Source organism: Conger conger, chromosome 3 (assembly GCF_963514075.1).
Source record: "Conger conger chromosome 3, fConCon1.1, whole genome shotgun sequence".
NCBI classification, from domain to species: Eukaryota; Metazoa; Chordata; class Actinopteri; order Anguilliformes; family Congridae; genus Conger; species Conger conger.
The window spans coordinates 26,797,572-26,869,660 of NC_083762.1; the positions used below are offsets into that span (position 1 = coordinate 26,797,572).

At 40.4% G+C, this 72,089-nt stretch overlaps 2 protein-coding genes across 3 annotated transcripts; both read left to right on the forward strand.

Annotated features, from left to right (window-relative positions):
* The first annotated feature begins 1,444 nt into the window (after positions 1-1,444).
* Positions 1,445-37,004, forward strand: shtn3 (shootin 3). 2 transcript variants are annotated; one of them, XM_061235698.1, is made up of 17 exons: positions 1,445-1,841; positions 8,036-8,096; positions 20,547-20,641; positions 21,204-21,366; positions 22,603-22,700; positions 23,088-23,169; positions 26,408-26,502; positions 27,302-27,448; positions 29,371-29,524; positions 29,991-30,150; positions 30,455-30,525; positions 30,899-31,002; positions 31,301-31,315; positions 32,394-32,468; positions 32,885-33,005; positions 34,349-34,733; positions 35,007-37,004. In XM_061235698.1, exons 1-17 carry the CDS (start codon positions 1,761-1,763, stop codon positions 35,152-35,154), a joined length of 2,055 nt encoding a protein of 684 aa, XP_061091682.1. In that variant the 5' UTR covers positions 1,445-1,760; the 3' UTR covers positions 35,155-37,004. The 2 variants fall into 2 exon arrangements, with proteins under 2 accessions (XP_061091682.1, XP_061091683.1); XM_061235699.1 differs by having other exon boundaries at positions 32,397-32,468.
* Positions 37,005-39,808: 2,804 nt separating this feature from the next.
* Positions 39,809-43,448, forward strand: thoc3 (THO complex 3). The gene is made up of 6 exons (XM_061236086.1): positions 39,809-39,989; positions 40,357-40,513; positions 40,762-40,966; positions 41,516-41,677; positions 42,146-42,246; positions 42,528-43,448. The coding sequence occupies exons 1-6, from the start codon at positions 39,810-39,812 to the stop codon at positions 42,689-42,691; spliced, it is 969 nt and encodes a 322-aa protein (XP_061092070.1). The 5' UTR covers position 39,809; the 3' UTR covers positions 42,692-43,448.
* Positions 43,449-72,089: the final 28,641 nt, after the last annotated feature.

A 72,089-nucleotide genomic window follows, 5' to 3' on the forward strand; every position in this document is an offset into this window, starting at 1 on the left:
CCTGGTATTTTTACCAGGAAATAAAGACCACCACAAGGAAGACCACTGTTGTGGATGACCAATGAATACTTTAAGGTGAAGAAAACTAAATATTAAAAATGGTTACTTTATTCTACATTGTTAAACTGTCCAATATTTTTTGATACCTGAAAATGGGGGGCACTGTGTACAAAAGCCTATCATTTCTAAACGTTGCATCCAATATGGATGAAATTAAAGCTGACAGTCTGCACTTCAATTGTCTTTGTATCTTTTCAAACAGAAGGTGGTAGAGTACAGAACCAAAATAACAAAAAAAAAAAAAATCCCTGTCCAATTTTGGTGCTCACTGTATATATGCGTTTTAGCACAATTCATATATTTTTCAATCAATGGTAAATGGTTTGGCAGGATTTTCTTTTTACTGTATGGGATACTTAAACAATTCACATTGACATGCCAATGGATGCTGGCAACATGTAAACAAAAAGTGGTTGTTGCATCAATAGTGGCATAAATGCTGTGGCCTAGGAATTATAGCAAACATGCCACCATTGTTTAATAATGGCCCTCAACTCTTCCAGCGGTACTGTTCCACAGAAATTTTTTTCATTCTGCCGGAATAAGACATGATTATTCAGTCCAATGAGTGTTTCAGCCAGTAATTCACATATCAATATCCCAAGAATGAGCTACTTGATGCTACTTGAACATCACCACTGGGTATTTCCTACTCTTGGTACTTATACTCAATGTATCATTCTTAAATATGAGGGGTGCACTATTAATTGGTAGAACCTTATAATTTAAGTAGAGGGCCATTAAAACATCATTGCTTATTTTGGAGCCTGCTATGGAAATGCAAAAACATTTTAACAAAGGTGATATATGATGGTGCGAAGGATGATGTGATGACGAGTGTAAAGGCCATTCATCCCAAATTGGCTACTTTCAATTATGTAGGGTTAAATTCAGGTAATTTGGCACACGTATTTGTCCCAAATTACTTGACTTCACAATATATTTGAAACCGATCCATTGTACACTGAGCCCACAAGTCTAGACTGGGCAATTTCAATGCTTATAATAAGGCGCACTTATTAGATAAGAATGCTAAAGTATCAACACACTGGTCCCGTTGCACTGAAGTAGCACTGCTACTCCTAATGGGCTACTAGCTTGCAACTGCTACTAATACGACTAGCCTACTACAACTACTAGGCCTGCTACCAATAATAATACCCCCCGTTTACATATCCCCGTTTCATCTTTCAGTTCAATATTATTTATCACTTAATTTCATCGAAAAATTCGCATATCTAATTATCCGCACAGACGGCCAGACAACCACGTTCGGCTGTGGATTCAAATCGTATCCCATTTGCACGCGCACTCATAGTCCGAGGGGTGGAGCTTTTGAGCATCACAAGGAAGACGACGCCGACCTCAGTCTGGAATTGAGAAAAGGATTTCCGAGCCGGGCGGACGGGTGAAAGCACCGAAACGGCAGGAGGAAGGAAAAACCTGAGCAGTCAGTCAACGAAGAGACAGGGTACTACCAGCCGACAGACGCGTGTCAACTGGATATGGTGGCTTTTCTTTACAACTGAGCAGAGCTAAAATGGTCGTTTTTAATATTTTGGTATAGTCTAGACCAGACCTAGGCTAACCATCGCCAGCTGTATTTTTTAATAGGCTATCTTAAATTTCTCGAGGTATATTTTCACAATTCAGCTAGCTATTTACCGTTCATCTTGATTTACTGGGGATTTTGGTAAAAGATGCTACCGTGTCCCTCTCCCACGATTGTGGTGGAGGAAGGCAAAGGAAATGAAGGCGAAGCCCAGAAAGTAAAAACGGAGGTAAGATATTCTGATCAACCGCAATTTTCTTTTCTCAGACCCGGTCTGTATGTAGCCTAATCAATAATTGCATTGCGTTTGATGGGCACACATTTAACCCGTGCGCTATATTTGTAACGTCGGTTAGGTTTCTGACAGACCTAAAATATTTTAAGATTAGCATATCTCTGTGGGCCGGCTTTTCAGCAGAAGCAAGCCACCCTGTCCTTATTTTTTCTTTCATTCAGCAATTTTTATTTTAGGGTAACATTGGTGTTTGGTAAGGTAAGCAATGGGATAATGTAATCGATTCCTGTAAAGAGCTGAAATGCAATTCATGTTTTATTTAATAGGCTAGCCTATATAATAAAGTACTCTAGCAGCATGTGTGCTTTGTATAGGGTTTATTTTTTATTTTTTGAAGGTCGGAACCACCCATACTCGTCTCTCTTGGTTGAAAAAATGAGTGCAAATAGAGCGCATCATGATGCATGAATTTTTTTTTACTTCCAAGCATTTGAAGAGAGACCTTCCAAGATCAGAGTTGAGTGGTACTGTGATTTATTTCTAGCAAGGCATCTTGTTACCTGTTTTATTATTTATTTATTTATTTTAAAGATATGATACATTTATGAGCAATTATAGATTATGTTCAAAGCAATGCAACATAATTGTAAAATAAGATATCAGGTCTTGTAGCCCAACCATTAGACATAAACATGTATTATTATCTAGTTGCCAATGCCTGTAACTATAGACATTAATTCCATGCCTGCAATGCAAATGTTGAGATCCTGCTCTATCACCTCCTCTATCACTTGTGAAGTTGCCACCCTATATATTAAACATGGTTGTTTATAAAGTAAATAAAAGTGACATCCATTCTGTTCAAACCAAATGGTGAATCACCAAAACAATTCCGCTATGTGTGATAATAAAATGGCCCGAGCAGCTGAAGTTATAGATTTCTGCATACGGTGAATTTGCGTTGGTTATCTGAAAGCAGGTCAGATTTCCTCTTCACCTGCAAATTTCTAAATGAAAATTCAGCAGCTGCTGCCATTTCTAACCTAAAGGAAATGTAACCTAAAAGAATTAACATTATCCATGTTGCATTTTATGTTTCTTGTTATGTATTTCAGTCAGCATAAAAAGGAATGGTAAAAAAATATCACATAACCCACTGAGCATTTAACACAACTTCTCTGTTGCGTCCAGAACACCGTGGCCATAGTTAAGAGGCAGTGGTTACTACAGATAAATTGATTCACGTGATTTTGTCCAATTTATTTGTCATTGAAGACAGAACTTGAAGTAGGCAATACTTCCTGGTAGATTAGGATTTGTACAATTAGGACCACAGAATGCAAGGAAATACACCCTTCTTTATGCATGCTGTCCAAGAGGAAAGGCTTGGCATTTGTTTGGCTCAGGGTGATATGAAAGTTGCCCGATTTGTCCTTTGCATGTTCTTTATCCAGACTGTATTGACTATCTAATGTAGAAGTATCACCTCCAAATTAAAAGAGATGATACTGATTTGAAATGTACACATACAAACACATAGTTCTCTTAAATGCAACAAAAGGTCTATACAGAAAAGTAAATTTATTCAAATGATTGTACTGTAGTCAGTGCAATACCAAGTTTGTAGTAGTTATATTTAGTGATAAAAACATTACCAACATTTTCCCAATATCCTGAAGTAGAGTATATTCATGTTTCACATTCTGAAGTTGATTGTCTCCATTATTTGCACATTTGTCTGTGCAAAACACAAATACCTGGTTGTATATTTGTGTTATGCACAGACAAAACACAAATATCCACCCAGATTTAGTAATCCACAATGTTTTTATCTTATATTATCTTAGAAATATGAACGCAACAATCATTTTGGACATTGACACCTCGACCACAAGGGGGCAAAGTGCATGGGGTTAAGAACTCCCATTGAAACAAATGAGTGCAGTACATCTTAGAAATGTACGTATTTCAAATATACTGCTCTCATTTGTTTCAGTGGGAGTTCTTAACCCCACCCACTTTGCCCCCTTGTGGTTGAGATGTCAATGTCCAAAATTATTGTTGCGTTCATATTTCTAAGATAATAAAAACTGCAACGTAATAAAACTGCAAGATGGCAATGCCCAGTTGTTAAAAAGACTACAGCAGTTTAGATGCTTATCAGCCTCTTATTTGCAGAACAGGGCAATAAAACTCCAGCCTCCCCCTTGCCACACTCACGCTTTACAACCTTCACCTTGCTGCAGAACATATCGGGTTTTTTTGGGGGGTTTTTTTTGGTTTTTTGAGACGATACCTGGGACGATACCTAAGCAAATGTCATCTTGAACTATTTGTAGTTGTTGCGTAAATGCATTGCTAGGTCAGTACAGAACTTATTTAAAACATGGTAATCTTCTTGCCCAGCAAGGTATAATGTCATATTCAGGTGATGGACAGTTTAGGAATATCACTGCGTTCTCATAGAAAAATGAACATTCAGTGAGCGTTTGCGTTGGACTTGCTATTGATAAACCTGTAATTGTACTGGCTATTGGTTATCTGGTTAACCTAATTTTTTAATGAAGTTCCATTTTAAATGTGATGCAAGTTGGTTACAAAGTATTATGGTGAGTAATCCTTTTTGGAGAGTTTTTTCGACAATTTGGCCATGCTTTATAAAAATTATTATAGGCTTTTGTACATAGTGCCCCCCATAAAGAATATTCATATATGTGAATAAGACACACATAGGGGTTAATTTTATTTATGAAAAATCTGTTTTAATAGAAAAATAAGCTTTTCTGTCATTCATGTGTTTGGACAAAAAGATACGAAAATGTTTTCTATTTGGAAAGATTTGAGGACATCTGGCTGCAGTTTTGGGAAAACTCATGTTGAATTTGAATGCCTGTAGATATACTTACCAAATATTGTTGACACGTTGACATCAAGTGTGTGCAAACTTGAAGGTTGATCCAGGTTGGTCCTTGACTTATTCTTGAGATATTCAGTGCTAAACTATAAAAACATAAGATGTTTTCTATTTTTTATATTTTTATATGTACACTGTCTGTACATGCTCTGATTTAAATTTCTGAATGTTAGAAGCCTGTTCTTTAATTTAGGTCTACAAACATATGCGTGCAGTAAATATTTTTTGAGATATTAACAAAGTATAAAATAGGCTGAAATTGCTTTCTAGGGGGCCAAAGTGGAAAGGGTTAATCTTAATTTGCAGCATCATTGTTACACAGAAAGGCTGAGTCGGAGAAGGTGCTGGATGTAAACCAGTTTTTCACGATGGCAGCAGTGAATGTTTGATCTTGGTGCTATACCGCAAATGTCTGATATATTTTGTCTGTGTTCTGTTTCCTTAGATCCTACATACAATTTCTGCAGATTTATGCTATGATTTCTCATACAATAGAGTAGCTGAAACGAACATGACCAAAAGGGCTAAGCAATATAGATAATTGCAAAGAACATGAAAAGAAACCAAGCAAACAAAAGAAAACAAACAAACTGAAAAGCCAAATGAGCTGGCAAAAGTGAAGATTTAATGACCTGGCAATGCATGTAGAGAAAGGTTGCCTATCTGAGGTCTGTATTGCATTTTCAGCATTTTAATAACTGTATGGCTCTTCTGTATCTATCAGAATCTACAATATTCAAGAAAAAGCTATTTGTCAGTATTTTTATTGGCACCCTTGATAAAAAATAATAAGGCTGCATATAGGGGGCGACATGGCTCAGGCAGTAAGAGCAGTCATCTGGCAGTCGGAGGGTTGCCGGTTCGATCCCCCCCCTGGGCTGTGTCGATGTGTCCCTGACACCTAACCCCCAAATGCTCCTGACAAGCTGGTCGGCGCCTTGCATGGCAGCCAATCGCCGTCGGTGTGTGAGTGTGTGTATGAATGGGTGAATGAGAAGCATCAGTTGTACAGCCCTTTGGATAAAGGCGCTATATAAATGCCAACCATATAATACGCAACACAGATAATTACTTATATGTTACATTCAAACATATGGGAAAACAATATACTTTCAATACATTCACTTGTATGTTCTAATGTTTTTATTAAGTAATCTGCCTGTAAGATCCAGCTATGCAGGCTTGACCAGCTTGAAAATTCAGTTGGTCAAGATGGTCATAAGCTGGTCTAGCTTGGGATGAGCTGGTCAACCAGCTGTTGCTGGTAGCTTGTCTGAGGTGGGAGCTGATCTGAACGGCTTCAAAACCTAGTTTGAGCTGTTTTTTTCAGCAGTGTAATAAAATGTTTTCTGAAAACCAGAGGTTTTGCTGGTAGCAGCATGGGAAAAGCCAAAGAACTGTCAATTCAGAAGAAACAGATGGTAATTGACCATCACAAGTATGGTAATGGGTTCCAGGAAATCATAAATGGTTAAACCGCTTAGCACTGGAATAAATAAATAAAATCAAACATGAAATAGTTGCAAACTTGCCAGGAAGTGGACACAGAAATCGGTAGCATCTTGTCGGTTGCAGGTCTCAAAAGGAACCATAAAATGATACCACCATACTAACAAAATTCTTTGGAAGGGTGGCATGAAGACAGCCCTTACTGAACACAATAAGCAAAACCAACAAAGTACCAGGATATTTTGGCCGAAAATCCGGTTGTCTCTGCTTCGAAGCTGAGATTTTCAGCAAGACAATGGTTCCCATCCATGTTCCGCAATGGCCATCTTTCTCCAGACTTAAATCCCATGAAAAATCTGTGGTCTGAACTGAAGAAGGGGGGTCCATAAGTACAAACCCAAGGATATCAATAATTCTGAAGTTCTGCATGGTGGAATGGTCAAAAATCCCTCCAAATGTGTTCTCTATGATACAACCTTATCAAAAATTATGGGAAATGACAGCCATCAGTCTTTACTATAATTGGTGATAAGGTTAAAGAACACATTCTGTGGGATTTGTGAACACATTTTGTGGGATGCAGAACTTTTCAGAATCATTGATATCCTTGGAATACCCCCATCCAGTTCAGACCCCAGATTTTTCATGGGATTTATGTCTGGAGACTGAGATGGCCATTGCGAACATGGCTGAGGCAACCAGATTTTCTGCCAAGATTTCCTGGTTCTTTATGGAATTTATTGTGTAATTTATCATAAATAGTGGCTCTGGACCACTGGCAGCAAACATCTGAAACATCAATGACCCACAACCATATTTAACAGTAGGTATGAGGTGCTTCCTTGTATGCATTCCATTTTACTGCCAAATCAATGCTGTGTATTACCAAAATGTTTAATTTTGGTCTCATCTGGCCATAGCACTCTCTTCCAGTCATAATTCCAATGAGGTTTGGCAAACTCAATCCACTTGGTTTTGTTTATTGTGCTCTGTAAGGGCTGTCTTTGTCTCACCATTCTAAAGAGTTTGCTGGTATGGAGGTGCAATTTAATATATTTGTATAGATTTGGTGACACAACGATCTCTGCAGTTCTTACTGTAAACTGTGATCCCTGGGTTACTTTTGGTCTCCCTCACCATCTTCCTTCCTGTCCGTGGGGATAATATGCACTTGCATCCTCTTCCTTGCAAGTTTGCATCCATTCCATATGTTTTAGACCTTTTTATACATGTTTTATTATTTTCATTTTTACTGTTTATAAATTATTGAAAAAACTGTAAGGTTGTATTTCTTAGTCAGAAAGCTTGTCCTCTAACTTGGCATGGGAGTGTCATGTGATCACCTGGATGGGTGGTCATCCATAAACCAGTCTCTGCGTTCAATTCCACAATATTTCTGATTTAGCTAATGAAATCAATAAATCAATAAGGCAATCTCAAAGCTACTAGACAGTGCTCTATCTGAAACGAAACCACAATGCAATGGTCTTAAAGCCACAACAGTCATTTTCTAACATTTAGTAATACAAGTAGCTGAGATGGAAATGCCTCAATGAAGGAAATGTAGCCTATGAGAAAAATGGTGGTTATATTTAACATCACTTCTGTTTCATGAGAGAGCTGTTTTATTACGGATATACTGTTAGATTATTTTATTAATAAAAAAGTGATCGATGGTCCAGTTCTACTTCTGTGCCGACAGGCATGGGTCAACCCATATAGTTTCTGCCACACATACTCTCTACATCAGGAATTGTACCTGACATAGTAGTGCAATGTAGTCCTGGACTGCTGAGCAACTGACTTCTGTTCTCTTGCTTGGCAGTGTGTCAGGCTCACTGAGGAGAGAGATGAAGCTGAAAGACAGCTGAAACACATCAAAAGAGGTGAGTACCTGCATCTCCTTCAGAGCCATACAAGAAAAAAGACACTTTCTACCACTTGCTAAAAACAAAATGTCTTGACTGTCTTAGTTATCCATATTTTACTAATCTCTCTGTTGGTTCTCTGACTGAACCTCCTATACTATTTCTTAAGCAATTATGTTGATGTGTAAATTGCATGTATCTATGGTCTTCACATTAATAAGAAGAGAGAACAGAGCATACAAAAACCAGGTCACTGACACTTGGGATTCTTAACCTAGCTCCACCTGCTGTGCAGATTTCCATCACCACTACACTGTGATGGGAGGATGGGGGGGGGGAGGTACTGAAGTAATGATGTCATTGTCTCGCTTTCTGGCAGCTCACGCAGACATAACACGGCAGATTTTTCCGCATTTGCCTTCCTGGGTTATTACCAGCAACAGTAATTATGCAGGCTGTCTTTGTGTACGGAGAGCTCTCAGAGAAGAGCCACATTTTATTCATAGCGGGATACTGGCTGGTTAACAAGCCTGGGAGGATCTGTGAAGGAACCGTTTGTGTGTCCACGCAATGCCCTTTGCAGAAGTTTCCTTTAGTCAGGCAGACATGGTTCATATAGGTCCTCCTGCTGTGCCAAGGCTCTGATGTGGTGCCCTTGTTATCTTACTCTGTTCTCTACTCGAGGCCTATTGCTGTCCACATTCCTCCAGGAAAAGAAACAAGAACATTATTCCTACAGAAGTAGGCCACTGTTAGGAATGAACAGCACAAGGCCACCATTTCAACAAATCAAATGCATCACATTACATTATTGGCATTTGGCATATGTACATCCATCCATCCATCCATTATCTGAACCCGCTTATCCTGATCAGGGTCGCAGGGGGGCTGGAGCCTATCCCAGCATACATTGGGCGAAAGGCAGGAATACACCCTGGACAGGTCGCCAGTCTATCTCAGGGCACACCATTCACTCACACACTCATACCTACGGGCAATTTAGACTCTCCAATCAGCCTAACCTGCATGTCTTTGGACTGTGGGAGGAAACCGGAGTACCCGGAGGAAACCCACGCAGACACGGGGAGAACATGCAAACTCCGCACAGAGAGGCCCCGGCCGACGGGGATTCGAACCCAGGACCTCCTTGCTGTGAGGCGGCAGTGCTACCCACTGCACCATCCGTGCCGCCGGCACATGTACAGCAAAGTGCAAAGTGCATACCCATAACCAGGTACAAGTGTGCAGAAAGACCCAAGAGGGAAGTACAATTTCTAGTGCTAAGGCTCCAACAAAAAGAAGGACTTCAGCCTATTTAATTAATCTGACAATGGATTATCTAAAACCATGTTTAATACAGTACAACACAATGGAATTAGTTACTTTTACATAAGAACAATATACAACTAATATAACCAAACAAAAGTATTAAAATGACACACTATTGAGAACTGAAAAATAACAACTACCAATCAAATAAATGCAGTGTCAAACTGGATGGATGGTGTTTACCTTTTCAGATTAAGTATACTGAAATTCCCTGTAACTTAAAATGTTACCTGCAATTTCAATTGGTTTGCATCCCTACTTGCTCCATTATGTACTGCACCAACCACAGTTTTGATTATTTGTTGATATTCCTGTAGATGAAGTAGTGAGAGAAAATGTATTGAATTTTATGGTTAAGTGGTCTTTGGGGATCGCCTGCAATGAGAAAATTAGCAATGTTAGCTCTTGTCCTTCTCGATGGTCTAATGAGGTAGGGAGACCTTTCTGTTACATACAGTACATTCTTCACTTCAACCAAAACTCCCCCTGCTTTTTGCCCCCCGCCCTTTTCATGGCTCTATCTCCAAGCTGGCCCCTGTACGGGCCACTTGCAGTGTTTGAGAGAGGGATGCCAGTTTCCATGACTACTCACAGCCAACCATAGGGATGGATTGTTGTTTAGCCGGCCTCGCCCAGCCCTACCTTACAAAGTGTAATGAAATACAGCTGCCATTAGCCGGGGAGTTACAAACAAGTGCGCCCTTTGGCTGGAGCTGCCTGGCTGGGTGTGAGGTAAGAAAAGAAACACAGTGTGCGTGGCATGACAGATAGGGAAAGCCTTTCTATTTTCTTTTGGAATTAGTCTCTTAGCAGCATGCAAGTTTCATTTATTTACATTTAGAGAGCCTGTCCGAGGTTATGAGTATTGAAGAGTACCAGGACCTGAACTGGTCTGGTATGCTATCGTAAAATAAACTTCTTGTTCTTAATAAAAATACCACTTATTGGAATTCATAAAGTTAGCGGCATTTTGGAAATCAGGCTTAATTGCTAGTTAGGCCCTCCTGGCATGCATATTGTAAGTGATTACAACCATACAGGTTAAAGATGGGTTATTTATTTTAGCGTGATGTATGTATTTATAATCTTAATCCTAGAAGTTAATGGGTAACTGCTGTGAAGCAAAAATTAAAACGATTCCTCCAACATGTGACTTGTGTTTGAAGTTAATTGACTGTCTTTGACCAAGATGTTTTCTGTACTGAAGGTACTTTATGGATTGACAGTATGGGTCTTCATTAGAGAGGACACATACTGTGTAGGAATTTCAGCAACTATATACTGTAGCATGTTCTTAAATGGTGTGCATGTGCCATTTTGCCATTAATTGACTGTATGTGGTTGGAATATCACAGAAATTGCTGTAATATAATTTGAGACAAAAGCTATGATTTCCTGCCCAAAGAGGCTTTCAGCAGAATTATAGTGACCACTGAGCCAAAGTAATTCAGCTGGCACTAAGGGCGAACAAAGGCAACTAGCGCCCAAGCAATTATGCTTTTCCACGGACAGACAGGGGACCCTCCTCTCTGCTGGAATTGTCACCTGGCCCCCAGGGAAGGAGTGTAGACGGCAACAAGCTCTGTACTCATCCCTGTGATGTTATTTCATTGAATTATTAAACCCCCCCCCCCACCCCCCCCCCCCCCCCCCCCCAACCATACATTATTCATGATTAGAAAATGAATGTCTGTTCCTGTATTACAACCCTCTATTGTGGTTCATGCAGGGTGCTTGTTACCTGCTCCTGTATTTTTTATGGGTGCATTATAGTCTAGTTACTGTGCAGAAGTAGAGCACTCCTGCTTTCAGCACGGTCATCTCAAATTTAGTATGCCTCAACAAAAAGATGACTAGAGGATATTATGTAGCACAAAAGGACAGGTATATTCTTATCCATGTAAGCAACTTCACTTAAAGAATTTGCCATTTTGTAGACATTTCGGCTTCCTTTTGCTTTTGACAAAGGGATATTGTATAGTATTACATATTACATTGCATGTTACATAAGTATGTGAAGAATGATTTGTAATTACTAAGCAATATGTCATTATTAGTATTATAAATCGACACCAAAAAATAATTTGTCACAAGTATGATAAGTGATATAATTGTTTACACCACCAGTGACAGGCATACTGTAAAAAAGCTGGTTTATGGATTAATATTTTTCTTGCATCCTTTGGTTAGATGGCATACAGTTTGGAGCATTTTAGGAATCTTTTCAAAGATAATTATGGTGTACTGGTTAAAATGTCTGGAGCTTTTCATGGTCTGATCAAATCTGCACTGTACCACTACTGACTGTGGTTGCCAGTACTTGGGGAATTAATTTTGGATGTCAGCAACCCAAAAGTTAACCATCTTTATATATAAAAATAACGGAAACAAAACCAATCGTTTATCTGATTGAAAAGTATGGCAAATAAAAACAGTTGTTTGTCTTTTTTCCAGCCTCTCATATTCTGTAGGTAGATTTGGGCTCTTTAAACTCACAAATGTAATCACACAAATAGCTGTTGATTTTCTCAAGAACTTGAGAATGAAGATGCATTATGCATTTGCTAAGGACAGATGACAGTTGCCTTCATGGGCTTGCTGACAAGATATTGCTTCCATCCTTCATGTTTTTAGCTTATTTGCCCAGTTACACCCTCCCAGCTGTATCCTTGCGCCTATACAGGTGAAAGGTGATTGGTTGGAAGCCTCCTCAATGATTGGTTGCCGTGGAAGGATTTTAACCATTGAGGCTCTGCTTCTACACCAGTGCTAGCGAGTATCTGGGAAATGCTGTGCCTGTGTCTGGCTCGTAAATTTCACAGCAGCTGTCTCCAACCCCAGGCAATCACACCAATGCAGCAGCTAGCAATGCTCAGAATTCCCCTAACACCCATATAAGGGAGTACGTCACCATGAATGTGTCAGGATGTCACTCAGCCTTTCCTTGCCGATGACTCAATCCTGTTCCTCTCCACTTGTGTCTCTTTCTGGATCCCAAAATTATGTGAAGAATACTTAAATTATTTATTATATGAATTTAAATACATGTTGGGATATTTAGATTTTAGTCAAGAAGTGAACAGTAGGCGTGAAACACGGAGTCATCCTAGGAAAACATAACATGGCTCAGCAGTTTTGTTGAGTATCACTGCACTGCTCCATGGAGAGAGATGAGATAGACAGATAGATAGATAGATAGATAGATCATTGCATTTATATAGCACTTTTCTTGACACTCAAACCGCTTTACAGTGATGAGGGGGAACTCTCCTCAACCGCCACCAATGTGTAGCACCCACCTGGGTGATGCACGGCTGCCATTTTGCGCAGGAACACTCACCACACATCAGTTAAGGTGAAGAGGGAGAGAACAGTGTATTGGCAATTGAATGAGGGGATGATCTTGGTGGCAGGATGAAAGAGCCAAGTTGGGAATTTAGACAGGACACAGGGGAACAAAAGAATATGGGTGGCTGCTGTTGGCCGCAGTGCATATCATGTGAGAATGTGAGCAGAGAGGGGACTTTTTCCTGCTTTGGATGAGGTCCTCAGGTACTGGAAACGCAGGAAGAAAACACCTGAGACATGGCTGGCTGTGTTTTACCTGAGTGTAAATCTCATAATAGACCAACACTCCAATGGCCCTGGTTTTATTCCACATTCAAGGAAATCCAGTATTTTTCCATCGTCTCTCATTTGTGGCTTCATTAGTTCTTTGCTTATATGCTGCAGAATATTTTTGGGGTAGGGGGCAGTGGTAGTTTATTTTGTATTAAGCCCAGGGTAGTTGCTGACCTAGAATCAGGGTATGAGGCGGCCCCCAAGCAAAAGTATCAAAGATACACAGCTGAGAGCCCCGTGTGTGAGTCCTATGAGTCAGTCCTGATTCACAAGGGCAGTTAGGAAGCTCATCTGAAAACATATTACCAGCCTCTCCTTGTGCTGACCTCTGTGACTGACTTGATTGCTTATCCACTTACCCACTGACTCATGCCTGGATGTTGAAATTATGAATGGCCAACCTCTGCACATAATTGTCACCATGGACGCTGTTCCTGTAACATGCAATGAACTAAAAATAGGAATCCATGTGTGGTCATGTTTTAGCTGATTTTACCTGGGTTACTGGCACCATTATCCTTATAGACCATGTTTTGATTATCAGGGAGAAAAAGGAGTTAGAGAATTAGGGGAATGATTACCTTTTGCAGGTGCCTCTTCAGCTTACATCCTGCAGGAAATCTATTTTTCCATTAGGGCCAACAGATTGCTCCAGGAAGTCATCTACAGGAGATACTGACCTAAACAAGTGGGGGAACCGACAGATTCACCTCCATATGGGCTCAGATTGTGTTCCTTATTATGTGCAATAAGCTAATCAGAAGGAGCAAGTTGTGTATCGTACAGGCGCCTTTATTTACACCATAAAGACAGATGGATGGATGCCATGATGCATCTCACGTCAGTTTGAATTAATTTTCCACCAGTGTTTTTTAAAAATAGAGCGCAATTCAGTGTTTTTTTTTTAGATTGTCATCAGTTAAATAAATTGCATGTTCTCTGGGAGCTACACGATGTTGCGCCAGCAGATAATTGAGGCTGCTGGCTTCAGCACACTGACAGAATGATGGAGTGCAATGAGCTAGACTGGGGACTGGGTGAAAGAGAGGAGGATGAACTATGTCCTCTTCTGCTGTAACTGTAGAAGCCACTCCCCCAGCTCAACCAGGGCACAGTTGCGTTCACCTTCAAAGCTGAAGCCAAGCATATTTAATATTCCATGAAGGATCTAATATTTATTCAGAAATCTCATTTGCTACATTGCAGGCATACTGCAGAATAATTCACCGGCAGTCGTTGATTTGTGCTCAGGCAAGTCTAATGGATAAGGCTGAATATGGTGTAACAATATAAAGATTCTAATGCAGTTCTGCAGTGAGTATGATGGTTTGGATATTCTACTTGAAAGTTAGAAGTTAGGATTTTGAATGGTAGAGCTTTTAACAGATAGAGCATGCTATTCAATGGAAACTGAAATGTGGGTCTGAAAAAGTATTCAGTATTTTTTGGTGCAAGTTCAATTTCTAATCATATATTTGAAATGTATTCATAGAACTTTTCATTGTGTTGTGTGGCATGTTCTCATGTGAAGCCATTGTCAAGCCAGTAGGTTTCATTTACCTTGACCTTTTCCCTCTTGCTTCCGTGGGTCCACCAGCTGTCTTTTGAGGGGGCCTGTGGTTTCTATTGTCCTGTTAAGACTCAGCTCATGCAGGAGAAGATTCTCACACTTGATTGCTGAGTTGATTAATTTCACACAATGGTGCTGTTCTTGTTTGTTGACCTTTTAGTGATTTTAGTGAGGCTAAGAAAGCTTTCAGGATCACCTATAACATCTTAAATCCTATAAATAGAGTAATTTGATATTTTTAATAGATCAGTGGATGTACTGTACCCAATCCAGCTAAATACACTCTGAATGAAAATTCTGCGGACAGTGATGCTCACACGGAATCTGGAGCTGGAAGCTATATCAGTGTCAGGCCTGTCTGTCTGATAATAAATTACAGGAAAGATGCCTGCTTGCAGTAGAAATGCTTTTTAAAATAGTCCCTCATGCATAATTCACCAGCTGCTGTATGAAGAAGTACCTTCCTCACAGCTTGCTGATTTTTAATGCAGATAGATTAGTCATACAGTATGTAACAAATGGAATTAATACCCACCTGATTTACCTGCCTTTCAAAATGAAAGAAATATTGCCTGTTTAGCCTGACTGACAACACCCCTGGCAAAGATAACAGCCATGGGTCTTGACCATACCTCCATGCAGAACTTTTCAGAATCATTGATATCCTTGGGATACCCCTCTCTTCAGTTCAGACCTCATGGGATTTAAGTCTGGAGTCTGAGTTTTTACTTAACCATTGCTTTGTGGATTTTGATGTATGCTTGGATTGTCCTGCTGGACAATCTACCTATGACCAAGACTCCACTTCCTAGCAGAGGCAACCAGATTTTATCCTAAATTCTCCTGTTGCTTTGTTGAATTAAATATGCCATTGATCTTAAATAGTGGCCCTGGACCACTAGCAGCAAAACATTAATGACCCACCATCATATTTTAGGTATGAAGTGCTTTTTCTTGAATGCATTCACCAAAGTCACCAAAATGGTCTCATCTGACCATAGCACTCTCTGCCAGTCATAATTCCAGTGAGGTGTGGCAAACTCAAGGTGCTTGGTTTTGTTTATTGTGCTCAGTAAGGGCTGTCTTTGTACCAACTTCCCAAAGAGTTTGCTAGTATCGAGATGCCATTTAATGTTTTTTGTTAGACTTGGTGACCCCAAGACACAACAAATATCCTGTCCATGGGGATAATAGGCACTTTCATCCTCTTCCTGGCAAGTTTGAAGAAGAACAACCCTGTGGGGTAGTTTGCCCTCTGCATTTGACCCATCTTAGTTACTTAGGAGCATTCAGAAGCTCCTTCTTGTGAGGCAGCAGTGGTAACCTCTATGCCACAGTGCCGCCCAATTGCAACCGTTCCATATCTTTAACAGCTTTTTATTATTGCCCTTACAGTGCTGAGCAGTATGTTTCTGTATTTTGTACTCATTACCCAATGTGATGGTCACTTACCATCTGTGTCTTCTGAATTGAGAATTCTTTGGTTTTCCCATCCTGATGGTTGACAAAGGGATTTTACATGCTTGTTACCTCATTTGTATACAATAGTGAAACAGGTGACACAATATAGTTCATTTTGATTTTATTTACAGTCATTGTTATGGGTGCCAATAATTTGGGCACCTGTAGTTTTCAGAAGAACATAGATTACTAAATAGAAAACATTCAAACAATGAGAGTAAAATATTGAAATAAAAGTATATAGTTTTCTCATGTCTTGAACATAAAATATAGATCATTTTCCATGTTGTTTATTATATGCAGCCTTTTTTCTCCATTTTTATTAATAATTCTGGAGCCGACTGTGCATCCCTTTTACAGATGGGATGTTTCCACACCTACAGCTTTTCTAGTTCCCACATCCTTGGAAACGCCAACCGTAGCTTTTATTTCTGAAGAGCTTATGTTGACAGTGGTGTCGATCCCTTGAGGCAGTGGGTTCCTGCAAACGTTTACAGGCCACGAATCAGGATTCTGGTTGACTGGCAGAACTTCCAACATTTATTAACACCTTCAAGCAAGGTGATTATGAATAAAATTGGTGAGAGGAAGATAAGCTGCTGTTTCCTGAGCAGTGAGGCTCTCTGGTGCAGGTAAACTGACTTAATGGAATTTACTTTCCCTTCTGTCTGCAGTTTTTATTTTTTCAGCAGTATAATGCAGAAAACCAGATAGATCTTGTTTCTCCATTGATAAAGTAGTGTATTTTAAGAGCTGTATATGCTGTTTCTCAGAATTCAGTGGGGGTTTTAATTTGGATGCAGGCATGCTACATGTATTTATTTAGAGTTAGAAGTTGTTTATTTGGTGCTTATTTTCAGGACAGATATGGTCCTGCTTTGACTTTGACAGTAAATCGAGGGGGATTTTGAAAACCTGAAAAGAAAATAAGACCATGGAGTATTATATTATAATGTGGATTAGAATAGAGAGAAAATGAGAGGTCCTGGCAAATGAAGGGGTGGACCTTTTTGGAAATGACTATGTGGAACCCATGCCTCTGTTGCTATGAAACCAAATCAGCCAGGGGAGACGTTTTCACTCTAGAGTTACAGCAGTGGCACGTATTGAGTAACAAGCACATGATAAAAGTCATTTGAAAGATACTGTAGCCCACTGTCAACACATAACCAATGAACCTGGTTGTTTTGTGGCTCAGTGGTGATCTGCAGAGCACCGGTATTTCCGGACACTAAATTTGCAACTGTGATTGTTGGTAGGTATTTTATTGCACCTTAATGATACCTTCTGTAACAGTATACCTCCTAAGTACTGTAAGTTATCAATTACCAGCCTACCACATGTTCTGTATGAAGCCAACAAATGACTGCGAAACATGTGAGCCGTTCAGTTACCTGTACGAAATAATGAATCAATATGCATGCTGCACAGAAACCAACATGCTTTCCCGTCTGACTCTGTTAATGCATCTGTGTATATGGCATTTCCCATAGCACTAATAACCAATTATAATGTGCTTACATATAACAAGAAAGGTCAGTATACAAATGGAACATGGAGAATTATATTTTTCCTTTAAAGCATGAGATCTGCAGAAGCCTGGGATTATTGTTTAGTACAGCCACTGTGGAATTCATCTGACTTCTGCTTTAAGCATGACAACATAAAATAATAGACCTGGGTATAAACAGACTCTGGGTTCCCTGACACACAATCTGTACCGAGAATCCTGTTCAATGGACACGGTAACAATTGTGAGCTGAGTGAAATGCAATAGCCTGGTGAAGTGGAACTGGCAAAATATCCTCCTCATTTATCCTCCCAGATAAGTATGTTAGATGCCGCAGTATATTTACTGCAAAGCTAGTTAGCTGTACATAGAGCAATGTTGTTTATGTAGGATGAATATTTAATGTAGTGTTTATTTTGCTGCCCCTTAGTCTGCAATGTGCTGTCTCATTCATCAATATTTCTTCCTATACATTTGAATCTCCATGGAATTATGTTCATTGCTGGTCATGAAGTTTTAAAAAAAAGTTGATGTTGATGCATTCCCCTAATGCATTATTTGGCCTTGCTCTCTTGTTGTTCACCTACATTAAAGCAAGGCAGTCAACATGTGAGTATCAGTAAAAATTGATCTTATTCTTTGGTGCTGAAGGTTGCAGAATGCTCAACTTTGCTGCATTTGCATTGTAAATGGTCTGCATTTATATTAGCGCTTTATCCAATGGTACAATTGATGCTTCTCATTCACCCTTTCACACGCACATACACCAATAGCAATTGAGACCATGTAAGCTCAGGGACACTTCTACATACCCAGGGCAGGATCGAACTGGCAACCCTCTGACTGCCAGATGACTGCTCTTACCTCCTGAGCCACTGTGGCCCCAATTTTCTTCATTATAAGTATAGAGGGCAAAGGTGAAAAGTAGATATGCCAATTAGCAAGAAAACTCATTTAGCTGTTCCACTCGATGTCTGTTCTCCAGGTTGCTGTGTGTGTCTGTGTGTCTGCCTTTGTGTTTTTTTTTATTTTTTTTATGACATATTAAAAAGATCAACAAACACAAAGCCAAGCAGTGTCTGAGCTGAATCTGACATATTAGTTTGCCAGCCCTTCTAAAGACATGCAGACAATAAAGTCCTGTGTCTGCTGTGGATGCCGTAACATGATTGAGAGAGTGAGTGAGAGAGGCTTAAAATGCAGGACTGAGGAATGATGGGTATGGTAAAGTGGGCTGCAGGGAGTTGTTTTTTTCTGTGAGAGCTGTGTCAGGGCTCCAGTGACCGACATCTGTAACTACCCACTTCACCATCTCGATGAATTGTGGAGCCTAACGGTGCTGGAAGGCACTGCAGTGTCAGTCACTGTTCACTGGTAGGGACACCAAAATCAGAATCTCAAGATTTTACAGGTGGTCATTGGCCAGTCTGGAGACTGTGATGGCCATTGCAGAACATGGATGTTGTTTTCACTTTTCTGTGTGGATTTTGATGTTCAGTGAGGTCTGTAAGTATTTTGACAGTGGTACAATTTCTGTTCTTTTGGCTCCATACTCCAGCACATTGGACTTGAAATAAAAATAATAATATGAGATAAAACGGTCATCTTTAATTTGAGGGTATTTACATCCATAGAAAAAAAAGAAAAAAAAAGAACAGAAATTGTACCCCCGTCCAAATACTTATGGACCTCATTGTATGTTTGGAGCCATTGTCCTACTGGAAAATCGAACCACCTTTGTTGAAATGTAAGACCAGATTCTAAGCAAAATTTTCTCATACTTTTTAAATGCATTGCTCTTTTGCTGCCACATGCATATGCATATGGCCAAAAAGTTACATTTTGGTCTCATCTGACCATATCACTTTAGTCTCTTCCCTTATCAGCCATTCAGCTAGCTAGCTAGGGAGGCAGAACACAAACTACTTTTAAAATCTTAACTATATAGGCTAGCTAGTTAACTAGCTGGCATAGCACCATCACTGCCATTTCCCTGTGTAGCTAACATTCGTGCTAGTTATTTTTGCTGTTTATGACTAGCCAAATTAACTGCCGATTTAGCTGTTTTCTGTTTATGTACACCGACCTAGCTCTCGCTCTCGCTTTACTGTATCAGACGCGTTTTCACAAAATTGAGTGCTTGCCACTTTGGACATTCACCGTGGCTGCTGCTCGCTACAGTGTGCTAGTATGGAATGTCATCTAACTACTAGCTGCACGTGATACCGTTAGTGAGCATTACATGTTCCCATGTTCTTTTGGAAATTTAGATTAGCCTGATTCATTTTAGCATTGTGTCTCCCCATGTTCAGTCTATGGATGATTCATCGTTGAAATGTAGATTATGAAGTAAAGTAAAATGAAATAAAATCTCACGTATGCCTCTGAATTACCGAAACAATGAGTGGTCTTGTGTTGGGATCAATTGAGGCATTGAGATTGGTTTTAAAACGAGTGAGATGTTGAGGTTCAAATTTTGCTATTTTCAATAGAAGAGCCTACCAACACATAGTGGGCACATTTGTCACTTATATTAGAGATTATGATTACAACAAGATGCTTAAGTATCCCACAGCAAAGGAAACATTTAATTTACAATCGAAGTCAGTGGTGAAATTAAGCTGTTTGTCAACTCAAGATTTTCCTGTTGAGTCTTGAATACGTGTTTATTCATGATTTTAACATTCAAAGAAATTATGCCCAAGGGCAGAATATTTCAGTTTTAATGGGCTTTTATATGTTCCTGGCAATGATACAGTATTCAGCCTTTCAAGGTCAAAACCACCATTGCCTTCACACCGAATAAATAATCAGGCTTTGGCCTACAGCCAAACCTTATGCTTCAGACCTGAAGCAGCCCTTTACGTTCTGAGAGCATTTCCAGTTTCCACAAGGCAAATCTCAGCCACCATTCAGCCATGCCTCTGAATCTTGCTTCCTGCTATTTGTTAATCTCTCCTACTCTCTTTTACCCCAGTATCCCAAATGGTGATTGAAGAGGTGAGTGTTCTGCAGACCCAGCTGGAGATAGAGAAGTCCTGCAGAGAGAATGCAGAGGCTCTAGCCACAAAGGTAAGATACAAAGTGATATGATTGTATCTTTCCTCTTAAAGCAGCCATATTTTATTCTCATGGCCACCTGTCCTCTTTTTCATAAACAATTCCATTGGCACAGTCCATGAAATCATATTTTGTGTATCAGTTAAGTATTTGGATCTGAACAGCGTTTGCTATAAAGAATTTGAACATTGTGAACCTGGAGGGATTCTTTTTTTTAAATTACATTATTATTATTTTGCATACATTTGTTGCTTTTGGACTCAATAATGCCATGCTATGCGATTAAACGTTGTCAGGTGTCAGTCTGTCTGGAAAGCCAGATGCTGAATGAGAGACCCAATTTCTCAGGCTGCGCCTTGGCTCCTCCTCTTTCCTACTACTTTTCATAGCAATTTTAGCATTTGCTTTAATAGCGTGTATGTTCACAAGCTAGTTGCTTATGATTGGCTGGATAAGTTATTTAATAAAGTTGTTATTTACAGTAGTTAGTGTTGCTCTTGTAAGTACTGGTAAGTCATTTGCTTTGAAAGCTGCTCCAAATAAATGATTGTAATGTCTGTACATTTGTTCACAGCTGAATTGTGAGAACAGGAAGCTAAAGTACCTGAGTCTGTCTTCTCGACCCTGTCTGGATGAGCTGCTGCCAAGTATCTCTGACTGCATTGCCCTGGAGGAAGAGACAGAGCCGCAGGAACCCAGTCCAGACCCCTACACCCAGTACCAGCAGCAGGTCAAAGGTGTGAGGCCTTTCATATCAGGGTTTTGGCAGCACTGTGGACTAATGGTTAAGACATTAGTAACCACATTGTTATGAGTTTTAGTCCCATGCTGCTGCTCTGCATAATGCCAGTGAAGTAGAATGTTTTTGTGCTGTCGAAAAGCTTTTGTAACAGTAACGTGAGCATCCATTTTCTGAATTGGTGAACATTAAATGACCTGCTTTCCTTAATACACTTCCAAGTTAATGTATTACTTCTTGTCACTGATGCAGCCAACTGAGTTTCAGGGCCTTGTTTTTACACTACATTTGTTGCTGCTTAGAAACCACAAGACATGAGTGAGCATGTCTACCTTGTGACGAACAAATGTGTGTGGTTTCTGCTCAGTGTTTTCTCTTAAAGATTTCTAGAAAAAGAAGTTTCCCCATAAAGCATACTGGAGCATGACATGCGTTACATAAAGAAGCAACCAGAAACTAAGAACACTGTTTGACCTGCACGACTTACTTTCGATTGTTTTCTGAAATTAATCATCAGATATTAACCCTTTACACTTTGCCACCCCAGAGGGCAATTTCCACCGATTTTGTTCTATAAAAGTGTCAATATCTCAAAAACAATTTCCTGCACATGGTTGAAAACTACCATTCAGAAATAAGAGACAGAAAATGTATGTCAGAGCATGTAAGTGTACACAAAAGATACAATAAAATACAAAAATAACAAAATGCCTTAATAGTTTAGTACTGAACAACTCAATTTCTAAATTCCACATGAGTTTTCCGTACAAAATACAAAACGTCTCCATATCTTGAATGATCAGAAAAGGTTTTTTTTTTTCTATTAAAACTTTTCTGATACAAAACGTCAAGGAAATTTACCTTCATGTGTGTTTTATTCACATATATGAGAGTATGTTTTTATAAAGCATGCCCAAAGTACAATATCGGAATATACACAGACCGAAAGTGCTATGATGTTCTCTCTCCTCTTCAGCATATGGTGAGCATTCTGGTACTAAATAGCAGTTTTGCATCACCCAAGTAGATGCTACACATTAGTATCAATGGAAGATGCAGTATGAATGTCGTTCATGATTAGCTGGTCTTGGGGTCAGCAAGCAGCCAATACATTTCATGGGACTTTAAATTGGAAATGACATTTCAACAAAGGTGCATGTTCTGAGCACTGAAGGTGCATGCTGTATGAGTGAGTGAATAAGCGTGTGAGGTGTAGGTGTACTTCTCTCCCCAGACCTGCAGGAGACAGTGACCTCCCTACTGGAGGAGAAGAAGCAGTTTGCCTGCCAGCTGCAGGACCAGCGGAGACAGATCGAGGAGCTGACGTCACGGGTGAGTGTCAGCCTGTTTCTCATCCTTTCAGCGGGAGAAGACCTGGAGGCTAGCACTCAGTCACGCTCAGTAGAGCCTGGGCTGGGTGGCTGGGTGTATGTCTGTCTCTCCCTTTCCTTTCCCTATCTGTCTGTAATGGATGAGCAAGTAAACAGCCAAGTTTTATTAAGAGTAACTAATCTGACCCAACAGTGAAGCCACTGTGCAGGGCTGTTGTGTTGGACCGGAGCCCAGCTCAACAATCTGCTGAGGAACAGTGGTAGGCCGTTAAAATTTGGCCAGAGCTGGGACCTATTTATCCCCTTTTTTCAGTTGGTGCCATCTCTTTCTCTGTTCTTTGAAAAAGTGGAGTCTATTAACTTGGTGGTGCATTGTGGGAATTTTCAGAGTGAAAAGGAACAGGCGGAGATGAAGGAGCTTTACAAAACCATTGAGCAGCAGAGCAAGACCATCAAGAGATTCAACAGAGGTTGGTGAGAGAGAGAGGGAGGGAGGGAGGAAGCGGGGCTGGAAGAGTGGCATGGCCGCGGGAGGTTGTGTAGATGGGCAGAGATGCAGCCTGGTGCTGTTGGGAAGGCCATGAAGCCAACACACTCAACTGCAAAAAATGTTACACTGTTAATAGTCAATTTAAGCAATGCAGGTGAATTGAGGGTGATGCAGTGGAGAAACGGAAGACTCAGCATTTTGAAGCGTGACATTCATCATTGTCTCCATCCCCTCCCCCCATGACTTAATGTGTCATTGGTCTCCTACCGTCTCCACCAAGCTATGACTCATCATTTTCCAGACTGTTAGACACACTCGTCAGTGAGGCATCGACCGCCATGGCCACCACGCGCCTGACGCTTATGTTGCGTCCACAGAGGGGTGAAGGAGCAGGACGGGGTGTCTGAGTGATGACCGATTTGAATGGGAACTGGCTCCACCTCCAGCTGGGAGGGTGGGGGTTCGGGGGGCCGGGTGACTTGTCGACAGGGTGCCAGGCAGAGGCAGAGTAGTCCCATTCCTCAGTTAGTAATTGGAAATTCAGTGAGAATTTGCTTGCTGTGTTTATTGTTGATGTTGGAAAGGGGTATGGACGTCACATGGTGTAACAGTGGATGGAATGGGCCTAGGATTACACTGATCTGTTGAAGAAGGTGTCTTAAGGAATTGAGTGCTAGGAATTGAACCAGCTCCAAGATGCTACATGCAGCACTGCCAATCCAACCTTAGTTCTGAAGTTCTGAAGCACTGCTTCATTAAGTAACACAAGTACATCTATTTGGCAGCAGTTTGTATTGACATATGTTGTCTTGGCTCTCTCTTGGGTCATGCTCAGCGCAATTATTGAAATTGCAATTACCTTAATTATTGTATTGATAACACTTGTATTATTTTATCTGAAAAAATAATGTAATGCCTTTATCAACATAGCTGTTAAAAATATGCTAATAATTAAGCCTGCCTTTGTTTCGTATTCACAGATGACCCAACCCCCTCTATGTAAATTGCAGAGTATAAACACTTTCTTGCCTTGTGTGATAGATTAATTACTGGTGATAGGCATTTCCCTGCTACGGATGCAATCATGAAGGGCTCAAAGATTTCAAAGCTGATAATTAAGTTCACAGGATCTCTTTGCAATTAAACCATTACAAGCAATCATGTATTTATTTATGGAAGTCAGATTTTGTTAAGACTGTTTTTTTAGATAATATGACAATTGAATTCAATTGAAATGTGTTCAATTGTGCTGGGATGAAATAATTCCTCTTGGGCTGTAGAGTAGGACATGAAATTGATATGAACCCCAGTGCCACTTATCATGCTATAAATAATGTCTTCACAGGAAGTGAATTTGATCCAGTCACTGGATTGGTGGAAATGCCCTGGAATTGGTCTGCAGATAACTGTGCATCTATATTAGACAAGCTATTGTTTGTTATCCCGTTGAGAGAAAGCTTTACTGTGACACATTTCTTCAAGTCGGTAGCTGTCAGAATAATGTATTCAAATTTTAAAAACTGCTATGTGGTACGCAGACTCCTAAAGGCTGCCTATATGAATGAATTTCATTGCTATATTGAACAAAGAGGCAATACCTTTTGCAGTGATGTCATAGGCAGCTTGCTTCAGCTTGTTTTTGCTGATGAATTGTGTGTGCAGTAGTCAGTGGCTGTTAACCCTTCCGCCTGCAACACAATGAATCAATTATTCAGCCCATCCTGACTCTGATGAGGAGCTATGAGAGAAGCATTTTGTCACACCAGATTTCAGCAATAACTCTCAATGGTGAACATTAATGACAGTTATCAGCTAGCTTAATCGGCCGTGGAAAATATAGAATGGGGATGAAAAAGAAATGCAGTCTGAGCTCATAGTTCTGCCCTTGGGATTCTGAGGTCAAAGGTCGTTCTTGATTATGCATTGCTGAATTCAGGATCTCATGCTTGTGTTGTGTGTATGTGTACCTGTGTAAGCAATGTTCTGCAACAAATCCCACTGGAATGGCGATGTGCTTTATACAGCTTCAACACACAGACACACAGACAGACACAGACACAGACACAGACACAGACACAGACACAGACACAGACACAGACACACACACACACACACACACACACAGAAAAACCAGGTCCTGGTATGTGCACTGATGCATATGAGCTAAGCGAAGTCTGCTAGCACTGCATTTTAACTGGCTGACGATGATGTCATTCCCAGAGGGTCTTTGTGAGCCTGGATGCTGATTTCTATGGAAACGGACCCCCCCCCCCCCCACAGAGACACAGAGGCACTCCCTCCGTCTGCTCTTCCACTGCACTTGCCTCAATCAAATCTAATGAGAGAGAGAGGCTGTAGGAAGCGCCCCGCAATCCCATATCCCCTCCACACGCACCCTCAGGGAGAAGACAGCAGACTATCCTCCACCAAAGACCAGATATCAAGGGATCTTGACTATTCATCACAGTCGCACAATATCAAACCCCCAATGCACTGTGATGTTGCTGTAACCTATATTTGAATGTCTTCTGTACTGAAACAATTGAGTGGTGCTTTTTATGGCAGAGTGATACTAAGAGTGCAGCTACTGCCTCCTCGAGACACTGATGCTGTCGCAGTGTTCAGATCAGAGAGCTTACACTATTTCAGAGTTACTCTTTTGGGTCAAACACTATATCAGTTATTCCTCTGGGTCTAACACTACCTCATGTTAACATCTTGCCTATCTCAGTTTAACTACATGTTTTTTCTCAGTCCTAAGCTGATGTAGCCTTGGTTGCGATGGTTGCACGCCGTTGCGTACCTCCTCAGGAATTTTTAAGTGCGTAGTTAGAAACCACTGTCCTTCATACACCGCACAGATGATGATTGGTTGACTGGTGATGTGACCTGGTATAAATTAATGCTCTGCCCATGGGTGCTGCAGATCATGCAAAATAAGCAGACTACCCAGAAGTATAAAACAGCCCAATACAACCATAGCATTTCCTGGTGCAACTGAGCCAACCAAGACGACCAGAAGGCAGGGTTTGCAGGCTTTGAGAGTATTTAATAGGTCCCAATACATTCCAAGGCCAGCCCAGTAAAGCAAATAAAAGTATTTGAATACAAAACAATATTTTACCCAGATGTCCAGCAGAGAGAATGTGACATCTTGTTTATCCTGAGAGACCCTGGCACTCCACCCTGGACACTGACTCTTTCATGTATGTCTGCAGTGTCGGTGATGGCAGCCCACGAGTACGAGGGCCTGAGGGACCAGCTGGATTTGGAGCAGAGTCTGAGGCAGAAAGCTGAGACCTACGCACACGAGGTACGCCTGGAAAGAGCTGGTTGCACCGCGGCAAAGCATCGCGGCTGCACCACTACCACAGTGCTGCTGCTAGCCCTGGCAGCCACGGTCCTGATTATCATTTTGATCGCCTTCATTGACGAGGCTCTGGACTTTATGTGAGGAATGTGAATGCTATTATCATGACTGATAATTGAACATAATCACTAACACTAAGCACATGTGTGTTTGTGCTGCTGTATGAATGAATAATGATAATATAATAATTAATGTGTGCTGATAAATAGCAGGTGATTCAGACTATTGGAGTCATCCCACAGTATTGCACTAATATTCCTTGATAGTTCTATGGGTAATTTCCCATGCCTCAAAATACTGATTAACAGAATATTCTATGCTGTATTAAAGTACGTACATGTCTCATTAAAATCTTATCTGAAAATTGCCCTGATATCTTTAATCAACCATTTTTTACAACACAATTCAAGTGTTGTCGTGGGTGAATTGTCCTACATTTGCATACAGACGTTCATTAATGTTCTCGTTGGTATTTCTCACAATTCTATACTTGTGATTACGGACCTCTAATCCCCCTTAGGCTGAGAGCGAATTTCAGGTTTGAAGGGCAGCTGTGCATCTGTTGAGGACACATTCAGCCCAGTGCTTCAGTGGGGGTTAGTCTGTGAGAGATGTGGAGGGGGGGCAGGTGGGTGTGTTTGGGGTCACCGGCAGGATGACCTGAGTGTCAGAAGGGAAGCAAAGCAATAGTTGGGTGTCGTCCACATCAGAGTGGTAAGAAAAGCCCCCCTTCCCTCCACAGATGTTGGTGAAACAGAAGGAAGCGAACCGGCAGAGCATGATTCTCCTGCAGAACGCTGACCCCAGCATACAGCTGCTCAAGGCCCTGGAGGACGTGGCCAACATCACCAAGACCTTGGAGCAGGAGCGACTGCAGCACCAACAGAAGGTAGGATCAAGGAGGACCAGGGGCAAGAGGTCTGAGATGGCTTCTCCCCGCCAGAAACAACTGAACTGCAGTGTCTTCATGTCGTCTGTGAAAATGAAAGAATTTTCTCGAACAACAACCATAGAATAAATACCTAATCTAAAATGATCAATATTATGATCACCTCCACCTCGTCAACTCATTTGACATTGTAAGGAAATGAAATGCAATTAACCTGAGCAAGGTCATTCATGAGTTCCTCTCAGAAATGCCCAAATCAACCAAACTGTCTGTGTGTGTGTGTGTGTGTGTGTGTGTGTGTGTGTGTGTGTGTGTGTGTGTGTGTGTGTGTGTGTGTGAGAGTGTGTGAGTGCATGTGTCTTGTGTTGGGTTTGGATTTGACTTGAGTCAATAAGACAGTTGTGAGGAGAGGTGAAACCATGTTATTTTATTTATCTAACCCTTCTGACACCAGACCATTATCCCTGCAACCTTCTCTCAATAATAGCAGCACACTGTTGTGAACTGCCACACAATAGCTCTATGGGGAGACATAGTCCTGTAATGCTAACACAGAAGCCTCACCAGTCCTTTACAGCCATGAACATTTGCCCAAGGTGGCCCTCAGGTTAAGAGGTTGGGAGGTTGATGGTAACTCCGCTGACTGCTCAAAGTGCAGCCTGGCCTAGATAAAAGCTGAAGGATGGCGGAGTGCCGATCCCCCACAGCTAGAACACACAGACCGCAAAAAACCCTGAAGTCACGTTTGATGATGGATATGGCCATCATTCGTTCAGACTGTATGTCAGCCGTTAAATCGGCACAGGTGCAGACTCCGATCGATCTGAACTGATTCTCAGAGAACCACATGGAGAATGTTTGAGAAAGATCAAAAAGATGAGTGAAACAAAAGACTGCTTGGATGACACTGACAGTAACCTTTTTTGTGTATCTCAGTAGATGTGAGTTTGACACATTTCCAAGGTCATTTCATTGCTTGGAAATCAGCTGTCAGCCAATGGTCATTTCAGCTCTGTCTGGAGACAAGAACACAAAAGCCCTGTGCTGCCTGCAAACATAAGGTCATAAGAACACACACACACACACTCACACACACATTCACAAATACACACACACTGTTCTGTACATAAATGCTTTATCGGTTTTCCTGGCCTTTCAGCTCCTTCGATGCTAAATCGCCCACCATGAGTGCTTCAGTGCCTGTGACTGCATTGCTGCAGAGCACCCTTTTGGCTAAGGAGTGGCACAGCAGACTCCTGCTCCCTCCAGCTCCTCCACTGATCAGTTCCAGACCATGTTGGCTCGCCTTCATCAGCTGCCAAACAGCACAGTCTGATCGCCGCTCTGGCGTCGGGCTCCGTGTGACTGTGGTGCAGTGTGGGCGGGGGATTTGGGGAAGGGGGGCTTCTGCACAGCGGAGATGGTGTGTCAGATGATGAAAGCGTGCAGGCCGAGGCGGGGTAGTGTGAGTGTGTGTGTTACGCGGGATGCACGTCGGAGGTTTCCGTGCTGTGAAGCAGAGGGGATTGTTTGTGGACAGGCAGAGAGGTGACGGGTGAGCAGACTCTGCTTGTGGGTGTGCGGAGCTGCTTGTGATGTTCTGCGCTCGACGACGGCTCCCTGAGCCGGCTGCAAGCCTACGCTGTCCGGGCTTCATGCATATTCAGCAGGCTGCAGACAGCCTGGAGTAAACTCACTTGACATTTTAACGTCTCTGGGCTGCCCATTAAAAGTGCAGTTAAACTCAGCAACGCTCGCTTTTCTCACTCCCGCTACAACACTGAGCGGCTCTTAAAAACCTCTGTAAAACGCTGCCAGTCCAAACGCATATTTCTGGCGTCTTAGAAAACGCACCATAGCAACTCCCGCTTGCGCATGTTGCAGTACAAAACTCCCTCTGATGGAGCTGCTTCTCTCCTCAGGTGAAGAGCCTAGAGGCTGAGCTGGAGGAGTGCGCCCTCCGGAGGCAGCTGGAGGAGGTGCGGAAGCAGCTGGATCTCCTGGAGGAGGAGAAGCGTGAGGCGGAGGGCCGGCTGCAGGAGGTGGAGAGGAGTAACAGCAGCCTGGAGGGCCAAGGTGGGTCCCTGCTCTGTTCTACCCACACATCGCAGGCCTGTCATGCACCTGCCACATCCCTGGGACACCCCAGCCAAACACCTGCCACACTCCTGCTGCACGCCTTTCAGTGGAAAATCGAAACAAAATCATTTCAACAACTTCTTTAAGCCTGGCCTTAAAGTTGATGTCTTCTTGTAGTGTGTGTTGTCCTATATTTGTCTGAGAGAGAATTCTGTTACTTTCAGTATCACATGTACTGTGTGGTACAACGACCTAATTGTTCCTACTGATTGTATGTGAATGGGGAGTGGTTATCACATAAATAACCTCGCTTGACTAATTAGCCCGCTTCTTATGATGACGGCTGAGCGTTTTTTATCCAGCATCTGCTAGAAAATGTACCAGTGCTCAGCCAAACAGGAGGGCACAGCGCTTTCAGATGGAGAAGCTAACTCCCCTGTCGTGGGTGTTTCTATTTGTGCAGTGCAAGAGTTGCTGGCCGTGCAGAAGAGCGCAGATACGGCAGCAGGCCCGGCTCCTGGGACCGCCCCTCCCCCCGCCCCGCCACCCCAGCCCCCTCCCCCACCTCCTCCTCCCCCTCCCCCTCCCCCGCCTCCTCCCCCCTCCCGCTGCAACCCCCTCAGGTGAGACACCGCTGCCAGCAGCCCCCGCAGAGAACAAACACATGCAGATCCGAGGACTAGACACTGCGCATAGCCTCCATTTGTCACCCGGACATAATGCTGACTGGCCGTGTTTTTGTGAAGGCGACTGGAAGAAAACTTGGAATTGTTCCTAAAATGTGTGCTCTGCTTTTAAAAAGGCCCGAATCTGGTTTTGAGAGAGCAGCTGCGTGTTATTATTATTAGTAGTATTCGTGTTTGTATTATAATAAGTCCCTCAGACTAAATGTCTGAATTATTTCCTATTATTTCTTTGCTTCTGTAGTTCGCTCATTGCAATAATGCGAAAATCCTCAAAAGGAGGGAAGGGGCCTTTGAAGGCAGAGCAGGTCCCTGGTAAGTGTATTTTATTTATTAATTAAAGGTACAATAGATCATTTCAGACTCCTAATGGTCAAGAGAGGAATTGCAGCAACAAACACCCTCAAACCACAACACTGTTTATCCCTCCCCATCCCTGTGAACACGTTGATGTCGAAATGCCATGTGGCAATGTGGCCATGTGGCAATTAGAACCAATTTTCAACCAATGAGCTTGAATTATTGTACAGCTGTACAATGTTTTGGTACAGAGTGCTGGTGCATCAACTATATATTTTGAAACTGAAATTGAAGGACTATAAACACAGGCAGAGGGTGAATCAACATGTCAGTGAGCCTTTTTCAATGATCCTGTGAGGTGATACCAGTGTCTGTTTGGCTTGTGAAGATGGTGGAGGCGTGGATGATGTGAAAGTGAAGGCTGTAAACGAGATGATGGAGAGGATCAAGCACGGGGTCGTCCTGAGGCCTGTCAAAGGGCAAGACACCAAGGTGAGCTCTCTGCTAGAGCACAACATCCCTGCCATACTGTTCTCACTGGTCTCACACTGCCGCCTATCAGATGCCTACTAAAGCCATCTTCAGCTCTTTCAGGGGCTAGTTTACATGGTGAAACCAATACACTTTGCGCAAAGTTGAGAATCTCCCTTTGCCCATGTGAATTTAGAATTTTGTTTAGAATTACAAATCTAAAACCATAGACTACAGTACATATTAAATCTTCATGTTGTAATGGTAATTATTTTTCTTTTCCATTCACATTATTTCTCTTTGACTGGCGACACTGAAGAGATTTGGCATAAAGGTAAGCGTTTTAAAGATTTCCTTCATTTACCTCCGCTGTATAAAAAGCCTAAAAAGGAAGGACAGAAACAGTGTTGTTGAAACCACTCACTGCTGCACTGCTTAATGTCAGTGCTGCTGCTTTTAAAAATAACATTTTCAAAGAATTCTTTGTTTCCTTTTACTTTTATTTGTAATTGACAGCATTTTCCCAGTACTCTCGACACTACGCAAGCCATCGCTGTTTGCATATCTCTTTTCTTCACTTGTCATTTGGTTGCTAAGAGTAATGCACCTTGCAGTGATTCCCTGCTCAGTATTTTGAGAGGGTTCCCTGTGCCACCTGCTTTGTCTTTGGCTGGGATGTGCTCCATTGGGGAATGATTCAAGGCTTAAAGCAGATCTCAGATAGACACCCTCTATAAACGCAGTGCTTTGATTTGATTTAATGTTATTGATTGTCTTTACCGGGACTACTTTCCCCCCCTCGAAGGGGCAGTGAAGAATAAATCAATACAATGACCCTCAGGCCATATTCACGTTTAATGGATACCAGCTGCGCGGGCGACTATAACGCTAAATTCCGGCCTGTTTTATGAGCAAGATCTAAGTATATGAACTTAATTTTATGTAATAACCAGACTGATGAATAATGTAAGACTTGTGGTATAAGTTTCTTCTGTATAAAGTGCTGAGTGGGCTGTGGTTAGACTTTGGTTTCTTGATAACAAACGTTTCTGGGTGTGATCGTGGAATAATCTCTATTACTATATGGTGGAATTTCTCAGGAGGCTAATGTGCTGTCCTGAGCATTTGTATGCACGGCAGGTTTCTATCACAGAGATAGGGGGCAAAGGCTGCCATGACACTAACACCATTTTATATAACGATGTTGCAATTGATCCAATTGAGATCAATACATCTGGAACTGTCAGAGAGTGAGGTCACGGGGCCACAGAAGCTAAGCTAATTGCTCCCATTTCTCACTGGCACTGGCTAATAATTCAAAATAATTAGCATTTTCATTTTTTGAGGAGGGATGGGATGATTCACTTATAATCCCCACTGTATTTGAAAGAGCTGCACTTCTCTTGTTACAGCAGCACCCCCCAGTGGTTGAAGTGAAACCACAGGCAGAGAGCAACAGCGCAATGGAGGAACTGAAGGGCATTCTGGTATTCTCTCCTTGTGGTTTTCATGCTGTTAACAGCCAGTATTGTCTCTTGTAATGTGTAGTGGTGTTATCAGGTTCTGTAGTAAGTTGTATTTTATTTGAGATTCTGTGAGTAAGCAGTCAGAAGACAAGTCCGTTATTCCTGGTGCATTCCATTTGTAGATTTTTCGGGGTTGTTTTTTTGAGATTTTGTAAAAAATAAATGTTAGTTCATATTAACATTTTTGATACAACCCTCAAACTGAAAACAGAGTGAGGTTTCTGCTGACTCAAACCACGCACTCATTGGGATTCTGAGCATTTAAAGAAATTGGGCTAGCTTTGATAAGCGATAGCCATCAAACTGAGATGAGTGCATTAAATTAGAACTGCTCAGTTCCCTGTTGTTGATCAAGGACCTCATGCTTGAAATCTCAGGATACAGTGAAGAAGAGTCCGAGTCGAGGGTTGGTGGAGGTGTTGCCAGGAAAGAAGGACAGTGAACTGGAAGTGATTCTAAGGAGGCGGCGTAAACAGGCCTGTGACCCAGGTTCAGGAGGTACTGTCACTCATCGCCCCCACCCACCATAAGCAGGCTTCTGTGAAAACTTTACATTTTTACTTCATTGATCTTGATGCTCAGAATGTGACTGTATCTTGCAGAATTTAGATTTAAGTCCTAGAGCTTATGCATACAGTATATAGAGTCAAGGTAAGTAGTTCAAAATAAAATTGTCTCCAACTTCAAAAATATATATATATAGGAATCAGAAAAGTCAGCTGCACAGCTGAGAACTAAGGCAACCAAAGTCTGAGTTTGTACCGTGTCCACAAGTAAAATCTCTTTTTAAATTGTTTATTTTCTGAATTTGGACCACGTTTATGCTTTCCTTTGATATCCATTCGATTTTAAAATGGCCTGGTGGCGTGATGTCATCCCAAGGGTAAGATATATGATCATCAATAAGAGAATCATGAATATAAAATTAACAGTTCAGTATCAGAACAGAATCTTACACCTACTACACATAATATTGGCAGCTCTCCAGAGGAGAGAATAGTAAAAAAATGAAGGGAAAATATATTCATTGAACCAGCAGAAAAACAGGGATGATGCTGTTAGCATTCTGCTGTAGCTCTATTAGTATCTGTCCAGGTTTAGGTTGACTAGTGATCCCCTTCTGCTCTCTATTCACCAGTCTCCTCTCCCTCTTCTTTTATCATATCAGCTGCTCCTGCAAAACATAATTCTCACCTTGTCCATAATAAACATTTGCCTGACTCAATTCTTGTATTCTTGGTGGCTCTTATCATTTAAAGAAATCACTAAAAGTCAAATATTAATTTGTTAGAAATGTAGAAAAATAAAATAGAAAAGGTGCCTTATTTATGTTGGACATTAGCAGTTTGCATGTGTGCTGTTCTCCTCCTTTCCACTAGAGGGTACAGTCACCCACGTTTTCACTTTATTATTCTACATAGTTTTGTATTTTTGTGTAGTAGATAGCAGCAGAACTTAACAGTAGGCAGGTTTTCATTTAGTCTTCTTCTTGCCAACATTCCAGCACAATTTAACATTTTGTGACAAGAATTACTGCAACTCTTGTATGGCTTGAAATTGAATTCTAAAGATCAAGTGCAGAGCAGTTTATTCTTCTTCTCCAACTGTTCTTGGGATCGCCAATTGTGTGGCTGTAGAATCCTGCAGGGTGTAAGGGTTAGGGTTAGGGTTAAAAAAAAGACATTGGTTCATCACAAATATTTATGTCACAAATACAAATAAGCACAGCTATTTCAAACCGTACTCATTCTTTGAACTGCTCATGAGTCATGACTTCATTCTATTGGAATGTGTGTAGCCTCCTACAGAGTGCATAATGCCGATTCTCCATTGTTCCACAGATGAGAAGGATGGTCAGATCAGTAAGTTTTCCTCATCAGAGAGCCTGAACGCCCGGAACAGCTCTGGCGGCTCCAGACACAGCTCTGACTCGGGCAGAGAGGCAGACGGGCCCAGACTCTTCGGCAGTCCTGGCAGAGAGGCAGACGGGCCCAGACTCTTCGGCAGTCCTGGCAGAGAGCCGGATGGGCCCAGACTCTTCGGCAGTCCTGGCAGAGAGCCGGCCGTGTTCAGGCGTGGTTCGGACTCCGGGAGAGAACCGGTTGTGATGAGGCGCAGCTCCAACACTGACAGAGAGCCCAGAGGGTCTTGGCAGGGGGGCAGCGCACGCAGCTCCCTGTCTGAGAAAGGGGCCTGTGAGGTGGTCACCAACGGCTGCTTTGATGGGTAAATCAGCACCCCACACCCCACTGTGCATAGGGCTTCAGCTTACTGTTGGGTTCTCATTAGATTGAGGTGTTACATGTTTCTGTGTCAGAATTTACCAGTTAATTACCTCGTAAAATATCTGCCACCTTATACTGATTTTACTGTATACTCCAATATCGAATATCAGTGTACTTTATTTGAAATGGTCAGCACTAAGTGTTATCTTGGCACATTAAAACGACTTTGATGAAGGAAGGTGAGGAATGCGTGTTAACAATTTGTTTCTTGCAGCGAGGAGGAGAAGCAGAAATCGGAGAAGTGCACACGCTCAAATGGAATCAACCACACCGTGCTCCAGCAAGACAAGCACACCACCCTCACAGCAGGGTCGCCAACCGGCCCCAACCCCCTGAATGGGAGCAACGACGCAGAGTGTTAACTGCAGTCCCGGGGACAGTCACAAGGGGGCAGCAGTGCAGGATAGGGCAAATAGCTGCACAATTTGCACAGAATCTTCATTTGTTTTGTAACTTTAGACACCTGACTTGAACAAGTTTTGTTTTCTCTCTAGATTTGGATGCACAGACCGTCTGCTGGTGTGGGCTGCTGTCTGATTAAAAGCATCGGTTGGCTTGTTTTTAGTACAATATGATCGTTTTTTGTGTTTCTCTCTTTAGTGAACTTAAAGGACTATAGAAAATCTGAACAGTTCGTCTTTTACAAATACTCTTATTCGCACTATGTATGCAAAGGTTCCTGAAAATTTGATTATTACTATTATTATTATTATTATTATTATTATTATTATTATTATATGGAACACTAAAATGTCTGAAATGGCCTTGAGTTCTGATTTTATACTATATAATGTATTAATGCCTTCATGAATATCCTGAAATTTCCTGAAAAAAGGATTGCTTTTTCTCCAAACTAACCAAAAAACAACAATAACCATTAACTAAAAAGCTATAAATAATAGCAAATAAAACACACTTTAAGCAGGTCAATAGCTGGACTCAAATTAAATCAAGTGTTAAGTATTGCACATTCAAGTACTATTTAGCATTTAAGGTGGAAGACTCCAGTATTTAAGTTAAGTGAACACGCTGGTGTGTAGTGCTTGTTGTGTCAACAGATGTCAATAGAGTGGTGATGCAAATGAAAGCTATGCAGGTGTTTGGTTATTCTTGGACTTCCTTAAGGAATTAAGTGCTACTATACTCAGCCTACCTCCAAATAGACACATCCACCTCTTAACTCTCATAAATTGTATGAAATCATCAAGTATAAAGGGTGACAGCTTGAATGGAGGTTGCAACGGCTCAAAATGTCTTCCGCATCCTGCCTCTCAGGTGCTTGCACTGTGGCGGTCACTTTATTTAAGGGGTAAATTATTTGACGAGTTATCTCTTGAAGGAAGGTGCTACAATCAGTACATCTCCGCTCATTGCCATTGTCATTTTGGGAATAACTGGAAGGTTTTCAAAGCCAGGGAGCTAGTGTTACATCCAATCTCGTATTGACTATTCCATGCTTAAATCCTGGTTCTAGTTTGCTGCAGTTGAGCATATAGGGTAAAACTACGCTAGTTTGATACATGAGTGTGTAGTTTTATTCTGTGACCGATTCCCCTCTACGCCTCGGGGGTTGTGGATCAAACAAAGGCTGTTTAACAGAAAAAAAGGCTGTTCCATCTCTTATTCCATTTTTGTACCAAACGCGAAGGAAGCCATTTGCATACCATGGAGTCAAGTGTACCAGCTTATGCCATTCTTATCTATGGACTGACTGAGTCATACATTTATCATGTTCTTGCTTACTGTAAACCTGCCTTTAGATTTTATGCTAACATTAACACTAAATTTGGACACAGTACAATGGATTGTCACATCAGGGCAGCACTTCAGCATAATAATGCTTCCTCTAAACATTTTAAGAATTATTACCCTCTTTTATCAAATCTACAAGGCTCCATTTGAATTGTAAGATGTGGCAGGACACAATGAATGATTGTGCTTTTATCTCCCCCAAGCTCCACACACAGCTTTGCTAACACTGCTTCAATTCCACATTTTTGTTGCCCTCTGATAATTCAGTACGAGCACTGTAAAGTAATGATCTGTATGTGTGAATTTGCTTGTTCCTTGGCTATGTGTGTATGTCTGAGATGTGAAGATAAAGATGACATTGTCACAAAATTGAGTTTATAAACATTTTCATGGCTCTCTTATTCATTAAACATTCTTTTTTTTAAATTGGAGGTAATAAATAAATTGGCCATTTAAAGTATTGTTATCTCCTGTCATATGTTGTTGTCTAGCTACCACTGTTGTGTGTCTGAAATGGATTGTTTTACAATACAAAAAAAGCATTTGCTATCCCAGCCACATTTGTTCTTTAACTATAAGCCACAGCCAGAAGGACAATTGGCTAGTTGAGCGACATCATAAAAAATAAATTAGTTTTAGTTCATACTTAGTTATATATTAACTAGCAACTACATGGCATTTTACATTTAGATAATTAATAGATACTCCTACCTAGAGAGACATGGATATGTATGTTTAAAGGTTTAAGCAATAACAGAGCAGATAGAAAAGTCATCAGGCACTTGCACTCAATGAATAGGGTTATAATAGTATGTACTAAGCATCAGCAAAATTATAGAAAGCACATGCATTGCAATATATCAGTCTAAACATTTCCACCTATTCTTATATGGGGATTAAATGAGTGGAGTTCAATTTATTACCAGACTGAGCTATTGAGTCAGGGTCCTTCGTGACATCAAGAATTCCCTGACCCAATGGCCAATAAACATTTTTTGACTTAATTGCATATCTCCTCCCATAGCTTCATAGATATTTTCAAGATAGATTTGTAGCATGAGCTATGTGGTGGCACAGTGGTATAGTGGATAATAATATTTCCTCACAAGAACATCCTGGGTTTTGACCCTGACCAGGTTATTTCTGTGTTGAGCTTGAATTTAGCTGTTAGTCACTAGTAGGTGCAGCTACTAACTTGGCATGGCAAGTTTGCCATGTTCTAAAAATAGAAACAAACAGTTGCGTATCCTTATTTAACTTTCCTTACATAGCTGGATACAGACATTGCAACTAGCCAATATGGTTCATAGTAAAACCTATCCGTCCATACAAGAGAGTTAAGAGTCAAAATGACATAAAATATAAAATATAAAATATAAAATAAGCTTAACATAAATTAACTTATAAAGATGTTTTACCACAGTCATTTGTTTTTTAACAAGATTAATAAATGAACACTTATGGTAGGTACAGGTAAGGTTGGAAATCAAGAAATCTGTAAGGACCCTCCCATAATTGTCCTCCATTATACTGAGTGTATGATAGCAGAAAGTGACACAAGCTGGAATCCTATGCTGCTATCATTCACTGGGTGTAGCCTACATTGTGTTCTTACAAAGGGGACAAGTGTTGCTTCAAAACTTAAAGAAGTGGTTTTTTTAGACTTTTAGCTGATCAATCAGGTGACTAGCTTTGACCAGCCACAGACCAGACCAGCTAACAGAGTTGAAAACTCAGCTTAAACCATCTTAAACACTGCATGGTCTTAGCTGAAGTTTTTAGCAGGGCTTTTTAATTAAAGTTTGACGTTCTCACTGTGTCTGCATGGGCTTCCTTACATTCCTTACACAGTCCAAGGAAGGACATGCAAGTTAGGCTAATTGGACAGTCTAAATTGCCTGTAGGTATGAGTGTGTGTTTGTGGGTATGTGTGTGCGTGCGAACCTGCATGATTGATTGTGTTTTCCTGGGCCTGTATCACAATGCCGGGTTAATTGCATCACGTAAAACCCATAACCCTGCCGAATATGGAACAAATATGGAACAGCTGTTCCAGGTTTTTACTCAGTGCAGTTATCCAGCTAACTCAGATAATGGATGAGTGCTTAGCTTGTCGAAAACATAAAGTGACTGTAAAAGTAAATCTGTGAATGGTTTCAAACTACATTGAATGGTGTTATTATGGTATACATTAAGCATCAGCAAAATTACAGAAATCAAATGCACTACGACTGGTTGATAGGCTATGAATATATGTCTAGTACACAAGATAGAGAGGTCAAATCTGTAACTACCACTACCGACTACTACAATTTGAGAAATTACAGTAACAAGAATACCAAATGGTAACACTGTTGCCTTGCTAGGAGTCTTTCTGTGTGGAGTTTGCATCTTGCTCTTTTTCAGCTCGTAACCCCTCTACTGAACTTGACATTTTGGGAGAAGTTGAGGTGGTGAGGCAGTCCAGACCACACACATTCAATCCTGATTTACAGAATGTATGTCTGACTTGCAATTTGTGTTATTATAGTTATTTACATTACTTTGAATAGATATTTTGTGGATGTGTATTGGATACATCCCTCTATGATAATTTATGGTTATTTCAAGAGCTACAGTCACTTTAAGATGCAACACATTATTGACTACAGTATTTAAAAGCTTAATTCGTTTGAGAGAAAAATAATAGTATAATTTGTACTACCATATTTCAATTAGATTAGCAGTGTATATATACAAGTACGTAATAATAACTGAAATAAGATAATGAGAAACAAGAATTAAAAGGTCAGAAATTCTGGAGTGGACTTCGTTCTAGTTTTAGTTGTAACTAATGTCGCACTGGCAAAAAGGGATTAAGATGTCCGTAGATTTTGTATTTTGTGTAAATTATATAAATTATATAAAAGTGATATGACTTATTGGTCATGAAGACATTTTTGGTTATACGATATGTGATTTCAGTGCTCACCCGAGTATCTTCTTTGAATACTTTGTACGCTTGAATGCACTGTCAATAAAGTTCGGAGCCTGAATGGAATTAACCATTTGTTGTTTCAGGGGTTGCTTTGTATTTTCAACATTGAATTAGTCACCTCCTAGATAATACAGACAAAATGTATAATGATTTATTATGTAATTAACTTTTCAGATTCCACAACCATAAGCGGCTGCACCTTTCATAAAACTGTATTCATTCTGTTCAGATTGTTGTGAATATGGCCTCCCCCATACACATCCAAAAGTATTAAATCCCAACACGAACATGGCGTCGCAGTACTATCTGGAAATGCAAGAGAATTTCAAAAATAACAACAAAAGTCGTGAATTCCCGGCACACAGCGCTAAAGTGCATTCAGTTGCTTGGAGCTGTGATGGCAGGCGACTGGCTTCTGGATCATTTGACAAAACGGCGAGCGTATTTGTCCTGGAGAAAGATCGTTTGGTAAGTGAAGTGTTTCTACACAGTAACGAAGATATGGGCCGCTAGGCGCACGTCTTCGTTACTGGATGGATGTGAAAATGGATGTGCATCTCGGAATTATTTTAATAACCAGTTCGCAATGTAAATTATATCATTTACCAGGTTACCATACATGGAGCAATATACTGTGTGAGATTAATATTGTAACGTTATTTTAAATGATTTGCAGTGTTTCACTATCTTACCATGTGTCTCGCCCATCTGCATGTGTTAACGTAAAGTTACGTTGATCAGTGTAGGTTAGCTATCTAAGTTAGTCGATATAGCTACACACTTAACAATGACTAGCTGCATGTCTGTTCGCTTCATGTGTAACTTCTAATTTCAGGTGAAAGAAAACAACTACCGGGGTCATGGGGACAGTGTCGATCAGTTATGTTGGCATCCCACAAACCCAGACCTCTTTGTTACTGCATCTGGGGATAAGACCATTCGCATCTGGGATGTTCGGACCACGAAGTGCATTGCTACTGTGAACACAAAAGGTTTTCTTTCTCCCGCTATTTTTGTAAAATATTTTAGCTAACGTTAGTTGATGAACAGGAGAGACAATGACTTAATTAAAAGTTAAACTTGACTGATATAGCTTAACACAAAACATGTATGTTGTCTACAGAAGTACTCAAATTGTTTGGTATAGAATTCTAGAATAACTCCGATTTCGAGGGATTTGTATAATCCCTGCGTTAAGTCTAGATCAAGAATTGTGTTTATGAGTCTGTTCTGATCACAGGGGAAAACATAAACATATGCTGGAGTCCTGACGGACAGACTATCGCCGTTGGTAACAAGGATGATGTGGTTACTTTCATCGATGCCAAAACCCACCGGTCACGAGCAGAGGAGCAGTTCAAGTTTGAGGTGAACGAGATCTCTTGGAACAACGACAACGATATGTTCTATTTGACGAATGGAAATGGCTGCATCAACATTCTCAGGTACTGGCAAGGGGCTCTACGGTGCATTAAAGCTGCATTAAAACACTGCTTAGCGCACTGCAATTGACCCACCGTTTGGGATCTTAAGGCATAAGTCATACATATTTATGTATAGTCAGCTGATTGAAAAGCCTGATTTATTTTAATGTGTCCAATTGTTTTCCTGCATATACATTCGGTTTTTGGAGTTACAAAGCCAATAACATGTACAGTAGTTGTTTGGTTTGGTTTGATACGATACATGGTTGTGTTGTCCAGATTGTATTTAAAATGAAATAATCTTATACATGGCCGCCCCACCCTGTCCCTGGCAATCTACCATCCTCTAGTTTTTCCATTACATTTCATTATACTAATTAGCAGCTAAACAAGATGTTTAGCTGTTAAATTAGGTGCTTTCTTAGGGTAAGAGTGGAAACCAACAGGACAGTAGATCTCCACGAACAGGGTTGGGCAGCCCTAAACTAAAATGAAAGTAACATAGTGTGGCTGTGCCTGTATATTTTCTGACAAAGTTGTACAATGGAAATAACGCCATTTTCTCTTCAGTTACCCAGAATTGAAGCCCATACAGTCTATCAATGCCCACCCATCCAACTGCATCTGCATCAAGTTTGACCCCACAGGGAAGTACTTTGCCACAGGCAGTGCAGATGCTTTGGTCAGCCTGTGGGATGTGGAAGAACTTGTGTGTGTGCGCTGTTTCTCCAGGTGAGGGCGCACTTAATACATGTCTACACTGAGGCCTGCGTCTGGAGCATGTCTAAGTGTTCACCTAGGTCATACTTTAAGCATACTGTATGAAAATTTATGTGATAATCATAATAGCAATAACAGTGGACTGAAGATTCCTGTCTTGGTTGCAACTGAGACCGGGCTGCTGTTAATAGCTGCTGATAGCTGTTGAGGTTAGAGCTGACGTCATTGGTCATCACTCCTGGTCTCTGAGAGCCGCAGGGTCTGCTGGCTTTTGTTGTTACTCAGCACTTAATTGATCAATTAAAGGAGTTAATTACACAGTAACTTGACTCACCTTGGTTCTTGTATCTGAATAGGTTTGTGATATTAAGGCAAAAACAAAAACCAGCACACCTAGCAGCTCTCCAGGACTGCTCTAGCGTTGTTAGTGTTGAGTCTTGCTATGAGCTTCAGCATTTCCCTTTTTTGAATATTTACCAGGTTGGACTGGCCGGTGCGGACTCTGAGCTTCAGTCACGATGGCAAAATGCTGGCTTCAGCATCTGAGGATCACTTCATTGACATTGCAGAGGTTGAGACGGGTATGCTTTCTGAGATATCGGTTTTATTTTCCCCCGAGGTCTGCTTCTCTACAGCTATGGAGTGGTGCTCATTGAGTCAGGTGTTGAATATGTTCAGACTAAGCTAGAAACTTTTGGGCATGACTTAATATTCTTGTAAGATTTTGATGGTTAAAAAAAAAATAAAAAAAATGTATATAAAAATATCGTATAGAAATGTTTCTCAAGAAAAGCCATTTCATGTCCATTTCTTCTGAAGAGCGAATTAGAAAATAATTGTTTTTCTTCTGTGCCTTGTGAAGGAGAGAAGTTGTGGGAGGTGCAGTGCGAGTCTCCCACTTTCACCGTGGCTTGGCACCCAAAAAGACCTCTGTTGGCTTACGCTTGTGACGACAAGGATGGGAAGTACGACAGCAACCGGGAGGCAGGCACCGTTAAGCTTTTCGGACTGCCCAATGATTCCTGAGGGCTGTCTGCACGCTGGTGTGCCATGAGCGATCCTCCACTCCGTTATCGGTTAATCGGGAATAGTTGTGATCTGGAACCTTGTGATTGAAGCCACCGCAGATCTTGCAGTGCCATTAGTAATTTTTCAGCACACAAGCAAGGAAACGTCATCGTTTTGCAGTTTAAACTTGCGCGCGGCAAGTTTAAACTGCAAACTGTTTGCCAACCTTATAAAATGGCTTATTAACAAGGTAGTTCTGTGCCTGATGGCTTGGTTGTTTTTTTTTTTTTTTTTTTTTTCTTTTTTTTTCTTTTTTTTTTTAAGAACACATGGGTAATACACAAATATGAATCTCTCAATCCTATTTTGGAGCATTCAGAAAATGCTGCTGATTTTAAAAAAAGGGGTTACCATACCCTTACAGTTTAAAAAAGCTTTTGTTTGTTCGCTTAATTTTATAGTCGTTGTATTCACTAATGGGGACCAACCAAGAAGAACCAATTCTTTGGTGTTAACTTTCATTCAAGGCCTAGCAGTATCCTGTACACTTTCACAGACAGGACAAAGTTTGCAGATGAACAACAAGGTTTCACTTCCTCATTGTATCCAGTAGGGGGCGTTGTCACCTTATGATGTTACGTTTGGAAAACGTGTTCTGCCACTGTGGCTTTACGTTTGAAAGCAAATGTCATGAAATAGATTTTTTTTTTTAACGTATACTTTTTGTCCATGGAAGGTGGATTTTGTTGTACCATTAAAAATACAGAATATGAAATGACAGGCTGTCTGTTTCTCTTCATGGCCCTGATTTTCAGGGATGCGTTTTAGCCTTTCCCCTCCACTGAACCTCAAGAGATATTTTGCTTGGTTTATTATGTATGTCTGAACTGCACGAATACCAAGGATTCCCTGTCAAAGAGTTGGGATTTATATTGAAATGTATGTGCATATAAAACATGCAGATTATGCACACGCATGCAAAACAAAATGTGGACAGTGTATGAAGCATACTGTATATATAGACTCATGTTGTATTTTCACATTTCATACTTGAGTAAGCTAAGAATGGCATATAGGTAAACACTAATTTGTTTTAGAAAATATAAATCCATACAGCAGCAGTGTTTTATTAGAAATCCTCCTCACTTTTGCGTGTGTATTACATACTTACTGTCCAGTTTATGAAATAAGTATTTCATTGCTTATTTGTTTCATAGTAAATTGTGGATTTGGCCTTTGGCCTCATTTCCTTTGGCCTCATTTCATAACAGTGTTATGCATATAGTGGCTTTTTCAATTTTCCTGATGACTATGAATGTATCAGGAAAATTAATAAAATTGAATAGTAGTTTATCACCTCCCACCATAAATTACTATTCAGTTGCATTCATTTTCCCTATACATTCATAATCATATACCAAGAGAAACATTTCTAGCTACTGGTGAGATCCATTTGCCTGTCATTAGGCCACTAATCTGGACTGGCAGAGCAAGCCATTGGGATGTTTCAGCACATGCAGATTTGGCATGGCATAAATGTGCTATAAATGGTGATTTGTAATGAGTTGTCTGTTCTGTTTGGCTGCCTGTCTTGAAGGTTGCTTAATGGGCACTGTGGACAATTTAACAAGCCTGTATACTACACTTACAATTCACAGAGCTCCCCTCAAGGTCACACAGGCTAATTGTCACAATGGATTTAGATGGACAAGCAACTGTCTTTATTTCTTATATTGCACAGTAAGCGTCCAGCTGACATGCATTGATGAAGATCCATTACTTTTCATGGATTCTGTCTGGAGTAATCCAGTGGACAGTCCTTCTGGAGGTGTTTGATATGGCCGCTTGCTGATTTTATATATATTTTTTATTCTTTTAATTTAAATTGTTACCCAATTTAAAACCTGAGATTCTGTGTAAAAAGAAGAATATATCAAGATGCAGACAATGAGTAAAAAGAATGGCACTGAAGGGGCATGTTCTGAGAAGCACTTGCCTTAAAAAGTGAGCAGTTTTGAAATGTCTCCGTCCTATACATTTGTCTGAATTAAAGCACTTCTGCAAAGAAGAGTGTGCTAAAATTTCTCAACAGCGATGTGAAAGACTGATGACAAATTATAGGAAGCGTTGCCTTCAATCGCATCCGCGGCAGCAAAGGGTCTCTGTCTCGATAAGCACAGTTCTCGGTTTACAGTTCCCACACTGACACCAATTTCTGTTCCCTCTACTCTCGTTTGGCTTTGGCTACCTCATCCTCCGTTGTCTGTCTCTGTCCCTCATGCAGTTCTTCCTCTCTAAATTCCAGTTAAAACCTGTAAGGTTGTATTTCTTTGTCAAAATCGAAAAGCTCGCCCTCTAATTCGGCCATATGGCTCAAGCTAGCCACGTTAGGTTCTGTGATATTTGCATGCTAATGTTACCATATTTTAGTGGGAGTGTCATGTGATCACCTGGATGGGTGACGACCCATAAACCAGTCTCTGCGTTCAATGGTGGAGTGCCCATTACCTTCTGGGAAACACAAGCTGGAGATTCAAGCCAAACATGTCCAGTGACATCACATTGCGCAGGGCTAGTCTGGGCAGCTGACTAGTCTGGGTTCGACAGTCATGATTGTATTTCTGAACATGGGCTGTGTCATTACAGAAAGGTCATACTATTTTACTGGAAACGGTACCTGAGTCCACTGTGAAACCTACATGAATGCTCCACCTACAAGCTCTAGAGAATTCTCAGTAACATCACATCCATATGCTTTCTTAGCATCCTGACATTGTGTGCTTTCTTGTAAAATGTGCATTCAGTCTCAAGTATTAATGGTTAACTATTGCTCATAGGATTAGGCTGCAAGCTGTTTTCAGGGCTGCTTAAATACATGAAAGTGCACAAATTTGTTGGAAAGCATATTTTTTTAGGAATCTTAATCCAAAACAATTCCTGCATTCAGTAGGATGGAAGGCGTTTAATTGCATCTCAAACAACACTGGTTTTACTCGTATTTCTTCCCTGTAGGCAGAATCTCACTTAAGTCATGGCATGGATCCCACTAATATGCAAACTTAATTGATTCAGCTGTACTGCAAAGGTGTGTCTGGATGTTGATATCATTTATAGCCATAGATCCTCAATTACAACTGGAAGATGCGTCGTATGATTGTTATGGGATCACAGAAATATAGGTTGCAGTGGTGAAATATTATTTTATTAATGTGACAGCTGTTGGATAGATAATATCATCAGACCAAGATGTAGCTTGGTGGCAATGCTGTACTTCTGCTCTGAGCCACTTATGAGGCTACAAGCTATCGACAGCTCCTGTTGGGATGGAGCAGAAGGCATCTGAGCAAGGCACTGGATCTCAGCAATCAATTTATTATGATTTTGAAAATTAATAATGGCATTTAGAGCAGGTTTTACTCATTTAAAAGACAGTGGTTACCCATTAGATTATTTTTTGTGGAACATTTATAGAAAATGTAAATTTAAAACAAATGCAGTCACTTGAAAATCAAGGCTCTCAAAATGTATTTCATATTTGAATGGGTATTCTTTCTGGAGCGGAAACACAAACACATTTCACTTGATAGTGACATGAAAAACCTCTGTTTAAAATACACTGAAGTGTGCTGCATCAAGCTGGCTCATTCTCTGGACCAGTGGGCATTTGCCTGTTTTGCAGGAAGCCATCAACTGAAATCACTGTGTACAGGGTTGAATTCAGGAGTCATTCACGCTTCTATCCCTGAGGCAGTGAATCCGATATTTTATATAAGTAAGATGTGACTTCATACATTTCCTGGTCAAATGCAGAGTGACTGGAGAATGACCGTGCACATTGGATGCTAGGGGGACCACCACAGCTTTTGAGTTATCCTTTGAAACCAGGATGCAGATAGATACACAGTTAACCATGGGCTGTTGTGAGAAGCCTTTTCAGCCTCTTGCACCTATGTCAAGTAAATTCTCTTATTCTTGTTTTCCATATGTTGTTGGTGCGCCTTACCTGGTTTGTATGAACGCATAATTTGATTTGAAAACATATACACTGCCGTTTGGCAAACAATGCTAGGCAGGATGGTCTGCACAAACTGAAGTGTTACTGGCCAGTTTTTCAGCAGATTTTTCAGCAATGTTGGTTGTGGGTGGATTTTGCTAAATCAATAGCAAAAAATAGACTGATAAAGAGAGAAAAAAAGAAAAAAAACCCTCAGTCTTTAGAGGATTTGTCAAAGGGAACATTCTGACGAGTGTGAATGTGAATCCTTGGAACATTTCTTTGGCAGCGGTATTTAGTAATTTTTTGTTTGTTTTTTGGCAGTGCGCTTCTCCAGCAGAGAGAGAGAGAAGCACAGTGCATCGTGTGGAGACAGGGTGTTTCAGGCTGTGCTCTCCAGCAGAGTTTCTGCTGCACACCGATGTCAATGGAGGCAGGAGGAAACATCGGCATGCATCTAATAATGTAAGAAAGGGCGAGAGAGTGAGTAATGGAGATAAAAAATAACAAACAGACAAACCGGAAAACAAGGTGCGCTCGATAGGGATCCGCAGTCTAGAGGAACCGAGAAGCCGTTCGTAACTGGGATCGGACGGGGCGGCCTCGTTAATCTTCCTCCAGCGTGACAGACTTGCCCAGCAGGCTCGCTCCGTGTGCACAGATTAGGAGCCCTCAGGCTGGGGCAGAGCAGCTGTCATCGTCCCCCTCCTCCCAACTTCGCCCCACCCCCAGAGTTACAGTGTGCCAGGTACCTGGGAGAGACTCTACACCATTTCCTATGAACAGCAGGGACAGTACAAGCACCCTCTGGTTTCTCTTTTAATTTGGTAAAGCCTGTTTCTGTCCGGTCTCTATACCCTGTTCTGGGCCTGTTACTTCTGTGCCGGGCTACGCATTAGTAGGAGAGATGAACAGGAATTGTGACAATATGTATTCATAAACAATCTAGAGCATTTCAACAAAATGCTATAAAGCAGACGGCAAGCAATATAATGAATTCACCTGTGCTGTTTATTATAGTTCTAAATTCATCCTCATTTTCCAAACATCTTCACTTATAGTGGCTAGCTCGCTAGTTAGCACTGTATAGCTGGCGCCTTCGCACCGTCGCATGCACAGGCCTACATTCAGTCCGAATGTCTCACCAGCTACAAATGAAAATATGATTGGCTAATTAGTCTAACCCTGCTCATTTTGATAGCACAGGGATTAAATCGGGATTTTGAAGGCCTTCGAGGAGAATTTCATTTTCTACATGGAAACAGCAGAGAAAAAAGCTGATGGAATAACATTTTTTGGACACTGACACTGTCCATTCCAATCTAAGCATCTGTAGCTGTGGCTCGCAGAATGAGAGATAATAATAGATTGAACAGGCTTTCTTCGCTGTCTCTATATATTGTATGCTCTATGGTTCAATCAAAATACCTCTTAATGGCCCAGCAGCTCAGTAATTGGTTGTATTGGTTTTCAGCACTGATGCTTAAGTTGAACACAAGTTGTACATCTTGCTTAGTCATAAAACATGATGAAAGCACCTGAGATGAAGGAGAATGATGGGTTGGTTTCAGCATGGCTATGTTTAACTGCAATATAGGAGTGTAAGTTGTATTTTGCAACACAATGCCAAGGCAGTAATTAGTCCATATCCAATTTATTCCTTGATTTAGAGGTCAGTAAGCAAGGAACACTAACTCCATTTACACTCAGAGGTCAGAGCAGACTTGCATACTGATCAGTCTATTTGGTGGACGTGTTGTCTGGGGCACAGTGCTGGGAGATGGGGGGGGGGAAATAATTCAGAATGAATTATTTTCTGAATCTGTAAAAGGCCACTTCCCAGTAATTGTCACGTTGCAAAGGTAAAAAGGTTCTGTAATTGATTTTTGAATTCCCTTCATGAGAACCTGATTTCCAGGCGCGGGTGCTTAGTCGAGTGTCAGTCTTCTTCTTTTTTTCTCCCACACAAAGCAAATAAGACGAGACAGGTATTTGCAGCAAAGAAAAATGGTTTGTTCAAGCATATTACCCTCCCCATTCTATTTATCCCCACCAATTAGATATGTATCTTTGTGTTCCCGCATCCACCCACCCTCAAATATTAGGCTCTGATCTATTTGAGTCAGTCAACACTTAATACCCTCTTCCCAGGCCTGTTGGAATTGTCTCAGTGATGCTGCTCTGATGTTACAGCAGTTGTCTCAGGGCATGGGGTAAGTACTGAGGCAGTACAATCCTTTTCAGGATATGTGACCAATTCATACTTCAGGCTTCTTTCCAATGCCACCATGGGGTGGAGAATAATCTCCTCTGCAATAGGGCTAGGGAATTTGGAAGCCTTTAAAAATATGAATATGAATATGAGCCTAATAAGAATGACTCTTGTCAGGCATGCCAAATAGTGAGAAGGGTGTTGAAAGAGATAACAGCAGACAACGGATGGTGAGAATATCCAGCGGGTACAAAAAGTAGGGAAGATAAAACGGAATTAGCTATGCGTGCAAGCACCCTATATTTGTTTCTTGTGGGTGCCATTTTTTACATATTAAATGAAGACTCTGGGTGCTCTGCACAACCAACAAAATATTTACTATCAGTGCTGGACATCAGCTGCATCTTCAGATAAGAAAAGGCAACAATGACCCACTGTTGTACACAATGAACAATCCCTCTCTCGGCCTTGTACTCTGAAAATAGAGTACTTCAAGCATATGAGAATTCCAGGGCCTTGACTTTAAGCAGCCCTTCCTGCTGCACAAAGCCTTCTATTGCAGTGATGGGCCAGTGGAAATGGCTGTAGAAATGAAATGAGATGTAAAAATGAGGACTGGATTTCTTGTGACAGTGGCGATAGTGTCGCTACATTGCAGGAAGCTCCAGAGATCATGATAGGCAGCGGAAGATCACACACCCGGTCCATGCTTCACTGCTCTCACCCCCAGCCTTGATGTCTGTACCACCCCCACCCTCAAACAAAAAAAACAAACAAATATTAATTTGAAACTGTGCCCATAGGAAAATCATAATGTAGCTGGCTAATTCCATTACATAAACTCAGTTGCTGCATGGAAAATAGATAAATACCAAAACAATATATTGCTATATTACACACATCAAAACCTGTGCTATGATTGCAACTCATAATGAGAGCACACACATACAGCTACCATTTCAACGGAAACTTCAACATGATTTCTAAAAAAAAAAACTGCATTTGCTATTTGAAAGCAGACTGATACCGCAGGGTGCAGGAATTTATGTTTCTAATGCAATTACAAAAACACATTATAAAAGAAAGACAGACATTCATTCTATTCACTGCATACCATTACATTTACATTTATGAATTGCACTAGACTGGTAAAGATGATAAAAAAAACCTTCTGGAATGCCATACTGAAACTCCACATTAAGTTCTGAGGGACAAATTACCCCAACAAGAGGGGAATTAGGTCATGCTGTAATGGATGAAAATGGTCTTAATGTTCAGAAAATGGTAAATTGTGAAAATGGCCTGTCTCCTGACCTTCAATACTGAAAAGAAGGAAATTTAACCAGTTAATGAGATGCAAGAACAGGCCATTCTAAATTTCCAGGCTCACATTTTCATCCTCTTTTATGAAATAAATTGGAATTCGTAAGATCAATTCTTCCTCCCAAAGTAATTTTCTTCTGGGCTACTAAGCCTAAATCATACCAAACCAAACTACACTCAGTGAGCACTTTATTAGGTATTTATTAGACTTTTTTTTTTTTACTTATTGGCCTGCTGTAGCTGTTGTGTTACTGTCACCTTCCTGCCAGCTTCAACCAGTCTGGCCTTCTCCACTGACCTCTCTCATTAACAAGGTGTTTTTGCCTGCAGAACTGCTGCTCAAAATATGTTTTTTTGTTTTTCGCACCATTCTCTGCAAACTCTATGGGCTGTTGTGCATGAAAATCCCAGTAGATCAGCAGTTTCTGAGATATTCTGAGATATTACATTATGCATAATGCAATGTAAAATTCAATCCACCCTGTCTGGCACCAACAATTATTCCAGGGTCAAAATCACTTTTCTTCTCCATTCTGACATTTGGTCTGAAAAATGGCTGAACCTCTTGACCATGTCTGCATGCTTTTATCCATTTAGTTGCTGCCACATGATTGGCTGATGAAATGTTTGCAATAACAAGCTGATGTACAGGTCTACTTAATAAAGTGCTCACTAAGTGTATATTTTCAGTCATATTGTCTGAAATAGATCCTAAGGGAGATTGATGTTTTTTTATGCAGTCCAGGTGCTTTTGTGTCAAATTACCAACCTTTAGTCTGTGGACACTGGACTGAAGCCTGACTGCACTTTAATATTACCACCTTCGTAAATTCCCATATAGTTGTTAGACCAGTAGGGGGCAGTCTTCCCTTTGGGCCCTGAAGGACAAGGAAAAACCACAATAACATGGATACTGTTGCTATCCTGTATCTTTCAGCTTAGCTGTTCATCAGGTGTTCATCTTGGCTCAGTATGGCAATTAAGGTTCCACTGGCACTTATTTCAAACAGTCGTGGTGTTCCCTAGTGTCCTTGTCAATTTCCCAATTCTCAGACCTTAACAGATGTGGTTTTCTGGAGAGAAATTCTTCCTGTGCATCAATTGGCAATAGATCAGGTGTGCTTTAGTCATCCTTCACCATGCATGAGATCCTTAAAAAATGATTAAACATGCTTCATCTCACTAGAACTCGTTATCACCATTATTCAGGGCAATATATAATGTATATGCCATTTTATTCTACTTGCCCAGTAGACTCATGTATTCTTCAACCTCTTGCTGTTTCAAGTATGGTTATGGCCTTCAGGGCAATGGGCAGCAGGGATGGACAGGTCAAATCATGGCTTGTCATATAATTATATGGGTGCGGGCTTGGTGATTTGTGACGGGCAATGACAGGCAATGGAGGGATGCAGCACATTTTTACTGGCTACTGCAGTGTGACCTGAAATGAGGGCTGATGGTCAGTGCAGGGAACAGACAGTGAAATCTGTAATGTAGCCCTTTTATACAGTATCAGTTATATTTGTCTTATTCCCTCAGGGAAAAATAAAGTTCTGTTACTGTACATCACATGACTCATTTGTACTGGTTAACCCACTCCTCACCCTTAGGTGTGATAGTCAGGTCCCTTCCCATCATGCTACAGGCCACCAGAATTAAGCCTTCACACAAACAATAATGTGATGTGCGTGATTAAAAATGCTCTTTACCCGTCACGGTTTCGAATTTCAGCGGAGTGTTTCAGGCCCCCCACCGTTGTCTCGCTTCATTATCTCTGCTGCTGGCTGCTGCCTCTCCTTGCGGTTTATCGGTCTTACTCTGCTCGGCGGTGCCTGTCCATGGCTGTGCATCAACAAGCTTCATCAGTCCTGTAGCAGGGAAAATGATCTACGCCGTGTGGCTCCCCTCTCTTCAAGGCGTCTTTCTTTATAAACGGTTTCATAAAAGGGCAGATCAGGGGGTGCATCAATGGGGATTAAGGCTTAATCCAGTACAGAGACTCCATAGACAACGTGTAAGAAATATTTTTTATTTGAATGTTATATTATTGGTTGAGGCAAAGTAGTTCTCATGCAGTGAACCTGTGTCTGAGATATAATATAGAAGCACAGTGTGTCCATAGTGTACAGTAGTGTCTCTAGTGCAAAAGTAAAAATGTGCCTTTTTAATATTCCCACACTAACTAGATAACAGAAATCATCTGTCTGACCATTTAACATACTGTAGTTATACCCCTATTTTTTCTGTAAGGTCACAATGATGAGAAACTATTTGTGCATGCATTTTTACATTGCATTGATAAGCTGAAATGCTTTTCAAGGCAAAATAACTGTATGTGCAATAGCACATGCACTTTCAGAACTCCTTCATTTGAACAGAGTTATCAGTTCAAAAGAAACAGCATTAGGGAAACTCACTCTCACAGTCACACATACGTAGGTACATATGGTTGGCCTCCCTCCTGGTTGGAAGAAATGGCAAAACCTCCATACTCTTGGCAGGCTAGCAGACAACCCACTTAAGCTGTTCTTACAGAAAGCCAACACTCCCACATACAAACAGAGAAGGCCATCTTGCTGATTCTCAGCTGAACAAATAATGAGAAAAAAACGTATATTTTCTCCGAAGATGATAGACCTTGTACATGGTTCCCTGTACAAACTATTCTAGTTAGATTTCCAATGTTTGTACTTACTGCTGTGCATGAATTGTTATAAGGGAAAGGCCAGTTAAAGCAAACACTATCATCATGTGTGAAATTCTCAGAGCATACATTGTGTTCCCTTATCGCCACAACATCACAGCTGTACTGCATCACTGCATTGACCCAAATAGATAGGCAAAACAATAAACATTGCAGGTGTTAAGGGGATGCTGGGTGGCTCATCCTGTTAAATCCTGTTACAAAATCACTTTTTTCTTAGCCTTAATTAAAACATCATTTCTGGCACAAGCCAACCAGAATGTGTGGAAAGTGGCAGAGCTTTGGCTGTAAAATAATAATAGAATACATGCTAGAATGGTGAAAAGCAGATACCTTCCTGTATGTGAGTAGTGCATAGCATTCAAGAAAAGCAAAACAATGGAGGGAAACTGTTGATGATTCGTGGTCTCATGGTTAAACCAGTCTTTGGTGTGCAGTAGCTCTATCCATGTTGATATGAATTAAGGAATTGATTTTCTTGTGTGGCTTGGCTCTGCTCACCCAATGTTATGCGCCATTGGTAGGTAAAGTTTTGCCAACTATAGTGTTACAGGCATGCACACAGCATAAGTCTAATGAACACTGCAGCTGTGCAATGCTGTTTTTGACAACATGTAAATCTAAAATGAATATTTCACAGCAAATAAATGATGTAGTAGAGTATAATAAATGTACCTATCATCCAGTCACCATTTGTTTCTAAACAAATGGGTAAAATTATTTCATAATGAAAAAGTTGTCACTAATGCAAGGAATATAATATTGTTCATCCAGAACTATTTATTTATTATTTATTTGTATTCATGAAATTCATCACAGGTCATTTGTCTTTCACTTACATAGGCATATAGCCATTTTGTATAACACAAGGAAGTGTGCAATGCCTGGTGCATCACTTTTCTATGTGAGGCTTAATTGATGTTCTGAGTTTGCACAATGCATCCATTTTCAGATTGGATCAAGTCAGTAACAATTTTCTTTTTTTTTTTTGTAAGTCATTACAAACATACTACATGTTCCATGAAACCTACTCACTGAAATATGGGTTTTATATATAGAAATAAACTAAAATGGCCAAAACCAAAACCGCATTTCACAGCTACTGCAGATACTCTTTCCACATAGTAAAGTACAGTAAAGGACAAAAACAAATGATCAGGTATAGTTGATATATAGTTGATATACTGGCTTTCCCAGAAACTTCACCATAAAGCTTGAAAAAGATTTGTTCCTACACAGGCACTTTCCATCCGAGGGCCTTGGTTACAGCCGTAACCAACTGATTTAGATTCGAAAGACAATGTTTTGAAAAGGTTGCAGTGTGAAATGAGTTTTCAGAAGCCTGACATGGAATTGGGTCAGTTCAATTAGGAGTATTGAGTGTTTCTATGCAACTCAGCATGCATTGTGGTGGAAGGCCTAAAAAGCACAGTTTGTCCCCCCAAAAAATACCGAAACAACAAAAAAACCACACTGTTGTTCTTTTAATGAAGTTCATATACTAGCTCCATGCCTCTGATGCTCAGAATATGTTAATGCAACAGTGCTACTTACAGAACAAATTTCATTTGATTAACTTCCTGTTCTTATTTCTAACCCCCCCCCCAAAGGTTTTGCCTGCTCTTGCACTAAATGACCCTATGAATATTCAAACCAGGTTGTGCATCAAAGTGTGAAAATACAGTTATTTAAAACAAGTGCAAAAGAGGGATTTGAGGCTTTGCGTTTATAATCCAATTGTATAGATTCAAATGGAATTCAATGAGTCACCTTCCCCTGAAATTAAATCAATACATTAAGCAGCAGATGTTCTGGAAGCCCCCATCCAATCTCATTTGCTTGAGCTTATTTTGTGCTGCATTATTTGGCTTAAGGCTATAAAAAAAGAAATATGATATGCCAGGAAAATAACAGGAAATGAGGAGAACATAAAAGAGAGTAATCATTAAAAACCAAGGCAATGGGGAACCAGGGAATTCTGACCTATTTGAACCAATGGAGCCAAACTGCAATATGTAGTTATGGTAGCACAGGAAAGGAGCTAAGGTGAAATTATATTTCTGGCACAAGACAATGAAAAGTGCAATAAAGAAGTGTGAGGCAGTGCTGGGGGTGGCCACTGTTGACAGCACAACTCAAAACAAGGCAAAACTGGCAACACAAAACCGAGAAGGTAAGTACATGCCCAAAACTCAACTGCTGCTTAAACTTTCCCATCAATCTAACCCATAATGACGAAGTGAAAACGTGTTTTTAGACATTTTTGAAAATTGATTAAAAACTGAAATCCCTAATTTACATACAGTATTCTGACCTGTTGCTGTGGCACTCCAAATTGTGGTCAGGCTCATCCTGTGTGCTTTAATTATCCTTAATATGTGTCCACCTGTGGAAAATGTAATGGTTTGGTCATAGTTTAGAACCTCCCACAATTCACACTGAATGTCAGGACAAAAGCCATGAAGTCCAAAGAGCTCTTTGTAAATACAATTGTAACGAGGCATAGATCAGGGCAAGGATATAAAACTATTTCTACAGCTTTGAGTGTTCCCAGGAGCACAGTGGCCTCAATAATTGGGAAATGGAATAAGTTTGGAACCACCAGGACTCTTCCTAGAGTTGGCTGTCCAGTCAATCTGAGTAACTGGTCAAGAAGGGCCTTGGTCAGGGATGTGACCAAGAACTCAAGGGACACTCTAACAGAGCTTCAGAAGTCCTCTGCAGAGATGGAAGAACCTGCCGGAAGGATGACTATCTCAGCAGCACTCCATCAATCAGGCTTTTATGGTAGAGTGGCTAGACGGAAGCCACTCTTGGGTTTTGGAGTTTGCCAAACAGCATTTAAGGGACTCTGAGAGCATAATAAAAAGATTATCTGCTCTGATGTGACAAACATGAACTCTCTGGGCGGAAGTCCAAGCATTATGTCTGGCGAAAACCAGGCACATCACTAGGCTAATACCATCCCTAAGGTGAAGCATGGTGGTGGCAGCATCATGTTATGGCAGTGCGTCTTGATGGCAGGGACAGGGAGACTGCTCAGAACTGAGGGAAAGATGAATGCACGTAAATACAGAGAGGTCCTTGAAGAAAACCTGAAGTGCAGACAGAGGCAACGGTTCACCTGTTCACAATGACCTGAAGCATACAGCCAAGACAACACTGGAGTGGCTTTGGGACAAGTCTCTGACTTTCCTTGAGTGACCCAGACAAAGCCCAGACTTAAACCCCATCGGAAGGAAAGACCTGAAGACGGCTGTTTATAGACACTTGCCATCCAATCTCACAGAGCTTGAGAGGATCTGCCAGGATGAATGGGATAAACTCTCCGAATCCAGGTGTGCAAAGCTTGTAGAGACTTATTCAACAGTAATACATTTTTTTCTGAAAACCATAGGTGATTGGCACCCCTAACAATTATTGTAAGAAACAAAGTGAGATTGTCAATACAATTGCTTTAGTTTAGTTAAACTCAATCTAAAGGAACTATGTTGTGTCATTCCATCACTTCCTGTTTCACTAGAGTGTAAAAATGACGTAACACACATGCCAAATCATTTTGTCAACCATCAGCATGGGAAAAGCCAAACAACTGTCAATTCAGAAGACAAAGAGGGTAATTGGGTGGCCTGTAGTGTAGTGGTTAAGGTAAATGACTGAGACCCGCAAGGTCGGTGGTTCTAATCCTGGTGCAGCCACAATAAGATCCGCACAGCCGTTGGGCCCTTGAACAAGGCCCTTAACCCTGCATTGCTCCAAGGGAGAATTGTCTCCTGTATAGTCTAATCAACTGTATGTCGCTATGGATAAGAGTGTCTACCAAAATGCCAATAATGTAATGTAATTGTCCATCACAAATCGATTAATGGGTAGAAAAACATACATAAGAGGTTAAACATACCACTTAACACTGTAAGGGCAATAATAAAAAGGCATAAAACATATTGGATGGTTGCAAACTTGTCAGGAAGAAGATGCAAGTGTGTATAAGTAGGATGCAAGAGGCCATAAGTAACCCAAGGATCACAGTTTAATAATTGCAGAGATTGGTTGTCTTTGGAAGATTAGTATGAAGACAGGCCTTACTGAGCATAATAAATAAGAAAAAAACAAGCATCTTTAGTTTGGCAAACCTTATCAGAATAATTACTGGAAGAGAGTGCTATGGTGAGATTAGACCAAAATGTTATGTTTTGGCCATAGACGCCATCGACGATGTTTGCCGGCAAAATGGAATGCATACAAGGAGAAGCACCTCATACCAGTGGGTCATTGATGTTTTGCTGCCAGTGGTCCAGAGGCACTATTTAAGATCAGTGGCACACATCAATCGCACAATGAATACCATGAAAAACCTGTGGTCTGAACTGAAGAGGACGATATACCAAGAATATCAATGATTCTGAAAAGATCTGCATGGTGGAAAGGTCAAAAATCCCTCAAAATATAAAATCAGTGACCATTTTATTAGGTAGACCTGTAAACCAGCTTGTTAATGCAAATATTGAGTTAGCCAATCCCGTGGCAGCAACTAAATACATAAAAGCATGTAGCATGTGGTCAAGAGGTTCAGCTGTTTTTCAGACCATGTCAGAATAGGGTATAAATCTAAGTGACTTTGACCGTGGAATAATTGTTGGTGCCAGACAGGGTGGGGTGAGTATCTCAGAAATTACTAATCTCCTGGGATTTTCACACTCAGCAGTCTCTAGAGTTTTCAGAGAATGGTGCAAAAAGCAAAAAAACATCTAGTGAGCAGCAGTTCTGCACAGAAAAACACGTTTTTTAATGAGAGAGGTCAGAGGAGAGGGGCCAGACTGGTCAAACCCGACAGGAAGGTGACAGTAACGCAAATAACCACACATTACAACAGTAGTATGCAGAAGAGCATCTCTGAACACACAACATGTCAAACCTCTAAGTGGATAGGCTACAGCAGCAGAAGACCAATAAGTCTAAAAAATAAGTCTAATAAATACCCAATAAAGTGCTCACTGAGTGCATTCTCTAACCTTCTCATAAATTATTGGAAAAGAATCATGGCTGTCATGGGGCATTTGCACAAAGTATTAAACCAGGGGTGTCAATAATTGTGGAACCTGTTTTTTTAGGAAATATTTTTTTTACTTGAAAAATGTTAGTCTTTAGATGATTCCATTGAATCATTAATAAAACACACTACTTCAGTAGTGTCAATAACTATTATATTTTATTTTACAGCATTTGTGTGTATATTTGTCATATACATACGGTGGGCTCCAGAATTATTGGCACCCCTGACTGGCAATGCACAAAAAATACTTCAGAAAATAAACAATATGATTACAGAAACACAATTCTGAAATTTTGAAACACACTGGACTTTATTAATGTTTCAATGGAACCAACCAAAATTCATTTAATGACATTTTAATAACAGCATTGATTCTTTTCCTGTAATGCTTGACATGGTTAAGGAACATTTGGAGAGATTTTGGACCATTCCTCTCTGCAAAATCCTTTGCATTCTTGGGTTTGAGCTTATCAACTACCCTAATATATGGGGAATATATGGTGAACATATATATTGTGCCAATTCACCATTCACTCCATTATCCTTGAATGGCTATGAAGTGGAATTCATGCTATACATTAGCAGTACATTTATGTTGCTTCAGGACCTTTCACGATTCTTCCCTCTGTTATTTCTGAAAGTACACTCAGGATAAGTGCTTGTCTGGGGAATAATTGCTGGTGGCACATTTTCACAATCACATATCTTGTTTTCTGACAATGTGGCCAGTGTATAGCCAAGATTTAGAACAAAAGCCTACGCACGCACATTTCATAACACGCTGTAAGATTTGGCACCATAAAGAAAGCTTCAGCCAATTGGGGTGGGATGTGTCCTCACTTTCATTTGAACAGCATGCAACTGCTTGCACTTCCAGTGTAGGTGGCCGCGCTCCTACAAAGTGTTTCAAAAAGAGGTAACAGCAAGGCCAACAGAACAACAGGGTGATTAATGAACGTGTTCCCAGAGATGCATCTTCTTGTTAGACCTCTGGGAACACGTTGAGGCAGTGCTGTTTTTTATTCTATTAGACAGAACATTTTGGAGTTTTTTTGGAGGATAATCTTTTCAATATTAATGTTTGGCTAAAATAATGAATGCTGCACTTTGGCAACACAATTTGACATTTATATTTCTGGCAAAATGAACAATTATGTCCAACAAGTCTGAGGGTCAGCCTACACACAACAGGGGTACTCAAATTACTTCCTCTACATATCAACCAGTATATTATTTTGTAATGAATGAATAACCACTGCATAAGAATGGGCATTAATAATTTGTTGGTCAACTCTCTCTGGGTGTCCGCACCTTTCTCTGTCCTTCCGTGAATGTCTCAAAGGTTCTGAGGTTCTTCGATTTTGTTGTCTTTTATCGAACAGGCTGGGTAATCAGTGCTGATAACATCAGAGTAAAGGTGTTCGAAAAAAGCTCTCTGCTCCAATGCCTCTTCCAAGCTGATCTATTAGCTACTCCTGTGTAAAAGCAGGGAGATGTAGCCCAGATCAGCCCTGGAGGATCCATAATTGCTCCAGATCAAACCTGTGCAAGCATCACTTATCGGATTGTGACTGGTTTGCCCTTTGGAAAAAAAGAACAACAGCAACACAAACCAAACCTGCAAAATTGACTGATGGGCAGAGTAGGGCAGAGGTAGAGGCACAGAGGATTAACTGCCTGCCTAGAAATCCTACATGTGGGAGCCAGCTTTCCTGTTTAGTTGTTTATAGTCCTGTGATCACAACTGGACCATTCTGTAGGTATTACATTTGGTTTAATTACAAAAGGGTTTCATGATAATGAGTGTCATGTTAGACAGAAGGTCTACAGGTCAGAGGGGTGGACTGGCTACTATCTATATAGTTACATGTCAGATATGAACAACTTCTAAATTGTATATTTTTTCTCTTATATTGAAACATTAGTTTTTGTGTAACAAAATGGTATTAAGGATTGTTAGAATATGCCTTTTATTGTCTGAGTCATGGCAAGGTGAGGGTTGTAAACCGTGAGCTTGATGAGGGGGATGCTGAAGTTGTATTGCCCCTTTTTGCAAATAAGAGACTGATAAGAATCTAAACTTCTGTTCTCACTAATGGAGAGTCTTTTTAACAACATATTTTAAAAATAACATTGATGTCTCAACAACAAGGGGACAGGGTTGATCAAGTTAATGAAAAAAGATATCAAGCACCTAAATCAATGCCATGAAAAACGTCATTGCTCTGTTAAACTTATAACTGGCTGGACCACGTTTAGCCACATTGATCACAACCAAATGCTTTGCAGAACTGCTTTAATTCAGACAAATTGGAAGTTTTTGAGCATGAACTGCTTGTTTCAGGTCCAGCCACAGCATCTCTTTTGGGCTAATGTAAAGACTTTGACTAGGGCACTCCAATACCATTTCTAAGGCTATGGGACAATGCAAGCAATTATCTCCAAATGGGTTTGAACACTTTGAACAGTGGTGAATCTTCCTCGGAGTGGCCCTGCCAAAATTTCTCCAAGAGCACAGCAGCAAGGCATCCAGGAATTCACCAATGATCCCAGAAGAACATTCAAAGACCTGCAGGCCTCAGACTAAGTCAGACTAAGGCCAATGTTCATGACTCCACAATAATTCGATTTAAGGGAGAGTAGCAAGGTGGAAACCACCGCTAAGCAGAAATAACATCAATGCCTGTCCCATTTGCTGAAGTGTTATTGAGTTATGCAGCAAGACAATGTGTAAGAACCAAATTAAACTCAAAATTAATTCTAGCGGTTATTTTGTATAATAATCGGTACTAAATAATTTAGTATCTAAATAGTAAAATATTTAGCTATGCATGCTGTTTAGTTTGTTTGGTTTCTACAAGTGCCTAATTGTTATTGCGCATGATATTGGTAAGATGTCATGTGTGGAAAGTTTAGTTGGTAGAAGGAAGCTGTTTAAGGGGGTAATCACCGACAGGGGTGATTCATGTTTTTATAGCTTTTTTTCATTAAAGAAATTAAGTAGTGATTTAAAAACTGTGTCTTGTGTTTACTCAGGTTCCTTTTGTCGAATATCACATTTTGTTTAAAGATCTAAAACAATTCAGTGTGGCAAGAAATGAAATAATAGAGGTAATCAGGAAGGTGGCAAATTATTTTTCACAGCACTGTACCTGTTACTGTGCCCTGTAATTTATCCATTTCAAACTGAGTTTTGTTTTTTAAGGCACACTACAGGCTGCCCGTGACACCAATAGATGGTTTGGCAGCTCAAGGCCGCTGCAGAGGATTTGTCCAGTTAAATCTCAGGCACCACAGAGTGCTTTGTCAGTGGTTATGAATATTGTGGATAACAGACTGAAACTGTAGCTCACACTCTACACAGACGCAGTCAGTTGATATTAGCTTCAGTCTCTGAATGCCCGGAAACCTTGTAAAATCTGGTGCCATAGGCTTCCTGAAATCAAATTGGTGGCAGAAGATTTATGATGATGGATCTGACTGGCTGGAGCTGTTTTATTTCAGAATGCATTACTTAAAAGATGACTAAACAAAAACAAATGGTTATGGACTATGTTTTCATAACAGTGTTTGGCATGTGACATGTAAGACAATATTTTAAATGGCATTAGCATTGTTTGTGATACATAGCAGATGTTTTTGAAGCTGTCCCAGGCATATCTGATATCTGAACAAGGCTTTTGTATTCTAAATAAGTTGAATTCACTGTCATTTAATTGAAATCTCCTTCTAATTCAAATTCAAATCCTGCATACTACAGCTTTTTATAAATTCCTACTCTAATTCTTCAACTGGAGTCAATTCTAAAATTCTGGATTGACCCCAGTCCTGCCACACACCCCACCATGATGGCCTGTGCCCACACCTCATTGTGAAGTATACTTGCATATTGATCATACCCCTTGGCACATCAAGCATCGATGGATGAAAATAACCTTGCCCTTCGGTAATATTCAGTTTTCAGAAGATGGTTTCTTAAAACCTTTCAATATTTATTGCATCCCTGCGTTTATGAAACTACAATGTCATAGTTTGAGAACTGTTGCTCTGAACAGCTTGCCTGACAATCAAAATTTCATAGATCCTTTCTAAATTTCATAGATTTCTTTCTAAATATAATTTAGTCCAAGTCCAGATGAAACAATTTTGCTCTCTGATTGGACATTATGAGATGCAAACATACATGTTAAATAATAAGAAATCACGCAGGATGACTGTCAAAAAATCAAGGACAGCTGTATTACACAGCCAAGATTTTCTCTGATGTCCCAAGATTTTGTGGATGTCCTTTCAGTATGTGGTTGTCTTCTGTTGAGCTCAAATGCAACAGACATAATGCACTGAAGCAGAAATGGAAGCACCGTGCCAAAGAGGAGACACGTCAGGGCAGTTAATTAAACATCACCAAGCTGTTTCCTCCTAGTCAGAATTACAGAGCATATGGGAAATGAAAACAGCCTCCAAAATATCCATGAGTTTCTATGTTACATAATTGTCTCCATCTTTCTATGCAGGTGAAGTGTGAAATTCACCAAGGCAAGTGGTTTGGAAATGTGATTGACACGCTATTGAGTAAGATGTCAGTGTTTTACTTTTGTTAATCCTTTTTGTCTTCACTGGTAGTTCCACTGTGATATAAAGTCTCTTTTCAATGGGAGATTTTACCAGATTTTACTCTAGTGTGCCACAAATGTTTCAGCTAACATGAAACAAATCGATAAAATGACCATCCCAAGAACAATAACACACTATGAGTGGTATCCATTCAAAACCTACTGTTATTTTGATTATGAGAACTGTATACGTCAAACATAATACTACAGTATAGATTAAATTAGCCCAAGCATACTTATGAGAACCTTTACTGTAATTTTATAAAGCAGCATTTATTTCTTTTTAATCTGGTTTTGAAGCATATTGTATTGCTTTCCATAATTACATACAAAAGTAGCTAACTAATTAAACTATTTTTCCATTTCCTAAAAAATAACAACATATGTACAATTAGACTTGTAGATGACTAATTTAGCACTTTTGTATATTTGTGTATATTACTATTAAAAAGTCACAAACAAACTGTTAAAATGCTTCATAATTCATTCACTTTAAAGCTGTATATTATGGCAGTCCATGAAAAGAAAAAGGAAAGCGGCTAAACATACTCAAATGCAATAAACTGAGGGCATTCTATGGATGTTTTACACAACATCTCCCCATTATCTAAATGTCAATTTGTAAGTATTGGTCACATTGGTAAATTTGCTTTCTATCACTATATGCACAAGTGTATTTTGTTTGGGCATTGGTTGCTATCAAAACCAGTTTTGGGCTGTTACTAATTACACATGGATATACTGTATGACACATTGAAGTTAATGATCCTGTTGAGAAAATAGCAATGAATTTCCGTCACCATTGAAAATGTAATGTAATTTATTTAATGCAATTTCAGGCTATTCAATACAGCAAAGGTGGAATGGCTTTTATTGGTTTCCCATAATAATTCTAGGGGTTAAATTAAGCTTCTTGCTGCTTGGTCTCTCAGGTAATTTAAATGCAAAATATTTGGCTTAATACAATGGGGGATGTAAAACAGAATACTATGCACATTACTAGACTTAATGCAAATGTTAGTAAGGCATTATGCCTGGTTCACCAGTGCAGGCTGTTAGCCAATGAACCTGCACGTTAGTAGTGACATGTAGCTCAGGTCAATACTAGCTTGCCTCCACTTGACCCACAGATGTGTGAACACGGAAACAGTCCCTCACTGGACAGCCTCATTTAGAGCCATCATAACAGATTCCACTATTCTTCCCTGAGTGGGAATATGGAGGAAGAACAGATACACCAGAACAGAACTGAAGAGTTTTGACTTCCAGATTGTCTTAAAACCATATCCCGGCCAAGCTCTCTGGCCTCCCCTGGAGACATGGTAATTTAGGGCTTGTGAGGGGGGAGAGAAGGCGGATGCAAATCCATACACAGTGCTGGCAGGTTGGGGGCAGGGGAATGAAAGCACGGATTTCTGTCTTAAATGTATTTTCACAATTCATTGCTCTCATGCGGAACTCATGAATTTACAATCATACTTCAGCCATCTGAGGGACAGCTCTGTTGACAGAGCAAACCTAGAGGTGGAGGGTTGGAGGAGGAGGAAAAAAGAGAATGGGGAAACTGAGAAAATTTGATTGAAAAATACTACTAGATGCAATTAATTTCTTCCTCTCAAGGTGAAGGAACGATGCAAGAACCATGAAAAGAAAAAACCGAAGAGCCATCTTCCAGAACTAGCTGGAGAGCCTAATAAGGGAATGATGAATGCATTTACCATTACCTCATTAAGTCAATGTTCTTTTTGCTGGGAGCACTTTCCTTTTCATGATCAGCCAGCAATTCAGTCCTGATTTCAGATGCTGACATCCAGGCGTCATTCACATGAGGCGCACGGGGGAAACATACCCCCAATATCTGAAAAAGCCTTATCTGTCCCCCACAATGTTAGGCCCCTATTCAAACTCAGATGTGCAGTGCCTCTGGTCCCTGCTCCCCCAATCTAGGGCCTAGGCTACACAAATTAAAGGCAAACTAGTCCATTTTACTTCCCGATTTTAACAGCTGAATATGAACAAGGCGCGAGAACATTATCAATCCAGCATCAATATCATTACGATCCAGAAGATTAGAGTCTATTATATACTGCCAATTCAGCAAATATATCCTCTTCATGGTTACTCACTTTAAAAAAATTATAGCAGCTTCCGAACATGACAAACAGTGCAGTGATAGAAAAAGAAAATAAACCTGAAGAAAGAAAAGGAGCGGAAGGGAGATGAGGTGATGAGAAGGGTTTATATAAAAAGAAGGTAACACAATTTGACACCACATACATAAGTGCTATATAACTCCTTCATAGGCACTACACATGCATTCATAAATGCTTATGTCAATAACTGAAACTTGGTTGCTTGGTATGTCATGGTAATGTCACTTGCTGCATATAGTATGTTGACATAACACACCATATGCATATTTTCGGTTATTGACATAAGCACTTATGAATTAAGGAGTTATATAGCTCTTATGTAGAGACTGTAAAATAGTTTTACCCAGAATAACTGAGGAGAAGAACATGAGAGGAGAATAAGTACGAGAACAGGAATGAGGATGAGAGGAGAGACAATAAACCTTTTAAATACTCTCATGCAAATTCTGAAAATAGGATTGGACATAACTGGACCAGAGTGTTAAAACAAAATGTTCCGAATTGTTCTTATGGCACGAATGTATGAAAAGCAGCACACAAGACACCATCATACACATGCATTTTTGCAGACATTTCTACTTGCACCTAAACCTAATCACTATTCCACCTCCAATCTTGCACGTGCTTTGATAATAAACATAAATTGTGGTCGGCTCCATATCTTGCTTTGATAGTTTCTGCTTGTCAGGCCCGCCATTTGTAATTTTCCCTTTCCGCTCACCGTGTCACATGCACTTATTGCCTGCAGTGGCGTTTTGAATGGAAAACTATTTCTGTGTCAGCTGCTGAATTAGGAAAAGATAACTGCCTCTCTGTCCTGATTCCACAAACAGCCCGGTGCTCAAAATCGTAGCCGACCAGATACATTTTCCGCTCTTCAACAAAACGGCACATAAGCTGGGAGGTTGCCGATGACTTTCATCTTGTACCTTTTTGTTGCTGTGTGTGATGAATTAATGAGGGGCAGTAATTCCCTTGATCAAAGGCTGAGAGAGGTCTTTAATTTTAACTTATAACTGTGGCTTTCAATGTCTGAGAAAGACGGTACTGGGGATGGAATTTATTAATTAATGTATTCATTTTAAAGAAGGAAATGTAGATGCATGGCTAGCAGAAAGCACGAATGAAAGCAATGACAAATAATATGGACAATATAATATGCAAAAAAAAGGATAAATAACAAAATCAACACATTATTTAGAATAACAAAGATTCCAATCATGTGCAGTGCAGACCGTATTTATTTGGACAGTTGGTACAATTTCTGTTTTGGCTCTGTAGTCCAGCACATTGGATTCGGAATGAAACAATAAATCTGAGGTTAAAGTGTACACTGTCTGCTTTAATTTGAGGGTATTTATGTCTGTATCGGGTGTGTGTAGGAATCCCAACTGTTTTTTACATGCCCCTCCCCACAGGTAATTGGACGGTTGGCTTCTCCCTGCTTCTGAATAGTCAGGTTTCTTCAATCACTTCCTTAGTGCGGATATAAGAAAACTTTCAGTATCTAGTCTTGATTATATGCTTTTGATTGCCTTTGTAGTCTGTTATTGGCATTTGTCAGCATGAGGCCCAGAAAGGTGCCAATGACTGTCAAGGAAGCTATTATGAGGCTGAGCAATAAGAAAGAAAACAGCATCATAATTTTATAATGTAATTACATTTGAAATGTAATTTGCTCCAACCAGAGCCGACTGCAGTTACAGTATGGATATTTGGCATTTTTCTTCTACCCTGCTGTTCCATTTGCTTTCCATTTTATTCTGTCTTTTATTGCAACTGCCATAGCTGGGTCCTTGATGAAACCTTGCACACTATAAATTATTGATGTTCACGGAAAGCCAGAGCACACTTAATTATGTGACTGCAAAAATGTCAAAATGGCTGCCACGCTTTAATGTTGAGGGCTTGGTTGCGAGAAGTGTTTGTATTCACTCCTATCCTTGCTTCTCCAACCCCTGTACTTTGAGAAAGAGAGCCCCAGAGCAGGGATACTGAAATATTGTTTGCAATTGACTTGTGTTTTCCATCAGTAAAACACAAGTCTCTAAATCAAATGCATATCCCCATTTCCCTTTCCTCACAGTAGAGGAGTGTGCATGGCACTCTCTCCATAAAGAGCACAACATTGTTTTCACATGTGCTTACCCTTATCAAGGCAAATTACTGTTTAAATATTTACATGTACTCAGCTCCAGGTAGTTAACCATTCATGTACCTAAAATAACGTAACAAAATTACCTTGTATTTATGGTCTATTGGCTCAAACAATACACATTTGTTCTATTATGTAGTGCTGTTACAGTTAATATAATGTACAGTATATTCAGAGGGAAAATGTGCATGGCATACATAATGGTACCTGTGACACTAGGAAGATTACTCCAATCTAACAGAAATGTGTGCGAATGTTGAGTTTATATTTTTTGCAGATTCTCACCGGGTATTTCCCCTCATGCCTAAATCCAAAAGACTTCCGGGCTGTCAGAAGACTTCAGAAGACGAGTCTGATAAAAAAATAAATGCGACAATGAATTAATACGTTTGTGAGTATGCATGCTTATGTTACAGAATTGTGCCGGCAGGATAGGGTAGACTGACATTCACTCATGTTAGTTAAAGTTAGCTATCTAGATACAAACACAAGTAAAGTCCATTAAATAACTAGCTAAATGGCCTGTGTGGAAAGCGACTACTTAAGCTGAACTTTTACAAATCATATTAGACCGTAGTTTCTTAACTCATTGCTATTACGGCACATGGTCGTCTGCAACGGAGAGGATTATGTTGATTATGCGGCTTAGATGATTTTTTGCGTGTAACCACAGGAGCAAAAATCCTGCATAGTATGATGTGAATATGTTATTTTTTTCATGTTATCAACGGGCGTCCAATTGACCTGTAGGGGTGGGATCGCTAGAGAGTGATGAAACGTGGTCCCCTAATACTTCCATACCCTGAACGTCACAATCAGCAATTGCGTGTCCCGCTATGGAGCTACTGGCCACAATTGGAAGTGGCATGGTCCACTCTTGATCCGAGTGCATCACAGCGTGGTGGCACTGGAGGCATAACCGAATATCAGTTTAAACAAAATAAGAATATTGTGTTATGCTTTAGGCTGATATTTGAATTGTGCAGTCCACAAGTATTTGGACTGAGTCATATGAAGCATGTTTTATTGCATTGCACACAGTGCTGTTTATTGTGTTTTTAAAATGCTCCTGTATTTAAAATAAGAATCTCTTCCCAGGCAGATTATATATGATTTGTCTACTTTTCTTCTAATGTCCTCAACAGAGCTGTTCTTCAGTAAGCTGTTTTTCATCGCTTTATTTACTTATGACCCCATAGAAATATGGGTGTGTTCAGAGCCGGTTCAGGGGCGTCATCTAGAGTGCCATTCATCTGGGATGGTGCCAAACAAAGTACCCCCTGGGTCTGCAACTGCTATCTCATGCGCAACTTCCAACCCCTTCCACAATCTCTCCTAGGGCAGCAGAACTGCAAGAGCCATGCCTGGGTGCCTTTCTCTAATTCACTGGTTCATCTTCCCTTCATCTGAACTTCTCTAATGAGTTCAATGCTGAAATTATATTATAACAGCACACCACTGTTATCAGGTTTCTGAATACAGCTGCCATTCAAGGAATACAGGCATATTGACATGTTTCTGATGCTTTGACAGCTTTATAATTACTGCAGGGGCATTCGTGGGATTGTGTTTTAAAGTCACAGAATGCGCTTCAGGAAACTCCAAAGCACGCTGTATGGCCATGTTATGCCTCCAGAGGTTGCAAGTGTATGTAATGCTCAGGTATAAAAATGGCTAATCTTATTTTAGGTTGGAACAATTTCCCCAGGTGCATGCAACCTGAGACCTCTGCAGACAGAAGTATCAGCACAATATAAAAATTGATATTTATGAACATAATTGTGAGTAAATGCTATGAAATGACTATGTACAGCCTCTGGAGATAATGTTGCTGTATAAGCTGTTTTGGAGTTATTTGAATTTCAGTTTCTTGCTCTGGACCACAGAACCTTCAATATCCTTATACAAGTTATTGTAAAGCTGGCTGATCGTCAGAGACATCTGTAAGTGTAACTGTAAAATAAGATTTGGGCAGAGCCCAACACTTTGCCAGAGCTCTTTGAGTACTAGCACACCAGAGTAACAACTTGCATTTGATTTTAGATTAATGTTTAGGTAGACCAACTGGCACTTAATCAGAGATTTTCAACATGTTGAAATAAAGCCAAAATAGGTCATTTTTCATTGTATGCAACCTAGACTTTCCCTATGACAGATTGTCCCTGAAGGAGTTAATGCGCAGGCTAAGGGGTTTGATAAAGTCCCAAAGCTTTTTATTTATGCCTCCTTGTTCCAGCCGCAATTTTGTCATCTTCTGTTATTGCCTGTTTGTCTTTGCGTATAATTCTCATTAGCCAAGTCTGATTCTAGACAAAATGCTTTGGACATGCAATTTATTGTTAATTCCATCTGGTGACCCTTGTGCCTTCAATATATATCTGGCTAGACAGCCTCTGAAATTGTGGGTAGCAGCTCAGACTCACAAAAGAGACACGCTCCCATCGCTGGTGCCAATCAGACCTCTGCATTTGGTTTTCGGAGCAGGGAGTCCGCATTTCATTTGAGAAGAGGCAATTCATTGAATTCCCCATGCATTGTGCGTCCTTTTCCTGGACAGCATAAGCCTAATTGGACGGGACTGAGCATCAAGGAGCAAGCTGTTTTTCACATTTGTTTGTCAGAACTCGGACTCATTGGTTATTGTCCTGTAATGAATGAAGCCATATGAGGGCCTTACAAAGACGTGTGTCATCATAAGATTCATGCAAAATTTCCAACAAACTACACAATGCATAAAAATAAATGCTGTATATGCAGTTATAACATTTCTTAATCTGCTAGGCATCTCTGTGGTGACACCTGATTAGCACATCCAGCTAAATCACAAGGCTTGGTGCGATGCCCCATGGACTAGAACTAAATCTTGACCATGATAATGTCTTGGAACATAATTGGTCATTGCCTGAGCAGAGGTTTTGAGACAGCATGGTGTACTAGTACGTATGTTTCATCGTTCAGCAATAGCTGTGCAAAATGTGCCATTTAATTTGAATTGTTCCTTTTCAGAAATGCAAAAGTTTGTCTGACATTTGAAATTGACCTGGCATGAAAGAAATGTCACGAAAATCCATGAAATCCACACACAATGCCAATATGCCTTGTTCTCATTATGCTTATCCCATAACTATCAATTACCTATATCTTTCACAGCAACTGAATAGTTATTATTTCAGAATAGTGCAAGAAACAGTTATTAGAAATACAATTCTCAAAAAGGCCGTTTGATTTAAAAACAGATAATACCCCTGAGGAAAGGTCCTCATAACAATTGATTTGTCAGTGCAGCTTCACAGATGCCATACAGTTCCCTCCTGTTTAAACACCAAGAAGCAAATAATGGGGGATAATTCTGGATTCACTATTTGTAATAATTTGTAATAATGCACCAGATCACTCAATGGACATCATTCGAGGTAGAGAGCAAGCAAGGGCAGTTACACAAGGGGACAATTATATGGTGATATAAAGAGAGTAAGGTAATGAATTTGGTCAGGAAATCCAAAACAAATGATACTTTGATGTATCCCCAAAATTTTGGAGGCCTTCAATCCAAGTAAGGGAGACTGGGAAACAAGCAAACACATTTAGTTTTTCTTTTCATTAAAACATATGAGCACTTTATTAGGTATTTATTAGACTTTTTTTTTTTTTACTTATTCTGCTGTCTGTCTTCTGCTGCTGTAGCCTATCCACTTACAGGTTTGACACGTTGTGTGTTCAGAGATGCTGTTCTGCGTACCACAGTTGTAATGTGTGGTTATTTGTGTTCCTGTCTGCTTTAACCAGTCTGCTTTAACCAGCCTGGCCCTTCTCATTAACCACATTAACTGACCTCTCTCATTAACAAGATGTTTCTGCCCACAGAACTGCTGCTCACTGGATGTTTTTTATTTTTTGCACCATTCTCTGCAAACTCTAGAGGCTGTTTTGCTTAAAAATCCCAGGTGATCACCAGTTTCTGAGATACACAATCCACCCGGTGTGGCACCAACAATCATTCCACGGTCACTTAGTTCACATTTTTCCCCATTCTGATGGTTGATTAACTGAAGCTCCTGACCGTATCTCCCAGATTTTATGCTTTGCACTGCTGCCACACAATTGTCTGATTAGATAATCGCATGAATAAGAAGGTATAAAGGTGTTCCTAATAAAGTGCTCAGGGAGTGTATATACATATTACAGCAGATATTTTTCACCCAGAAAGAGGTATATGTAGATACATGTCTTTGCGATGATATTCCTGCTGATTGCAGTTCAGTCGAAAGTAGCGGGAATGAAAATGTTGCAGCATGTCCTGACTACGGGACAAGTTGAAACAGCTCTGGCGCACTTTTAAACAGCGTCCAAAATGTATAATGGACTGGAGAAATGCTTTGTCAAAGCATTTGGTGAAGCCAATATTTCTTACCATTTACATTTTTCATCAGATAATTGTCCTGTAGAAATGGTCTGTATTTCGTATATACTAACCAATCACAACATTAATATGTGATGAATGTCTCAAAAAACACAGATAAGAGCGAGTGCTAAATGGAACCAACTCACAAGGCAGTGATTCAAAGAAAGAATATTTGGAGTCTGTGGTGCTCACACATCATCAGTTAATCGAAATATAGAGCGACGTACAATGAAGTGCAGATCAAACACAGGGACAAGTGTGATGAGGACAGTACAGCTCACGTCATTCAATGCAACTACGCAAAATCCCCATGTTTAAACATACCTGTGTTAGTTTGTGCCCATCTCCCCTGCTAACCATGTCCGGCTTAGGTTCAACCATCAGGGAGGACAAATTCACAGAGTGCTAAGATGCAACATACTTAACATAATTATCATTTAAAATATTCCCTATATCAAATATGAATTTTGATAGCATTGATATAATTGGTTGCTGGAGGTATATTAAAGTGGCACAGCCGAGAAATAATTTTAGCAGATTTGACCGTCAGCAATTTGTTATCGACATTACGGCATTGACATTTTGCTGATGACATTTAGATGCGGCACAGGCTATTGAGTCCTAGAAAGCTCCCTAGTCTGCTGTCAGTTTTAGCTGCTACCAAAGCTAATATATTCTTTTAAATATAATTCTTATCTCGGCTCTCTAACTTTCCACACCTTTTTCTGTATTTTTTTTCATCAGCTAAGTAGAGAGAGTTAACAATGTTATACTGATGATCCTCAGAGTCTTATGCTGTGTGGT

Bases quoted from the DNA above. Each gene is read 5' to 3' on its own strand.
- shtn3 (XM_061235698.1), top strand. From the start codon at position 1,761: ATGCTACCGTGTCCCTCTCCCACGATTGTGGTGGAGGAAGGCAAAGGA. The intron at 23,170-26,407 runs GTTGGTGAGAGA...GTATGTCTGCAG, and splicing joins CATCAAGAGATTCAACAGAG to TGTCGGTGATGGCAGCCCAC. The intron at 29,525-29,990 runs GTGGGTCCCTGC...CTATTTGTGCAG, and splicing joins CAGCAGCCTGGAGGGCCAAG to TGCAAGAGTTGCTGGCCGTG.
- thoc3 (XM_061236086.1), top strand. From the start codon at position 39,810: ATGGCGTCGCAGTACTATCTGGAAATGCAAGAGAATTTCAAAAATAAC. The intron at 40,967-41,515 runs GTACTGGCAAGG...TTTTCTCTTCAG, and splicing joins GGCTGCATCAACATTCTCAG to TTACCCAGAATTGAAGCCCA. The intron at 42,247-42,527 runs GTATGCTTTCTG...TGCCTTGTGAAG, and splicing joins CATTGCAGAGGTTGAGACGG to GAGAGAAGTTGTGGGAGGTG.